Below are 72,089 nucleotides of genomic sequence, written 5' to 3'. Positions count from 1 at the left end.
TCTTCCCTCACTATGTACTTTCTCCTTGACACTTAAATCTTTTAACACCATTGACTTGTTCTTAATAAGTTTATAAAAATGAATTATTGTTATCATAGAAAATAAGTTGATTTATCATTACATAGTATAAAAATGCATATGCACATTCATGTATTTTTTCTATCACATTTTTTCTTTCTTTATAGAAAGATACAGATTTGAAATGTTTTTTACCAGAATTTCGTTCCCTTTTAGATATTCTTACCCTGGCAATCTAACACTAATACTATACCCTAGAAAGTAAAACATGGCCTGACAAGATTTAATGTGATCTAAAGGAATCAAAGCTAAGTATGTCCAAAACTCCAAAAACCCAGTAATAAAAATATAAAGGTAATGATATATCCTAAACTAGAATTCTCAGATATCTGATGGATTCCATGGAAAAATACAACTAATACAATGTTTTCCTGCAGAACATTTGAATATCAGCAGGCTCAAAAACAAAAAAAAAAGTTTTGTTTCCTCTTGACAACTTCTTTTTATAATCAATCCATTAAATTACTATTTGTTAATAATTATTATTCATCACTCTGCACAAACTGCTATGATGGCCACAGAGGCTCCTCAAAAGAGAAACTGATATAATGACATGTACAACAAAACGAGGAAACCGATGCTCAGAAATTAAGCCAATCTAGTAGATATCCCTGCAAATTTAGTATACCTTGGTATTACTACAAAAATGAACCGCCCTGCTGTGTATTTATTTTAGTATTGCTAAAAGATACATAGGTTTCCATGGAAAATTATTTTTATTTCAATAAAATCTTTGTTACTTGTATGAAAATACAACAACAACGCATTATAGTCGAATGTAACACATAACATTTGGAAGGAAAGAGGAAAAGAAACTGAAGGAAAAGGAAGGAAAGGGGAGGGAAGAAGACAACGAAGAGAAGAAGAAAGTCTGGAAGGAACTGAGAGTTCTGCAGGCATTACCTCCATGCACTGTTATAGGATAAGAATTCTATAAAGAAGAGACATTATTTTCTATATTTTATATATGAGAAAACTAGCTAGGATATATTATCTTTCCCAAAGTAAATATATTACAAAACTGGCATTTAAATCCAGGTCTTTTTTGAATCCAATGTCCATGACCTTTTATCATGCCCAGGACATGTCCTCTTGCCACCTACTTTTTGACTTGGGAATAATTTCAGTGCATGCTTAAACTCAAGGTCTGTCCTGTGGGGAAAGTTCAACTCCTTCCGATAATCCTACATTAGGTAGTCCATTGGCTACTGCACGAGTGCCTAACCATTCCACAAAGATCTTTTCCTTCTCTGACCACAGCAAGTGACAGGGAGATTTCTCACCTTCTAGTTAGCATCCATTAGCAAGCAACACTCTGGAAGCCTAGTCCTCAAAAAAACCACAATGCAACAAATGTGTTGAAGATAATGCACAGCCCAACTATAGAATGCTTCACCTCCTGCTCTTTTCTCCCTCTGGGTTCGTCACCCATTGTTATTTATTATTTATACCACATCATAAAGTGTAACTGTATTGATGAGGTAAAGCCTGTGCCAGAAAGGTCGCAGACTCAGTTCACTTCCTGTGCCTTAAACAACTTTTTAGTTGGTTAGCTTTTTAAAAAAATTAATCAATAAGTTCTTTTGATTGCCTAATAGAAGGGAAAACCCATCAACTTTTAATGAATTGTTGGAACATTTTCTTATGTACAAGAAATATATAAACTTAATTAATATTTGGCTACAGTTATAAACTTTAACATTTTTAACAGACTTTTGTCCATTTTAGAGGTAGGGTTTCCATCGAAAGATGAGCCAAAGTGTTATTAAGTGTCATAGATCTCAATAACAAAAGCAAAATTAAATCATCTGTCCAATATTTTGAGTTTGGTCAAGGTGAAACAACACACATCACTACAAAACAAAATGATTCTCTAATCCCAATATTGGGCCCACAACTAATTATTTAGGGCCTCCAACTAATTATTTTGCCTACCAAAACTTTAGATTCTATGCAAAATACCTACTGTTTCTATTCGTTTTCTTAATTCTGTGATAATTTTTTACCAAAAGACTTTTTTTTCAGAGAAGGCATACTTTTTCTGGCATCATACCAATTATAGAGGTACTTCAGACTCCAAAACTGAGTAGTTGCACTTTTTAATAGTTTTAATAACCTGCAAAACCCATTAACAATTTTTTCCAAATTCAGTGTCTTAGCACATGTATTTCATAAGAGAATAGTTCTGTAGCCTTAAAAGTTACAGTATCACAAAAAAAATTGCTAGGTTTAGTCATTTCACAATACATGTGTACTTCAAAACATTATGTGTAAGCAATTAATACACACAATTTTATATGTCAATTTAAAAATAAAAACAAAAAAATTACAGTATCAGTTTCTGGTGTGTTTTTAATTCTTTCTAAAAATTTCCTTGCCTTTCATTATGCAGTCACTTAAGTGCTTGAAATCTAATAAAGCCAAATTAATTTTGATGGTTGTCTTAAAACCACATGTAATATAATGACAGTTTTACTGTCATTAAGGACTGTCATAAGGACTGTGGATTTTAGTAAAATTAAGATGAAAAAACAGTGGGGGAAATATGCGATGAACCTAACAATGATGAATCTTATCTGGGGCTAATTGGTAGAGGATGCATTGTCTTTCTCCTAAAAGGAAAAATGTCAGGAGGAATTGCATTTCAAATATCCCTTGATAATTCAAAAGATGTTAAGAACTTGCTGATATGTCATGGTCACTTGCTTGTGGCTAACACTAGAAGTGTTAAATCACAATTAGATTTAACATATATAATCAGGCTGGAGGAGTCTCTAGTAGCCTCTAGTATAGACTCTCTCAGCAAGATCTTGTACAAATATCGCTCTGATGACACTGTAGTCATATTGTATATGAGAGAATTTTGGAAGTTTATAGATGCTCCATCATATTAACTAGTACTTGCTGAATGATATGAGCTTTTCAGAGAGGTCCTTAATCTGTTTCCTTTTCAAGATGCTTCAATTTGTTTCAGAGGGAGATTCTTCAACATGTCAGAACCTAAATAAGACTGTAAGATTATAAATGTCAGTGCTAGTATTAGGCAAAGTAGATCCTAGTTTACGCTCTAAGGCCAATGGTTCTTAATTGGATGATTTTATGAGTTTTAAATTTAAATACTGAAATAAGGTTGTTAAAGGTCAAAGAAAAATTTTAAATATTTCAAAAATTCCAAATTATTCAGGTACTGCAAAAATTTTTTGCACATGAAGCCACTTAAAACAGCTTAAGATTGTAAGCAAATATAGTGTTTATATGGCATTTATGAATCTCAAAAAACTATTATGTAATCTTACCATCACTGGGTAGAAACAATTCTCAAGGGATTCCCTAATTCATTCCCTTGATTTCAGGCAATAGGATGACTTTCCTAGTTTTCAATGTCTTCAGGAAAAAAGAGCCTACATAATCATTTTTTAAAGAGTTATTCATTTCCTGCTAATATTTATATCTAAAGACATGCCATTCATTGTTCCATTTTTCTAGATATGGAAGTTAAGCCTTGAATTCTGTATGTTAGAGTCATTGTTATATAGACAAAACCTTCCTCTCCCATTATGTCTTTATTTTGGAGTACAGAGAAGAGAATGCCATTCTCTTGGGAGAGGAAGCTTCTGTACTTCTCTCCACCCATTACTCCCCTCACCAGTGGAAAAGTAGCTATGAGGGCTGGACCTTCTGTTAGGCATATCCTATGAATTAAGCATGGGGTTACCTTGTCTCAAGAGCAGGTTAACAAGTCTCATCATTTTCCCTTGTTCTACTAGACAATTTCACTCATCTGTATGATAAACAGGCCACAAAGGAAATGACCCTTCAGGACTAACCAAATATTTGTCCTTGTTCTTACAATGCCTTTTCTAGAAGGACAATCACTTTAATACTTTGCAGAAAGATTCATTATCTTCAAGGTAATAGGAAGCCTTAAAAATGTTTACCTTGAGTCTTAGACTTCTCAATTATAAATATGGAGATAATAAATTATAAATTATAAATATGGAGATAATATCAATTTTTTCATATTTATAATCATATTTTATCATATTTATAAATATGGAGATAATACTTCCTTATATGATAAGTTATAGAGGATAAGTGAGATGATATAAAGTATGGTATAAACAATAAAGCACTATATAAATACAAGCCCCTTAGGAATAATTTCTCTCATTTAAAATAATGGAGTTGGACAAAATTATTTCTAAGGATCTGTTATGTTCTAACATTATCTCTAGTCCTGACCTATCTATTGAGTATCAGACCCTTGATTCAACTGCCCAATCATATACTTACCCAATGGACACACATTAGGTAACTATATAAATACTAACACAAGCCACTTGACTATTTCACAGATCAAAATTCAACATATCACCCTAGTCCAAGTCGCCATCATCTCTCACGTGGACCATTGCCATCACTTCTGAAACAGACTCCACAGGTCATTATTTTCCCCTCTGTAAACACCACCTCACCGATGACAGAGTGGTCACTTTAAAATATAAATCTGGTCATGCCATCCATCTTCTTAAAAACACACAGCATCCTGCTACTCTTAATATAAAGTCCAAGTCCTTAATATACTTAATGAAGCCCTCTCCAGATCCAGTACCTATCTCTTTCTGCAGCCTCTCCTTACACTTAGCCAATGTGTGGTTTCTGTTCTCCAATTATTCTGCCTTTCAAATTCCTAAAGACTCTTATGTCCATCTTCCTCACTAACTTGCCTTGTTAACTCATACTCATTCTTTAATCCTCAGCTTCAGTGCTTCTTTCTCTTAGGAGACTTCCCTAATATTCCCTTCTCCTCTTTTTATGTGAAATTCCTTATTATACACTCACTTGGTACTATGTAGTTCTTCTGTGCATCTTATGTCATATGTAATTAGTCAGTTATAGGATCATTTGTTTAATGACAAACTCAGTCTTTGCAGGTAGAAAGTGTGTTTGTCTCAAAATGGGTATACCTTAACTGTTTTATGCTTGTCTGGCATACTTTATGAATAGAAGGAGGGAAAGCATGGCATGGAAGGAGGGGTGGAAAGATGGAGGGAGTGAAAGAGAATGGAGGGAGAGAAATCTTGTACATTCTAGTGGATATAAATGAAACATATACAATCCAAACACAGTACCAACAAAAAGAAACCATCATGCTTCTCATAGTTTTTGCCTTTTTTTTTTTTTAGGAATCAATATGTACAATAAAGACCTATGACTTTTGTTTCTATCAAATTTCAAAGTCCCCTTCCATATCAAGTCAAGGGTTTTCTGATTTTTATTGTTGCATATTCATAATATATCTCTGCTAATAATAATTGTGTGTATCATTGCAATAAAGCCCTTCAAGAATAAAGTTTCAAAGTATAAAGGTATGTTAAAGGCTATGTGCAGTTTTGATGGATTAAGCATAGCATACTAAAAATTAAGAAGGAATTATCAAGAAATTGTTTGTATTAGTAAGATAATACTAGCTGCAGTAGCCAAGCCAAAAATGTATGATGCTTCAAACACAATAGAAGTTTATTTCTTGTTTGTATAAAGTCCAGCTTATTTTTTTTCTGAGCAGCAAGGGATCCTCATCTAAGTTGCAATTCATGGAGTAAGGATCTTCACTTTCCGTGATTCCATATCTTTAATATGTGCCTTTCAAGACCACTGGGCCCAGCTTTGCCAAGTAAGTGAAAAAAGAAAGAGGTGGGAGGTTTGCTTGTCAGAGTTCTACAAGCTAAACCTGGAAATGGAGCTTGTCACTTCTCACATTGCAATGGATATAGCCCCAATACATGGCTACAACTGAGTGTAAGAAAGGCTGGGAAATCTGGTTTAATTCCATGGCTAAATGAGGAAGTATAATTTGGTGAACAGCTAGCCAATCTCCACCATACCACTACTTCTCCAGTAAGATTTTTCACTGGTCTCCTCTCTACCCACATACCTTGACTTATTTTTCCTCAAAGGGTATTCTTAAAAGTTGACAATTCTGACCAATAACAGAATATTTAAAGTATAATAACATAATTATTATGTACTGCATACAATCTCAACATTACAATACTTGTATAATAATTTTCTCCTGAACAATCATTTCATGCAAATGAACTCAGATCCTTCCCATTGTTAACTTTCTACTTATAATTCTTCCTTTCTTAAAAATAGGAAAGGGAAATAATCTTAATAGGTATATTTATAAAGAAGTGTAAAAACAAAGTTAGTAAGAGAATGACTTTAGCTTAGGAACTATTCATTTTATAACAATTGTAAAAAGAAACGTGAACAACACAACTTAATTTATGCACATGCTAAATCTGAATAATAAAATTAGCATTCAGTGAATGTCAGCTACACTTATCTGTATAGTAATATTCATTTGCATGAATTGAGAATCATTCTCCATTATTGATAAAAGAAAAAAGTGAAACAAAAAGAGGGAACTAAAGAGACTAATAAGTCTGTCAGAGTAACTATAATAGAGGAAATATGGATATTCAAGAAAGGGTTGATGTATCCACTTCACTCTTAAACCAACTCCGATTGTACCAGAACATTGAAACTTGCTTCAAGGAAACTGCCAAACAAATGTTTTTGACCCTCTTCAATCTCCTTGGATTTTTTCACATGATCTACTGAAATTACAAAAACATTTCTAAGGACCTGAGATACTGGAGGCATTCTGGAATATGATATCCTATGATGGCACATGAGAGCAATAATATAGTATCTCCCTGCCTCCAAATTAGGTCATGATCTGAAAGATAAACAACTAAAATATTAAATATTTAAATACATACAAACTTCTAAATCTACACAGTCACACACACAGTGCAGAATGGGTTAACCAAGTACAATAGTGAAGCAATATGTTGTCTAGGATATATGACTGCAGAGTTTAGCTACACAGAAACACCAATTAAGAGAGGCATAGGATGACAACTGAGTCAAACTGAAACATTACCAATTACACAGTAGCCTAAGAAAGACTGAGAAAACAGACTACATATAGATGGTCAACTTTGGAGCATAGATAAGAGAAGCTTAGACACCAGAGGTTGTCTTTTGAGCAAGCGTGAATGACATGAAGAGAGGATGTCCTGAACCACTGATTTAAGCATTCTTTTCAGTTGTTTATCACACAATTAACTCTGCTTGTAATAATTCTGTCCTCATCAAGTGGTCTTCTGATTATAATTTATTTTCCTATATAGCTCTACCTATATAATGAGATAATGTGTTAGTCATGCCAACAGGAATAGGTCAGTCCATTTGACAGTTATATTTCCCATTGTTCATTGATGACTTGGTCCTAGGTGCTTGATTAACATAACTCTGCCCCTGAGAAATGGACTTAGTTTCAGTGTCCAACAAAATCAAGTTTCTGATCCTAAAGATCAAGCCAAATGACCCTGGATGGTGATTACTTGACACAACACATTCCATCTTGAAATCACCTGGACAGCCAGCCAGCCACATGGTCAATCTCATTTCTGTACCACCATCTTTTCATCCCGATTTCAACTGCGATGCCAGCCATCAAGCCAGTACGTCCTAACCAGCGGCACTCCCAAACACATACGCTGAACAATAACAATATAAAATTGCTGATTTATACCTCTATTTTGACAAGATGGCCCCGAATTAAACTTGTAATAAGATTTATTTTTCATGTTCTCCTTGGTTCCCTTTGACTAGTGCTTCATTCTGGTCCCACTCACTTTGCCTGTTTTGGGTGGGACCCTGAACATGTGCTTCTTTAAATATCTAATGACTTGGAAGATTTTAATTTCTTTTGGCAAGAAGAATATCTCATAGGTATATCAAGTCATGTTAGCATCAAGTGGTTCCATTAGTTTCCTATATCTTTCCAGCTGTCACTGCACCCTGTGGCAATAACCCAGAAAACTGACCAAGAATACTGAATGGGTGAGGAGGGAACTAGAAACTTACAGGTACTATAGTAGGAATTCTCTCTCTGACATTTTAACTGCAAATAGAGAGATGTTGGAGAATATAAGATAGAATTTATATTGAGTCACTATTATTTTATATACCAATTAAAAGAAAAATGCTAATTAAATTATGATACACTATTGATTGTGAGATGCACCTTCATTTCAAGGAGCTAAAATGTGAACAAAAAATGTGCAACTCAGTATTAATGAACTCAGTATTGGCTTTTATTCCTTCTTACTGAGCCCCAAACTCACTAAGGTTGATATAACACCCAAGGCACCATTTCTTCAATAGATGTGATGCAGGAAAAGGATTTCATTAAGCCAAAATGAGTCTTAGAAAGATAGCTCAATGCCTCACCTGGTGCTTCTAATCTAGCTGCTACAAATTACATAAATGTCCACCCACCCTTGACATTTTTGGCCAGAATTCTTTAAGTTTTCTAGAATCAGGCTCTTTACTATTAAAACTCATTTAAGTTCAGTCCATCTACATGAGAAAACTTTTGGGAGTGGCCGATATGCTCAATGTCCTGTTATGACAGACGTATACATATTTCAAAACCTGTCAAATTGTACACTTAAAATGTATGCAGTGTATTGTATGTTAATTATACTGTTAAAGCTATTTTTAAAAAGATAATATTCAAAATTGGTGGGGAAAAAAGCATTCCTTATAATCTAATAAATATTTTTAGGTGCTGATAGCCAAGTGTAGAAGACAATCACATAAACAAATATTTACACAGCCATGGGAGATTTCAAATAGCACTGGGGAGCCAGCCACTAGCTGGGAGGTAATTATCCAGAAATGAAGTTTAAAGAAGGTATCCAGGAAGAAATGATGCCTCTGATATGAACTAAAATGACAACAAAAGTAAATCAACAAGCACAAAAGAGGAAGAATGAGTCCTCTAAAAATTAGTTTTTGTTCATTGGTTACCTTCTTTGTATTGTTAAAAAGAAATTTTTAATCATATCTCTTCCAATATAGTTTCTGCTTAGAGATCATCAATGACACAAGTCCTTTTATACATAAATGTATCTTCTTTTCTTTTTCTAGGTTTTATTGTAAAGTGCTTTGCTTTATGAATAAAGTGCACATAATAAATATGCAAACACCAGATGAAAATGTAACAAAATTTTTAGTATCTGGTGAACTTAGCAATGGAAATTTGAGCAGGTACATTTGGGAATGCTTCAAGGAAATACCTGATATAACTTTTAGAGGCTACCCGATGACTATGTACTTGGTAGAGATCCTTGGGAGATTTCTTTTGAACTGGATCCTGGGCACCTATAAAAAAAAGTACTGTTATAATAACACAATTTCTCAAGTAGTTGAAAGCATATAGGCTTTATATATATATAAACCTGACATAAGCAATGCTACAGTATGGATTTAATCACCAATGCTATATTTAATATGTAAATGCATGATTGTCCTATATCTATGTATTCTCAAAGGACTACCAATCTCTAACTTTTATTTATCTAGTTACTCCTGGCAGGTTGAGGCATAAATATTGCCTTAGATCCCAAGGACTGCCATAACAAAGTAACACAAGCTGGGTGGCTGAAAATAACAGAAATTTATTCTTTCAAAGTTATGGAGGTCAGAAGTCTGAAATTAAGTTGTCAGCAGGGTTATGCATTCTCTGAAGCCTCTAGGGATGAATCCTTCCTTCCTCTTTCCAGCTTCTGATGATTGCCAGCCATCTTTGGCATTCCTTGGCTCATAGATGCATCATTCTAATCTCGCCTCCATCTTCACCTGGCCTTTTCCCTTGTATGAATGTGTGTCTTTGTGTCTTCACATGACCTTCTTATAAGAATACCAGTCATTGAACTTAAGGTCTTTCCTAATTCAATATGACCCCCTGTTAGCTAATTATATCTGTAAAGATCTTGTATCCAAGAAAGATTACATTCTGAGGTTCCAGGTGGGCTTGAATTTTGGAGGGACATTATTCAACCCATTAAAATCTGCCTCTGGCACCCCCAGTTGACATCCTTCTCACATACAAAATATATTCACACCCTCTCAACATCTTCAACATTCTTAATTCATTCTAGTATTAACCCAAAATCCAAAATCTCATCAAAATAGAAGCATAAAAGTTACAAATGTGAGCCTTTAAATCATCCAAATCAGGTGAGACTCTGGGTATGGTTCATCCTGGAGCAAAATTCCTCTCCATCTATGAACCTGTGAAACCTAGAAAACAAGTTATCCACTTCCAAAATATAATGATGAGATAGGCATAGGATAGATATATCCATTCCAAAAGAGAAAAATTGAAAGAAACAAAAATTAAGAGGACAAACAAAGCCTGCAAGAAATATGGGATTATGTAAAATGACCAAATATAAGAATCATAGGCATCCCCAATGGTGAAGAATAAAATGCACAAGGGTTGGAAAACCTATGAAAAATCAGAGCAAAGAGATATCCCCAAAGGGTCGCACAAGCTCTCTAGCAATGGATACCAACCAAAATTAAAATATTGAAAAGACAGATAAAGAATTCCATAAATGGATTGTAAGGACACTCAATGAAATCCAAGAAAAAATGGAAAATCAAATAAAAGGAACGAGAAAAACAATTCAGGAAATGAATGAAAAATTGGGCTATATATGTAACCTTAACACTTGTACCCCCATAATATGATAAAATAAAAAATAAATAAATAAATAAAGAGATAGACATGTTTAAAAAAACTCTGAAAATCAAAAATTTATTTAAGGGTATATAAAACACAGCAGAAAGCCTTAAAGAATACATTAGACCAGGAAGAAGAAAAAATTCCAGAGCTTGAAGACAACTCTTTAGAATTAACTCAGTCAGCCAAAAAAAAAAAAAAAAGAATTAAGAGGAAAAAACAAAGCCTACAAGAAATATGGGATTATGTAAAATGACCAAATATAAGAATCATAGGCATTCCTGAGGATGAAGAAGAAAATGGACAAGTGCAGGAAAACCAATTTGAGAGAATAATTGTGGAAAACTTTCCTGGTCTTCCTAGGGATTTAGATATCTGTGTACAAGAAGCTCAACAAACACCTGGGAGATTCATTACAAGGAGGCAGTTGCCAAGACACATAGGCATCAGACTGGCCAAAGTCAACGTGAAGGGAGAACTACTGCAAGCCATGAGGTGAAAACATTAAATACATTCAAAGAAAACCCATCTGGATAACTACAGGCTTCTCAATAAAGACCTTACAAGCCAGAAGAGACTGGGGCCCCATTTTCAGTTGTGCTTAAACACAACAACTGCCAACCGAGAACTTTGTATCCTACAAAACTAAGTTTCATATATGAAGGAGAAATAAGAAATTTTCCAGACAAACAAACTCTGAGGGAATTTGCCAAGACCAGACCTTCCCTGCAGGAAATACTCACAACAGCATTACATGTAGATCAGCACAATAGATACCCACCAGTGTAAAACCACCAAAAGCTAAAGCTCAGAGCTCATGTGACAAAGGAGCAAAAGAAGGTAAATCAAACAATAAGGTACTACCCAACATGAGGAACACAACAGCATACCACATATCATAAGAATTAAATAGGACCCCTATCTCTCACCACTTATAAAAATTAATTCAAGATGTGTAAAGGATGTAAAATGTAAGGCATGAAATATAAGCCATAAAAGTTGTAAAAGAAAATGTAGGAAAAATTCTTATAGATATCAGAGGAAACAAAGAGTTTATAACAAAGACCCCAAAGGTAATTACAGCAACAACAAAAATAAATAAATGAACTTGATTTAAATAAAAGGCTTCTGTGTAGCAAAGGAAACAATCAATTGAGCAAATAGACAACCTACACAATGGGAGAAAATATTTGCAAACTATACACCTGATAAAGGGCTAAAATCCAGAATCTACAAAGAATTCAAACAAATCAGCAAGAGAAAACAACCTCATTAAAAGTGGCAAAAGACATACAGAATCTTTTCAAAAGAAGGTAGACAAATGACCAAATAAACATGAAAAATGTCCAACATCACTAATCATCAGGAAAATGCAAATTAAATCCACAATAAGATATTATCCCTGTTAGAATGGTTTTTATTAAAAAGTCTAAAAACAATAGATACTGGCATAGATGCAAAGAGAAAGGAATGCTTATACACTGTTGGTGGGACTGAACATTAGTAAAACCTTGATGGAAAACAGTGCAGAGATTCCTCAAAGAACTAAAAGGAGACCTATTATTGATCGAGCAATCCTACTACTGGGTAACCACCCAAAAGAACAGAAGTCATTTAATCAAAAATTCACCTGCACTTAAATGTTTATTACAGCACAATTCAAAATCTCAAAGATATGAAATCAACCTAAATGCCCCATTAATTCATGACTGGATTAACAAAATATGGTATATGTATACCATAGAGTACTACTCAGTCATATAAGGGAATGAATTAATGTGTTTTGCATCAATTTGGATAGAACTGAAGATCATTATCATAAGTAAAGTATCTCAAGAATGGAAAAACAAACACCACATGTACTCTCCAATAATTTGAAAATAATCAATGGACATACATGGACACAGAGAGAGGTAAAAGAAGTTATTGGAAATCAAGAAGAAGGAAGGTGAGGCTGAGGGGAGGGGTAAAAATCTACCTAATAGGTACAATAAACATTATTCGTAGGATGGGTACACTACTTGCCCTGGTTTAAGCATTGTAAAAGCTGTCCATGTAACAAAAACATTTCTACCCCCTTAATATTTTGAAATTAAAGAAAAACATGAGAGAGGAAGTAGAGAATAGAAAAATAATGAGAAAACCAAAATTTGTTTTTTTGAAAAGATAAAAAAATTGACTACTTTCTAGCAAGACTAAGGAAAAAAGAGAGAAGCTTCAAATTTCTAAAATCAATAATGAAAGAGGGAACATCAATACTGACCTTAAAAAAATAAAAAGAATTACTAGGGAATAGTTTGAATTGCTGTACACTAAAAAATTAGATAACCTAAAAGAAATGAACAAATATCTAAAAAGATATAAACTATCAAAAACTTACTCAAGAAGCAATAGAAAATCTGAATAGACCCATAACAGGTAAAAAGATTGAATCAGTAATTAGAAATTGTCCCATAAAGAGAATCCCAGGAGAATATGTTATCAGTGTTTTCCTATTCGATGTTTAAAAAACAATTAACCATTAGCCAATCCTTTACAAATTCTTCCCTCCCCCAAAAAAGCAGAAGAGGAGGTTAGACTTCCAATTCATTCTATAAGGCCAAAACTACCCTGATAAGAAAAACAAAGGTATTACAATTAAAGAAAACTACAGACCAATATGCTTCATGAATATAGGAACAAAAATCTTCAACAAAATACTTGCAAACCAAATCCTGCAATTTATAATTACACACTATGAACAAGTAGGATTTATTTAAGGAATGCAAAAGTACTTTCAACATATAAAAATCATTCATTTTGGGGGGAGGGGAGGAAATGGGCATTTATTGAAACCTTAAAATCTGTACCCCCATAATATGCCTAAATAAAAAAAAAAATAAAAAATAAAAAAAATAAAAAAAATCATTCAATGTAATACACATAGTAATAAAGAGCAAAAAAAATAAAAAGATCTCAAAAAAAGCATTTGACAAAATCCAACATTTTTTCACAGTAAAAACACTCAACAATATAGGAGTAAATGAGAAATTCCTCAATTGTAAGTGACAGAAATCAGGGTCTTCATCCTTATTCTCGTCACTTAGAACTATGCCTGGCATATAATAGCTTCTCAGGAGGTATTTGTTGAATGAATGACTTAAAACCTATCTTAACACAATCATGGAAATTATTCTTATCATCTATCCATTAATATATTAAGAATTCTTTAGATAGACTTCCTTGTGCTTCTGGAAAGGCATAAAACTGAAGTAATTAGTTTTAGTCCTTAAATCTTTCAAATCCAGCTTTCCCTTCCTTTAAATGAAGTGTTTGGGGGTTTTGCCTCACTAATAAAAACTTCCCTAATCAATTGTTGTGGAGGTAAGACTTTCAATAAAAGAACACCTGGATTTCAAATGTAATTTTTTAAAGTATGTTTATTATAAAAGTACATACAAACATAAATACAAATCTGGATAACCTAGAATAATACCTCCCTGAAGAAAGTACATTTTCAAAAGGCTTTCAAACATCTGTATAAAAGACGAGGAAAGCAAACTAGTGTTTGGCTAGCAACATGACATTATTCCTAAAAAGCATCTCCAGAAAAGGAGAGACAAGCCTTTCTAATAAAACCATGAGCATTTCATACTGGTATTTTAAACATGGCACTGTCTCTGTAAAATGAATTTCCAGTTTATTAGGGAATTTGATGCAAACACACACATTAAGGAAAGCAGAGTGAAATGCACCACTATATATATAGATTTCCAATCAGAACAATGAGTCTCTTATCTCTCAACAGGAAATGTGTGAGATGAATTTCTCACTTAGTCAATTAATTTATACTTCAGTCACCAGTGTTGTAAGGTAGCATGGCCTACTTAGTGGTCTAAGGCAAGAATGAGTAATAATAATTCACATTTATAAAGGGCTTCAGAATATTAATTATGTAATTCACACTATACTGCTGCATGATAATTCAGAATTATTATATGTGCTTTTTAGGCTAGAGAAACTGATCTAAATCAATTAAGAGCCATGCTAAAAGCAGAGTTCCTGGCCTTCAAGTTGGTGCTCAGTCCATTTTTGACTTACCAATCCAGCCCTTTGGACTCTACAATCGGTTAATTAACCTCTCTTGCTTTGAATTTGTCCATAAAATGGTGATAATAAGACTAACCTTAACAGTAATATATTGAGCAAATTAATTGATTTTTTCAAAAGCTCTTTCAGATCTATGGAAGGACCATATTAATTGTAAATACTTTCATTGATTTTAAATGATAAATCATCATTTTTCATATCATTTATCCACAGAGATAGTGACAAAGATATTGAATAATATATAAAATGATGAAAAATTCTTTCCATCACTCAAAGAAAGCATGCTTGAAACTCTCACCTCCATTCAGCCAACCATGATTCATTCATTGGGAAAGAGGCTATGATTCATTCCTTTTCACAACTACCCAGGCTAGCATGCATTTTCCAGTACAATGATAATATTGGCTATTTCTAAAGTATGATTGTGTTTTAAATATGTGTACAATATCCCAACTTCTGTGCAGTTTGGAATATAAGTTATTTAAGAAAAGGACACAATTTATTTTATTTATATTTTACAGTACCCTGACCAGAGTTGCAGAACTTCTCTTTAGGATTAATAGCTTATTAAATGTTATTACAAACTAATTTACTTATAAGTAAACATTGTATGGCTTCTATGAAAATGCTATCAACACCGTAATTCTCAAAGAAGAATTATTTCATTTGTATCTACTTTCTTAAATTTGTTTCTCTACATACAAGTTCTATAAAATATGTCAAACTTGATCCTGAAAACAAAAATGCAACTAAGTTATTTCATCTTAAAACTACAAATAAATAATTTAAGGACTTTTATTTCAGACATGAACTCAAAGTTGAAGCTCCAAAGCCATATAAACCTAGAATTATATGGCGATAAAATGTTGGTGCTTAGTACAAGAAATGAAATACTAAACTTTAAAATGTGTCTAAAGGATGGTTTGTAGCCATCTTCAATCAAAAGTCAATACCTATTGATTTTTTTGCCAAAATGGGAGGCCCATTCTCTTCTGAGTGGAACTTTTCCCCCAACACCCAGTCCCCTCGTTTCTGTCAGCCAGAAGTATACACAACATAGAACAATCCTCAAAAAGGCACAAATTCTATTCAAATCAAGAGGGGATTAGGTCCTGGTTTGAACAGGAAGTAGCCATAATCAGAATGTGCAAGTAGACCTACTCCTGTTTGTTAAAGTAGCCCAGAAGGTCAGTGCATTCTTTGTAAAGACAAATCCTGAAATCCAAAGTCAGTCACAGTATCCCAGATTTTGATACCTATCAGGATCTCATTTTATCTGTCCATATTAAATGTAATAACCTCCTAATTATTAAGATTCATGTGTGTAAGATATACATATATGAAATTTGTATATATTAATATAAATACATGTGCATATCAGATACATGTACCCCAATGTTCATAACAGAATTTTTCACAATATCTAAAAGGTCCCACTGCCTATCCCAATATCCATCAACATGTTAGTGTCACCATGGAATTAAAAAAAAAAAAACCAATATCCATCAACAGATGAATGAACAAAATATGGTATATACACACAATGGAATATTAGTCAGCCATAAAAAGTAATGGAATTTTGATACATGGATAAACCCTGAAAATATAATGCTAAGTGAAATAATGATACCAAATAAAATAAGTCAGACACAAAAGGGCAAATATTGTATGATTCCACTTATATGAATGTCTTGTTCTGTTTCTGCTGCTTTAACAAAATACTCTAGGCTAGATAATTTATAAATAATAGAAATTTATTTCTCACAGTTATGGAGGTTGAGAAGTCCAAGATCAAGGCACCAAGAGATTTAGTGGCTGGTTGGTCTCTGCTTCACAGATGATACCTTCTTGCTACACCCTCACATGATGGGAGGACAAAAAGGGACAAAATCCTTCCCTCAAGCCCTTTCATAAGGGCACGAATCTCATTAATGAGGACAGAGCCCTCATGACCTAATTACCTCTGAAAAGGCCCTACCTCTTAATACTACTGCATTGAGGATTTAATTTGAACATGAATTTTGAAGGGTCACAAAGAGACAAACCATAGCAATGAGATACTGAGAACAGTCAAATTCATAGATACAGAAAGTAAAATAGATGTCATCAAGGACTGAGATGAGGAGGAAATGGGAAGTTACTGTTTAATAGGCACTGACTTATGCACTTAAAATGGTTAAAATGATAAATTTTCTGTAATGTTTTGCATATTTTATCAGCAAAAAGAGCTCAAGGGTAATAGAAATTATTTTAGGATATTTGTTCAGAACTATTTGGTGCCACTTGACTCATTATTTTTTCATAGCAACTAGTGGTCTTTAATTCGTCCCCAGTATGTGTGTTTGCACATGCGCACTTGTGTGAGCGTAATCCAATTTCTAAAAACAGAACAAGGTGCACACAGGGTTCTAATTTATTAGATGAGGAAATAAACATAAAATTTATCTTGGTAATTTTGCTGACGTTTACAGCAAAATATCCTTCTTGAGGTTTATTAAACTCTAATCATTTTCTTAAAAGATTAGCAGCAATTATCATTAAGGTTTAAGCATTTAACTGTGACTACTGCAATAAATCTTATTAAAATAACTGAAACATACTTTTTTCGCATGTGGCAACCTGTCTCTGAATCACAACCATCTGTAAGTGGTGATTGCCTGGTGCACACAGATGGGAATAAAACAACTATAAAGCTATACCATTCTTTAATCATCAGTTGATACCAAACAAACTGGAACCTGAGTCAGATTACTTGCATTTGAAAGATGATATGATCGCTGTAATTAACAAAAATTCATTGGATTTCTGATCTAAAATGTGTTACAGGTACCTGATTGAAAATAACACTTGAACTGTGCAGCCCCTCTCTCTAATCTCTGACAGCCTATAAAAAAAAAAATCATATGTTAACAATGGAGGAGCAGTTTTCAAGTTTTTATAGCACGCAATTCCTTTACAGATTTAAAATGACAGAAAAAGGGAACAGAATAATTTATTCTTTCTGGCTTGCAGCACAGAATCATGAAGGCTCGTGGTCCATAACTTCAGGGCTGCACTAAACTCCTGCCAGCCTAAATCAGTTACAAAGGTGAGTATCTGCCCTGCCTTGCTTTTCCTTCGAGGCAAGGGAAAAAGAGACCCATGTTACTCACAAAACCCATATCATTAAATAAGAAAAAAGGAGACCAAAAATCAAGGAGATAAATATCTTTCCACAGGTTATCACATTTTGGCTCATGAGATCTACCTCCATTGTATTAATAATCAGAGAATGGAAAGAGATTTAGCACTGCATCATGACAAAAAGTATTGAGTTGTAGTTGGACAAGCTTTGCTTTCAATCCTGAGTGCTAACTGCAGAACATATTTCCTCAGCCAAATTACTTAACCTTCTGGAGCCTCAATTTCCTTATCTGTAAAATTGAGAGGATAATATTAACATGCACACGCACGCGCACACACACACGCATTTGGTTCCTATGAGGATTGAGTGAGGTCATCTAAAAAGGTACTTAGCACAGTGACACATAAGAAGCATTCAATGTATTTTTGTTAAATGAGCAAGTACTATGACAAGAGTTAATGATAGGCTCACTTAACATCTAAATAAGTAATTTTGTCTATTAGGTCTTTTTCAATCTTGATTGACTTCAGAGTATATGTTATTTTGCCAAGAGTTCATATAGTAATTAACAGCATGGATCTACATAGAGTCAGATCGCCTAAGTGTAAATCCTGCTTCTGTTACCTACTAGCTGTGTGACTTTGGCAAGTTACTTAACTTCTCTGTGCTTCTCTTTACTTATATCTAAAGTGAGGGTAATTTTAATCCACTCACAGTGTTGCTGGGGGTATTAAATGAGTCAATACTTTGAAATAGTTTAGAACAGGGCCAGGCATTTATAACGTTTGAATAAATATCAATTAGAGGCTATTCATATATGAGCTGGTCACTGAGTATATAACAGAGGACAGACATAATCCTTGACCTCATGGAGCTTCCAGACTGCTGGGAAGACAGACATTAAACAATAAATACAAAAAGATATTAATTGCAAATTAAAAGAAAGGGAGTAGGCAAGGGATCTGAATACAATCAGGGCAGACCTAATTATTCCATGTCAGGTTTTTCATCTGTAAGATCTCAAAAATATTATCTAGATGATAGTTTTTATAGAAACTATGTAAGTATCATAATGTAAAGCCCCTAATAAAAGAAAAACCTTCAGGGATGTTAGTTTCTTTCTTCCCTTTTCTCCATGATATCTGATTGTTTTAGATAAGTACTTGCCTTTTTCACCGTTTGTCTGAAGATTATTATTATTATTATTATTATTTGCAGAGAAAAGTTTCTTAACCTCAAATGACCTCATTCTTTGAGACGCCAGATGCTGAAGAATATTAAAATTATATTTAAAGCAGTGTTACATTCAAATTAAGATGTATTTTCTGCTAGATTACATTTTTAAAAGACAGTCATCACATATTATATACACTTAGATATGAAATGACTGCATTTACATTTGAACCAAAATAAAAGATGAAAGTGGTTAATGAAGTTCTAATTCATTGCCTTGAATGTTTTTAGCCTACTACATCCAAATTATTTTTTTTAAATAACTATCACTAGAAAGGCTAATGCAGTGCAGATGACGCCCCAAATATTTGCAATAGGTCACGTGAACGCTGCTGCAGCATCTCAACAATTGACTATAATAGATTTAAGGGGGAATGATAGGCTGCCTTGACATTTAAATAGATAATATTTTCTATTAAATCTTTTTTTAAAAAACCTTGATTAACACCAGAAATATTTCTCACTTTACCAAAAGAAACCCTCATTAAGGAAATTTTCACTGAGTTACATACAATATGCTCATCTGTGCACCATGAACTTGTTTTTACTCTATATTCAAAGCTGTATGTTTATTTCTCTGTTCTAGTTCAGTTTTAAAAGCCAAAAATATGAAACAGATGTGGTGACTTTCTGTGTACTGTGAAGCACAATTATGCTTCTTTGAATTGCTTAGGCTAAACAGTTGCCCTCCCTAGAGCATATTGAAACTGTTTGAGATTCTTTCCAGCCAAGAATCCAGCTCTCTACCTGTCAGGAACTAGAATTGGCAGGCCACAGCTGGTTGATTGTAACAAATGCTCCCTAACTGTCCTCCCAACTGAAGCCTGAGAAACATAAAAAATATACAGGGGAAACTTCAGCTAAGTGGGTGTGCTATCTTATCCTTAAGAAGAGGTTGAGTTATTTGATAGTGCATTTCAAGGTCCACTTTATGCAGCAATTTAACGGCACTCAAAAACCAGTTCAATTTGTCCTGCCTCTGAGTTCACAGACAACATGGGCAATGGCCAAGAGCAAACAAGAAAAATCTTCCAACTTACTCGGTTTAGCCATGATGCCTTCAAACCTGTGTCTACCAGATTAGCCTGTGTTTCAAAAGCACATAATGTTGATTTTTCTTTTGCTGAGAATAGTTTAAAAACATGTGGAAATAGCTATAATTGAAGAGAAAGCTTGAAACAAATGGTAATTTGGTTCTCAAAAAGGAAACTTTCTTCAGGCTGTGGGAGGTGAGGAAAGGAAGTTTCCTTTTCTTCTAAAATGAGTGAATGCTGAAAATAATGGCATTCATAGAATCCTGCATTGATTTGTCAGTTTACAACTTCAAAAGTGTTTTAAAACAAAAGTTAGAGGTGGACATATTCATATAGGAACATTTAAAGTGTGCCATACCCACTGAGGTCATACGTTTAATACAAATAAGCAGACCAGCAATTCCATAAAATGCACATGGGGTTTTTTTTGTGTATTGTTCTTTTATTTTTGCCAAAGGAAACAATGCACCACCATTCATTCATGGGCATTCGTTCATTTAATGCAAACCTGGGCATTGTACTAAATGCTGAGGATATTGAAAAGAAAATACAAAATACATGTCCCAAAATGTTCATATGGCACGGGGAAAAGACACTTAAAAGACATGTAACAGACAAATATAATATTCTTACCACTACTGAGGATTCATTTCCCTCTGTAGTCAGGCCTGGGGGTCTTGGGATAATAGAAAAGAAGATAAGAAAGGCAGATATATTCTGCCTGCAGAATCTTAGGAGATTTTATTATCATTTATATCTAGGAGTCAGGCCACGTTTTCAGACCAATTCCCAAATTGCAATGACTTCTCTAGTCTCCTCCCACCAATTTCATCATTCATTCCACACACAGTTCATGCAAAGCTGAGAGGGTGACAGAGAATGTAATCAAGAGGGCTAACCACTTTTGCTCTTTATCCTGAGAAGTGTCTAATCCTGTCTGGTTCTTCTCAGTTTTATAGACGTATTATGGTCATTTTCATCCATCCTGTGAAACGGAGGGAATAACTTGGTGTTTTCCCCTCAACATCTTTGCTGGATATCATTCAGGCTATGGTTCCTGTATTCCAGCCCATTCTCCATCCTGGAGGCTTTCTAGTGTCCTGGATCCTTAAAGAGAGGTCACTTGTTCATGTGGATCGACTCACATGGGGTTGAATATGCTCAGGGCATAGGAGACACTGATGCAGAATGTGGTGGCTGTATCCTGTGGCAAATCATCACCTACATGAAAGAAAAGGACAGCTGTCATAAACCATGTTTTGCAATGGTTGTAACTCAAGCAGAGAATGGGCTGATCTCAGTGTTGACTCTGCTCTGAGACTGTTCTTAGCTTTGACAGGTGCAGTTGCTTTGGGGCAGAATACAGAAAGACTGATCCCAGAGCCCATCACCTCCTGTCATTTCACTTCCAATTTTCAGTCTTACACCTAGATCGAGTCCTTGAACTTAGATACAAATAATTAATGCATTTGTTCTGTGGTTCCATTTCACAGGTTAAAGTTGGATATTATCTGCTGGAACGTCCTTAAAGTGCAATCAAATGAATCACAAATGGGCCAATGGATTCAAATCAATAAAACTGTAAAAGTGTGCATGTTTAAAGTGAGTTCTGTGAAGGAGTTCTGGATTTGGAAGTATGTTCATTGCACAATGTACTCTACTTCCATCAGTCGTGAGGTAAGAAACGATGATTCCTTAATCAAAGCCAGCCTGCCTTACCATTCAGCAAAGTAAAAACCGAGAAAGTTTGCCTCTGTCCTTAGTTCACCATATTAACATTACATTTTAACGAATACAAATACTATCCTATAATCACTATGATAATAATGTGTAAAAAGTACAACAGGAGCAAAGAGGAAAAGAGGAGCTAAGACTCCATAGGGCTTGCTTGCATTATTTCAGGACAGGGAAGTATGGAAAAGAAGAATAAAAATCAAAAAGACAAAAGAAAAGGAAAAAGAAATTTTTTAAAAAAGACTCCACAGGGCAGTCGACAAAGGCTCAATCTAAGATTATGCTACACTGAAACTGAGACTTGAGTTTGCCAGGGACAAAAACAGGCAGAGAGAACACTGCAGACTGAGACAACAGCCTGTACAAAAGCCCAGCAGCCTGAAACCATATGAGAGCCTGGGACACGTTAATGGGATTCGAACCAAGGAATGCAAGAGGTAAGGCATATCAGCCAGCATGCATGGGAGTTTGAACTTATCTTTGAGACAACAGAGTGTCATTCATGTTTTAAGCAGTGGTGTAATGTGATCAGATAGTAAGCAGATAGGAAACAGATGATAGGAAGCATCATTCTCGTACACAAGTGCCACCACAAATAATTCTCTATGTGTATAAATATATAATTCTGTATGTGCATAATTTGCATCACAAGCTGTTAGGTGCATTTCTCTCAGAGAAGTTTGGAAACAGTAACTCACCAATTGAATAGACAAGGTAGAGAGACTATGGCAATATGCTAAATAGCTTCCACAGAAATCTCCAATTACAATGAACTTTAATTATTCAAGAATAAAATATGTTATTTGAATTGCAAGGTTCTGAACTGTAGAACTTTCAATGTCAGTGCTACATAAGCTGTTAAGGGTAGTGTTTTTAAAATGGAAAAGGAAAAAAATCTTTCAAATTGTAAAAATGATAATTATTTAACATAATGTTTCCCACCCCCATAATAGTTTCTCCTAAAGTGTGCAATTGCATAGAATAATTTATATACAAATATGTAGATGTATACAAACTGAAATGCCAAACATTGAAAAGAAACTCAAATGAGTGGGCATTTACATATGGAATAGAGCTTATAAGAAACTGTATTTTTGTGATAATGAGATGTTTTCCAAGCTCTCCTTCATTCTGGAAATTTACTCAGAGACAAGTCCATATTTTCATAAGACAGCAGAGAAATGCAAAAGGCAGGCTTACAAATCTGAAAAGACAAGAGCTGACTTAAGACATAGCTATTGTGCCACCTCAAATTCAGTGATGGGTCAAAGAGTCGCATGAAAATTCCCAAGACACGGAGGGTAGAAAATCCTTCAGCTAACCATTTAACTGATTTAGGGTATGTACTACACCAAGCCCAGTGAAACTTTAAATGGATTCAGGCAAGTTTCCTCTGTTTGGGAACATTCCAAGAGGATCATTAACTATCTTTTGCAATCACAGAAAATAAAGAGAGAAAACAGTTTTTCTCCATAATAACGAGGAAATAGGTGCTTGTAATCATCTATAGAACCTGATAAAAAATGAGGCAATTCATTTGTCTTCAAATTTATCTGGGAACAACCATAACCAACTGTCATGTTAGCAAGACAGTGCTTTTTGGGGACGTCACAGTCTGTAAGGAAAACAAGAAAAATGGATTTAAAGCCTTACATTGTTTCCAACAAGAAAAGTAAGCATATCAATTACAAAACCATTTAACTTCTAATCTAAAACCTATATTCAAATTACTGACTTAATTAGCCATGCTTCTTTCAGTTCCAGGGCACAAAAACCTGACTCAAACCAACTTAAAACAAATAAGGAATCTATTACCCCACATGACTAAATTGTATGCTGAATCTAGTTGCTCCAATAAATTCATCAGAACACTGTCTCTCTTCTCCATATCAGCTTTATTGACAAATGTGCTTTTCCCAAGCAGTTGGTTGAGACAGCCACTAATAGCTCAGTGAGGGTTTTCTATCAGTTTAGTAACCCAAATGGAAAGTGAGTGTCTCTTTCCCAGTAATTTTTGCTAAATTCTAAAAACTGACTCAGATTTGGTGAGCTTGAGTGCTATGTCCACCTGTAAAACATTTGTTCTTTAAAGGATATGTAATACTAATTGGCAAAACTTGGACCATGTGCCCACCAAAACCATGGTGAGTTTGTCCTTTAAGGTTATATTGACCAAGAATGAAAGATAGGTGATTCCCCCATAGAGGTAATGAAAAGAAAAATACATATTTTACTACACAGATAAAATATCCTCATGGATTTTTGAGTTATTTTGCATATTGACTTTTAACAAAACAATATTTCATAGTTTAAATAAATTGCACAGTCTTTAGGGTCAGGTACTATACTCTTTTTATGCTTTGGTCAATGCCCTAAAGCGAAGGGGAATATGGCAACTCATATTGCTGGCAAAATCAAGAGTGTTTCTTGGCCCCAGATCCTTTCCATGTACTTCCTTCCTTCTTTTTATTTGGATCATATCTGGTTAAAATATTATTTCAAGACGTCTGTTGTAGAGGAATGGAGAGCAGAGTTACATTTGGCTAACTACAGACAGGTTACAAACAGGTGTCTTAAAAATTTGCACAATAGAAGGGAAGCTCATAAGAGGCTGCGGACAAAGCCCAGTAAACAAGACACTAGATACATGGCATAAATCTAAAAGTCCTAAGAAGTTAGTAAAGTCAGGAAGGTAGGAATAGATAGACAAAGACCAGAATTTGGGAATTCAGAAGTTTAACAAAGACCAGTGTAGGAAGTAGGATATTGTGGCTGTAAGGAAGAGGATATTCTTTATAGTCTTTCAAAATTGCTGCTGAATGCTGAATATTGAAAGACAAGGTCTCACCAATGACAAACATGTCTCCATTAAGAAATATAAGTAGGGCTCCCCATGTGCTTTTTGTTCCTATTTGAAGAAAAGGAAAAGGACTAGGGCTTTGCAAGCTTCAAATAGATGAGACTAGGTGGCCTAAACAAGTCAATTCTAATCATCGATACTGCAAATTAAAACAAAACAAAAAACTCTCCTTCTAACACATTCTTACTACTGGCACATAGAAAGATATGGCTAGAGGCCACATTGGTTGGTACTGCTATCAATCACAGAGAGCAGGCCAGGGTTACTGGTAGATCCACAATTGGCTCCATAGGTCTTCTCAGTAATCACTCATTCTAGGAGGTCATGTGACTTGGGAGTGCGTCGTCGAAGTTCAACTCCAGCTCTAAATGCTATTGCCATTTATTCAGTGGGGGAAGTAAACAAAGCAATAGTACTGAAAACTGAGAATTCTATTGAAACCTCTGGTTGTCTTAAATAAAGCCCTGGGATAGCTGTATAATTACCACTAATGATGAGTTAATGGCAATACCAGTTTAAGGTCATTTATTAATTTTGTAAAAACTCACTGAGATACTGTTCCAGGTACTGTGCTAAGTGTTAACATAATGCATATACACATAAATGAACTGGCAAATGATGTCATCAGTGTTATTCATATAATCATGAAAAATGTGATAATGGCTACAAAAGGACATAGGAGAATGCTTCCCACATTTGAGCTAAGTGTAAGGATGAGCAGGCCTTCATCCACTGGAAAGGTAAGAGAAGGGCATTGCTGGCAGAAGAAAGAGCATACATAAAGACAGAGAGGGCATCATATATTAGCTAAATAAACAGAGTTTACTGGTACTGAAGAACAAGTGTGAAGTGATAGGTGAACTGTATATGCTAACAAAAGCCAGATTGCAAGGAGTAACAAACCAAGTTTGTTTTAATCTTATACCTACAGTGAGCCAGGAGATATTTTCTTAATACAAATGCAGTAAGATTATATTTTTGAGTAATATAATAGTTTCTATAGTGTGGAAGGAGAACCAGGGTGGGTAGGAGGAAGGTAGGAGGAAAGTAAGAGGCAATTGGCCACACAAAAAATAAGGAAATAGCAGTGGATTGGAGAGAAACTCTATTAAAGAGAGAAAATTGGTCAGATTTGGTAACCAACTGAGGATAATTGTAGAAAGAGTGGAAATAATTGACACTTTATCCAATACTTCTAACTTTAGAAGCTAAGGAAAAAGCAAAACAATTAACTAAACCTAAGGTTATGAAAGGTGGCGTGCTGTGGCTGAGGCAGGTCCCTGTCTACCAAATCCAGGCTCTCCTCCTGCTTCCATGTACCAGTGGGCTACATTTCCCGAACTTCTCTGCAGTCATCTGGCTCCTAAAAACCAGCAGACTTTTGGGGTACTTCCCAGATATTAAAACAGTTGAATAGACATTTGGATTTAGCAAGTGGAAGCTCAGGAGAAATAGCAGCTTTGCACATGGGATTGAAGACTATCAATATACAATTGAGCTATGAGATGTGTGGAGAACTCCTTTTAGACCACCACACCAGACCTAATCCTTTGCAAGGTATATTCATTTCATGATATTATAACATTTATACATAAGATTAAGCAACATGGAAAATATAACTGGATACATGATATTGGAGAACAACAGCTTGAGCCAGTGAGGTGGTGCACACCTATAGTCCCAGCTACTTGAGAGATTGAGGCAGGAGGATCACTTGAGGCCAGGAGTTTGAAGCCACAGTGTACTATAACCATACCTGTGAATAGCCACTGAGCTCCAGCCTGGGCAACATAGTGAGACTTCCATCTCTAAAAAATGAAGAAGAAGAAGAAGAAGAAGAAGAAGAAGAAGAAGAAGAAGAAGAAGAAGAAGAAGAAGAAGAAGAAGAAGAAGAAGAAGAAGAAGAAGAAGAAGAAGAAGAAGAAGAAGAAGAAGAAGAAGAAGAAGAAGAAGAAGAAGAAGAAGAAGAAGAAGAAGAAGAAGAAGAAGAAGAAGAAGAAGAAGAAGAAGAAGAAGAAGAAGAAGAAGAAGAAGAAGAAGAAGAAGAAGAAGAAGAAGAAGAAGAAGAAGAAGAAGAAGAAGAAGAAGAAGAAGAAGAAGAAGAAGAAGAAGAAGAAGAAGAAGAAAAGAAGAAGAAGAAGAAGAAGAAGCAGCAGCAGAAGCAGCAGCAGCAGCAGCCAACGGCAAGGAAAATCTAATGCTATCATTTATCTTCTGTGATCAGAAGCAGGCAATGTAAAGACAAGACAGAAAGTAGCCAATGTTGCTTTATTCAAACCTACAATCACAGAGCATGTAAGTACAGCTTATGATGACCTACTAAATAAAAGCTCAGATGCTTTTGCATTTATTTCTTTATATCACACAACTTTGCAAAAAGAATTTGAGGCATCCCAAATACTATATTCTGCAACTTATGAAAATTTTACCCAACTGTTGCAGAACTATATTTGTACCTATATAAAAATATGTAAGTAAATAGTGCATGCAAATAGTACTTTTATATTTTAAATGTTTGGAATATGCATTAATCTACTTTCTTACTCCTCTGAGACTTGTAAACAGAATAAGAAAATCAAAAATATATATATTGAAATGCAATTTCTGGAGAAAAATATATTTTATGAACATTTAAAAATGTTTCCTTTAATTCTTAGCTGGCTACATTAGTCAAACTTTAAAGATTAAACAGTTTGTTCCCAAGCAACTTTATTTTACATTATTACTTTATTTAAGAACTAAAAAGCCCCACCTAAACAAAATCTTCAAAAATAGCAAAATAATATAAACCTACACCAGAAATTTTCCATGAAAATCATACAAATGTAGGGAGAAGAGAAATTACTGATACTTTAGCTATCCCTTGCTTCATTCTTTATTTGACTAATTCTCATTTAAGTACTGACCAAGTTTGCCTTCACTTAGTTTCAGAGAGCCTGCAGGCAAAAAATTATAAGGTGTCTGAATTATTTATTTTAAAACTTTAAAGGCATCTGAGGCATCTGCTATATTTTATAGACTTTGAATGGATCAGTGTCAACTACTAGAAATGTGGACTCAATGATCCTATAAGCCCAAATGGCCATTCTGTACCCAAATGAAAAATGTCACGTGAGCCCTTTGGCCTTGGAGAATCTAACCCAGAACTGGCTTATTTATGGGAATTACATGCTTTAGTCACTAATAAATCTTACCACCATAATCTATGAAGAAACCAATTTTCTTTATATATTAGGTTATGGGAGTCAGTGATGGCTGTGAGGTGAGCTGTTCGGAAAGTAGTCTGTAAATCCAACTCTATTAGGTAAGCTTTTTAAGAACATTTTTCTCTTAGCAACAGAAGGAATGGTACTTCAGTTTAGATTTTATTTCCTTACGGAACATATTCTCGTGGTAAAAATGACTTTGAATATTTTGTGACTCTGAAATGCAATAATTAAAACATAATCTGTTCCTTAGGAACTCTAAATTTTTCTAAATTGGAAATACACAACTGGGATATCTCAAACTAAATTTAGATCACCTAAAGAGTAAATTCAAATCTTTTTGCAAAATGGATGCATGTACCTACTGTGTCTGTATGACATGAGAGCATAACCTAAATGTAATATCTAGCTGCAGATTCAACAAACCATTTATATCTTAAAATTTAGGTGCGTCTAAACCACGCAAAGAAAAAATCTTAATATTTGAAAGTACAACTTGATTCATTTTTTTAAATCCTTTGGGTTTCTAGTTCAATATGGCAGATTATGCATATATTCACTCTTCCTCTTTCCTAAAATCACAATAAAATAATAGCAAATACGAACAAAAGGAAGTAGAGGTTGAATAGCACTGAGATTGGGAATCAGAGTAATCAATAGACCAGAGAATTTTAGCAACTTTGCAGCAAAAAGTGGATGATACTTAAAAGTCACACGAGAAGACTGCAGCAGAGTTAGAAGCTATTTCAATGGCAGAGTCCCAAGGAGGTGCCAGATTTGCAGTGAACAAGAACAGGGAACAGCAGGACACTGTGGGACTAGGGATTAGGGAGATAAATTTAAAGGACTTTGTATGGACCAGTCAGCCAATGAGCTCTTCCCTCAAGCCTTTCTCCTTCATATCATACAAAGTACCAGGCAATACAATTTCCCCCTGTATAAAACCATGCATTTTTTTTAATTCTTAGAGTTTTAGTAATTTTTAAACCTAACTGTATAAGAATACCATCTTATTCAGCCAAAGTTATAGACCTAGGTTGTCAACCGTTAACACCTGGGTGGAACATAATACTTGATTACACAGTTTAAGAATTCATACTGAAGTTATTGATCATTCAGTGGAACTCCTTTTCCCCCCAATGTTGAATTTTTTCCATCTGAATACCTTTACACCTGATCATTCACATTAATTTTAGATCTGAAACATTTTTCCTTTCTCAGAAATAAGGTGATTTTTATGAGTCAAATAGCCAGCTGTATCTGATCAATTTTCTTATAATGATGATCTATTGACTTGGTTTATTGATATGATTTAAAATAATTATATTTCTTATCAGCATTTTATTATAAGTAGTAAGGATAATAAAAATTAGGAATTTTGTCTTCCAGAGGTAAAAAATAAATTCTGCTTATTTCATCATTAAAAAAAAACATAGCCGGGCACGGTGGCTCTCGCCTGTAATCCTAGCACTCTGGGAGGCTGAGGCGGGTGGATTGCTCGAGGTCAGGAGTTCGAAACCAACCTGAGCAAGAGTGAGACCCCGTCTCTACTATAAACAGAAAGAAATTAATTGTCCAACTAATATATATAGAAAAACTTAGCCGGGCATGGTGGCGCATGCCTGTAGTCCCACCTACTTGGGAGGCTGAGGCAGGAAGATTGCTTGAGCCCAGGAGTTTGAGGTTGCTGTGAGCTAGGCTGACGCCACGGCACTCACTGTAGCCTGGACAACAAAGCGAGACTCTGTCTCAAAAAAAATAAATAAATAAAATAACAGCTTTGAATAGCAAGTGTATCTTATCATAAGTGGCATGGTGTAGCCATGAGCAGGTGTAACATAGTGTTGCCATCACTTGCTCATGCACTTATTTGGTTGTTATACTTAATTTGGTTATTATTCAAGGGATACTATTGCACACAGCAAGCCCTCAACATTTTGGACAGTGAACTATTCAAGGATAGTCTGAGGATGAGGCCTTGTGGTTGACTGAAAACTTTCCATTGATACTTGATGTCAGGACTACAAAAGGAAAGCATCAGCATCAAAACTTGCTGAAGGGGTATCCATGACTTGGAATAAAATCCCAGAGATAATTAGTGGAGCACACTTCTCAAAAGGCTGCATCACTAATACTCTTAATAGCAAAAAGGGCCAAATTGTAGAGAAAAACACAGATGCTGCTGACTTTGAGGCAAGTGGTTCAGAAGACTTAGACTCAGAATTGGAAAAGGTTTTAATTTTATATTAATCAGCTTATTTTGATTACTTTTGTTCCTTTTTATGCATGCATAAGGATTAAAGTTATATATCTAACCAAGTCTAAAGCTATAAGAAAAATTCATTCTAGGCTGTACCTGGCAGTGTTTTTTTTTTTTTCTTGGTGGTATGAAAAATAATAATATATCTTACACTCAAAGGCATCTTAGATTTGATGAAATACCATTGCTATCTTTTAAAAAAATTAGTTGATTTATCATTCTTAGAACACAATGTTAGACTCCCTTTTTAATCGGTTAATGTTTATTGGACAACTGTAGCTAATAAGCTGGATTCCTTGTTTACCTATTCGCTTATCCTAATTACTCCTGAACTCTTCATTAGGTTCCTGCTACAGTTCCATTTTTTTCCTCCAGAATTGGCTCACTCACCAGTTTTAATTCTGTCTTTCCTGATTACAGATCAAAACAAATACATAAGATGTTTTATAAACAAGCATATGCTTAACAGAAGAAACAAAACAGCCAGAATTTCCTACTTAATAAAATCACCCTTCTGTTATATTACACCTGATTTTATGTCAGTTTACCTAATCTTTCATTCCTAAATATGAATGGATAACCTAATCTGCCATTTCAGGAAAACCAATAGCACAAAGTTGAACAAACAGGGCAAAATGAACTCAAGAAAACAGAGGTAACTCGAGAAAAGAGGATACTTAACAAAAATTGTAATGGATGTTATCAGAGGATTTGAAGTGGCTCAGGTATCCATAAAGAATAATCTGCAATAGGGGAAAGAAGCAATCAGAGAACAATAATCCTTGTAAATTAAAAAATATAACGGATTTGTATGTTGAAAAGAAGAACAAAAATACTATTAATGAAATAAGAAATGGTATGAAAGAGTTAAGTAATAGACAACACTGATAAATAAATGAGTGATCTGGGATAAAAACTCAAAGAAAGTTTTTGAATATAGAATGAAAAAACAAAAGTTGAAAATGCAAGAGAAAAGTTTAGATATAGAGAACAAACACATAAAATCCAATATCCATCACATAGGAATCCAAAAAAAAAAAAATTAAAAAACAAAGCAAAAATTCATAAGATAAAGGAACTCAAAAAAGAGAAAACCAAATAAAAAAGTAAGATAAATATAATTTCAAAAAAATATATTTGAATTGAAGAAAGAAATGAGTCTTCTGGCTGATAGACCCAGTCAGGCTGAATTTTTAAATTTTTAAGTAAATAAATAAAATGTAAAAACCTCATCCACGCACATGTCAGAAAAATTACAAAACTTTTTTTAAAAAAGTTTGTAGTCCTTCAGAGAAAAATAAAAAAAATGAAAACATAAAGTAAAACCAATATTGGAGTTACATTGTATTGCTTTTTGGTTCTGAATGCTAGGTAAATTGGAAAGATGCTTTTAAGATTCTGAGGGCAAAAAATGTGTTTTGAACCTAAAATTCTTCACATAATTAATTAAGCAACTATGAAAATAAAATGAAGGCATTTTCAGACATCCAAAGAATAAAAAAATTAACTTCACATGAGCCTCTTTGAAAAAACTACTTAAAATACTATGACAACCACAGCAAGATATTGATCCACTATCTATTCTCTCCTCTTTCTTATCAATGGAAACCTTATTTTATTGAGGGTGTCAATGTTGTAGTTAAATTTTTCATACTCATGTATAGCTAGGACAATGACATGTGAACAAGAGTTCTTAGGTGAGGCTTAAGAGAAAGTTCTCTAAAGGCATTTAGCTAAGCTATAAGGAACCTTTTTGCCCTTCTCCTTTTCTTTCTTCTCCCTACCTAGAATGTGGATGAAATTTGGAGACTTAGCAAACATCCTAGAGAGGAGAACTTGACAGCAAAAGCCATGCTCTAAGGATGGTGAAGGATAATATAATATAAAGATAAAACTTGCTTGTGTTCCTGATTATGATAGAGCTACCATACCAGCACTGAATTGTCTGCATCCAATATTCCTTTTGTAATTATTATATAAAATATATACGTAAAAAAGAAAATATGTAATGTACACATACAGTTTAATGAGTAAAAATGAAATGTAAATCCATGCACCCACCACCCAGCTCTAGAATTAGCATATTACTATTATCTACATGTATCACCTACCTCTATGATGTGCCCCTGATCACTCTTTTCCTTCCCAGAAATATTTACATCTTGGATTCGTGCCAATTGTATCCTGGGTTTTTATCTATACTTTTATCACATATATATGTATTCTTAAAATATATATTTTTAGTTTTGCTCATTTTTCATACCATATAGTATATATTCTCCTATGACTTGCTTTCTTTGAGCAATATATTTTTGAGATTCATTCATGTTGATATATGCAGGCTTCAGGTCATTTGTTTTTCACTGCATTATAGTATTCCATTGTATGAGTAGATTCCAATTTATGTATGCATTCTACTGCTGATAGAGATGGGATTGTTCCTACTGTTTTGTTGTTGCTGCTGTTGTTGCTGCTGTTGCTGTTTTGCTATTACAGATGATAGTGCTCTGACCACTCATGTCATTTCTCCTGATGGTCATGTGTAAGGTCTCCTTTGTGGTATATACCCACAGATGGAATTGCTGAGTCATAGGATATGAAGTTATTTTTTCATATTTAATTTAATAAACAATAGTAATGTTTGCCATTTAGAAGGAAAAAAATAACAAAATACACCTCAGAGTTGTTCTAGTGGGCATATAGGAATAACATTTATCGGGTGTCGGGCAGGTGAGGGGAGGGGATGGGTATATACATACATAATGAATGTGATGTGCACCAACTAGGGGATAGACAGGCTTGATGCTCTGACTCGAGGAGGGGGGGAGGCAAAGGCAATATATGTAACCTTAACATCATTTGTACCCCCACAATATGCTGGAAAAAAAGAAAAAGAAAGAAAAATAAAACATTGTTTTAGAACAATGTTCTAAACATCATCATACAGTATTGCACAGAACGGGGGCCTGGTAGTAGTCATGGAGAAACAACATTTGATTCTTTTAACTGGTCTCTTTTAGCACATGGTGTACTGCATTTACAAGCTCCAGTTCACTCTGGCCTTTCAGTTAAGTTTTGAGGCCCTTGGAGGTGGGGTTAGTTCATCTGATCTAGAGCCTTTTACTATTCATCTTTATCAGCTCCCTCAATTCAGAAGTGACCCATTGTGCCTTTCTCCACTTTTCCCTTAACTGTAATTGGAGAGTCTTGCCTGGACCTAAAGTGGTCTGTCAGAGTTGTCCCATGCTGGGCCTAAATGTCCAGTCTTTTGTACACCTGCCTCCACTAGCCATCACATGCGCACTGCCTGTAAGGGCATAACTTAGGCAAGACAGCTCTCTGAAGCTGAGGCATCCCCAAAGGGGATGACCTGAAGGCTGTATGCCACCAGCACTCCCAGCTCTGGGACTACAGTCCTTCCCTGAAGGAGTACCTGGGTAGTGCATTTACATAAACATCACACCATGCCTGCCATGTGTACACCCTTGGCCTGGGTGTCACCAAGGAATGGCTGTCTGTAGAGGGTGTGGTAGGATCTTGTACATAAAGCTACAGTGTCCACACACATGCACGTGAGGCATGTAGCCATGGGTAGCAAAAGAAAAGGAGGCAGGCCTTGGGATGGGATAAGAGCTGGCTCTTCCTATACAGCTTCATTCAGTCACAGAACTCCAAGAAGTCCAAGAATCCTAAACTTAATCTTCCAGGTGTAATTGTCAAAGCATAAATATAGAATGCACTTTTGACTTCTACTTTTATGTATTTAGAAATATTGTATGTGGTCCCTGTTTAAACGTTGCCTCAGGCCCTGCAAATGTTAGGAATGTGCTTGCCTTCCAGGACTTGCTTTTGCTGTTCTCCCAGCCTGCCCTTAGCATTCCCTCCTCCTCCTCCTCCTCCTCCTCCTCCTCCTCCTCTTCCTCCTCAACCTGCTTTATAGCTGAAAAAAGCATCCTCTGCCTGAAGAAACTTATAACGGAGGATATCACGTAGAATAGCTCCAGCACGAACCTAATTGTCTGCATTCCTAAAATCTGTATCTACCTTCTCTGGGATGCAGTCTATGCCAAAATTTTCAACTACCACCCATAAGCAGATCCACAGCAGCTAGAGCTAGACCAATTCTTTTTTTTTTCCAGAGCTTAATTAACCCTTTAATTCTCAGATTTTCACATCAATAAAACACATTATTTGAATTTATTGTATTGGTAACTAAAGTTGGACATTGAAGTGTCATATGATCATTTATATCAGAATGTGAGATGGTTTTGAGGAAGAAAATGGATTTACCCATCTCTCTGCTTCATTGGTTCAGTTCCAAAGCAGGACATGGCAGGGATGGTTGCTGTTATTGTCATATAGGAGCACCCAAGAAATTCTACATACATACATTTCCAAAATAAAAAATTATACAGTTATCAAACAAAAACGTTACAGAAACAAAAACAGCCTTCAAAACTATCACAAAACATTGGTACATTGTAGTTTGAAGATTTAAGTCTTGCAAGGAGACAGATCTAACTAGACAAGTTCTTTTTAAATGTAAAATACATGATGCCAGTCTCCTGCCCGAAACTCTCCAATGGCTTCCCATGATGTAGAATAAGTCAAAACTCCTTCCAGTGACATCTAAACCTCACTTGCTGTGTTCCCTCGCTCACATTTCTGATCTCTTACTTGCATTTCAACCACTGTCCCCTATACTCACTCCACTGTAGGAATATGGCCTTTTTGGCAATTTCCTAAAATCACAGCCATAGGACTTCTGCACTTGTCATTCCCTCTGCCTGGGGTGCTTTCTTCCTGGTGGCTCCTGATGGCTCCTGATGGCTCACTTCCTGGTTTCATTCTGCGTTCTGTTCACATTTGTCTCTCTCATAAAGGACTTTCCTGATACCCTATCTAAAATATATCCTAGTTTGCATTGTATTTCTATAGAACTTATCACCACCTCACATTATATTACATATCTATTTGTTCTTGTTGATAGCCAATATGCCCTATTAAAATGTAAGCTCTATGAGGACAGGTCCTTCAGTTCTTGTTTGTATCCCCAAAACTTAGAATACGCTTTCATATAGTAAATGCTCAATAAATATTTGTTGAATAAACATCCCCCTCCCCACTCTGCAGTCACAGATGTGGCCATAGAGATGCAGGAAAAGCAAGATGTGGGTAACCCAGGTAACCCTTTGTAACCTACACCCATTACGCGGGACCACCCCAGCCATGAGAATCAGAATCCCAGAAGCATTCTGGCAACCCCAGTCTATAGCTGAGGACTCTAATATCTTGGTATCACAAGTCCCTGTTATTAGAGAACAAAGAGTCTCTTTCTCTTCGTTTTCATCAAATTATGCTTGAATAAAATTAAAATAATTAACTTCTAGACTGTTGGGGTTGAGAGGGTAAAAAGTACTTCTTAGAGTGGAATTGATAATAGGCTCAGGACCAGGGTCAGAGAATTTTACATCATATTTGATACCATTCCATATTGTTGAATTATTTCATATATGTACATAAATCACTTTAAAATTTTTTTAAAAGAGAAAGTTTATCATTAATAAATATTTTTAATATCTTCTGAAAAAAATACATATTAAACTTGTTAAAAGCTACTCTTTTCCCCCATATTTTCCACTTACATGTAAGGTAGCATCTTCATGTCTTTAACAAAAGGGCTCTAACTCTTTTGAAATACTAAGATTCATTTTAGTTCAATAAGTTTCCCAAGGAAGTTAGAGACGCCTTATTATATATCCTTTTTTCTTTCATTGCAAGATCAAATACTAGATATTTGCGTACTTGCCTCTACTTTTAGACTGTGCCTTCACAGATTATCTAATCAGAAAATGCAAATATAATCTTCAGTGTTAATTAGAAAGAAAAAAATCAAACCAGTAATATATTCCAAGTGCTTTGCATTTGATACCATAGAACAAAAGACTACAATATTTACCATTAATAAAAGACTTCTACAAATTTACACTAGGTAATTGAACCCAAAAGAAAACAGAGTGAGTTAATGATTATAAATATAATTATTTCCTCATGTGAGAGATGTATCCTAATATGTCTAATAAATTTAATTTTTTTATTTTAGCGTATTATGGGGGTACAAGTGTTAAGGTTACATATATTGCCCATGCCCCCTCCCCCCTCGAGTAAGAGCTTCAAGCGTGTCAATCCCCCAAATGTTGCACATCTTACTCGTTGTGGTTGTATATACCCATTCTCTCCTCCCACCCTCCCAACACCTGATAAATGTTACTCTTATATGTCCAGTTAGGTATTGATCTGTTAATACCAATTTGCTGGTGAGTACATGTGGTGCTTGTTTTTCCATTCTTGAGATACTTCACTTAGTAGAATGGGTTCCAGCTGTATCCAGGAATATACAAGAGGTACCATATCACCATTATTTCTTAAAGCTGAGTAGTACTCCATGGTATACATATACCACATTTTATTAATCCACTCATGAATTGATGGGCACTTGGGTTGTTTCCACAGCTTTGCAATTGTGAATTGTGCTGCTATAAACATTTGAGTGCATGTGTCTTTTTCATAAAGTGACTTTTGATCTTTTGGGTAGATGCCCAGTAGTGGAATTGCTGGATCAAATGGTAGATCTACTTGTATCACTTTGAGGTATCTCCATATTGCTTTCCACAAAGATTGAACTAGTTTGCAGTCCCACCAGCAGTGTAGGAGTGTTCCTCTCTCTCCACATCCACATCAGCATTTGTTGTTTGGGGACTTTTTGATAAAGCCATTTTCACTGGAGTTAAGTGGTATCTCATTGTGGTTTTGATTTGCATTTTCCTGATGATTAGGGATGTTGAGCAATTCTTAAAAACACTTTACCCCATTTTTCAAAAAAAGAAGAATTATATATGTAGATATGTATGTATGTGTGTATACAATGTGTGCTTGTGTATATATATATATATATATATATATGTATTTGTATACAAATGAAAAGAAAAGGTTAAAAAAATGCTCATAAAATTGCTGACCATGTTATTTCTCAGGAGGAAAATGGAAATGGTAAAGAGGAATAATAGAGATTTCCTCTTTTTTTGCTGACTATAATTCTCTATAGCTTGAATTTTTAGCAATGAGATATATTTATGCTTTGGGTAACACATATATGTATGTAAATGTGTGTGTGTGTTCCATATATAATCAATGACTATGTTGTAGAGTAATTAAAATTTCCAGAAATATTAAAATAAAGGAAATCATTTAAGGTATTGAAAACTTAGTATTTAAACAAATACCATAGAAAATAAGCATCAAAAAAGAAGTATTTTTAAATGAATTAACAATCTCCTAATTCTTCTGCCTTTATGCCTGGATTTCTACACTTACATAGGCTATACATAAAGTGTGATATACTCATATCCCATTAAAACAGTAAAATAGTAAAAACAAATATAATTTCTGTAATCTTATGATACTGCAATTGTTAGTCTATACTTACTCAAGAGAATGTGGGGCCCTAAATAAAATATAACTTTATACACTTTTGATATATTTGTAATGTATTGACTTTTCAGGAAAAAAGATATCTTTCCTAATTATCTCATTCTATCTTTCTAAATGGTAAAGAACTTTAAGGGAAATGATAAAAGTACCCAGTTGGTTCCTACCTTCCAAATCCATGACCTATTTCCTGAAACCTTGCTGATGGGCTCTCATGTGGAACATTTCCCATCAGTAGCTAGAAATTACCATTCGGAACCTCCAATGTATTTCAGAATCTTAGGATGAATAATTAATGCAACTGCACTCACAGACCTTTGTAATGAGCACATATTTTATAAGTAAATAACTAATGTCCAATACCAAATGAATACCAATGGAATAGAAATTTCTGGGAAGCAGACTTGGTGTTTTGTATGAATCCTGAAACTGACACTGATAGGCTAATATCCACAAACTTCCACTTTTATTAGTTGATTTTTAGACCCATTTACGAAATGTGTCAGCTTAATTCTTATACTGGCAAATGAATGTTGTTTGTGGCTTATGAAAGAGAATGGAATTAGCTATATCATGGAACCACAGGAAGCCACAAATAATGTTAACTGATCAGCTGGTCATAAATTTATTCTTTTTAACTGTTGAATTATGCATTCAATATTCTGCACCTGAAAGCAGTTTTCTTTTCCTTCCCTGGATTTGCGTCAGTCTTTTCTACTTTGTGAATCATTTCTACATTCATAGAGGATATTACATGAATCACAAGTTTACTTTCATGTATGTGTGTATATATGTAATTGTTCAGGCTCACATGACTGCATGACTATGAAATATTTTTGCATTTGACTTAATATTTTTTAAAAGCTAGACTTTGTAGATTCCAAGTTAAAGGTCCTATGTTGCATAAAAGTACATGGCTAAAGGAGTACTTATGGAATTGATCACTTTCTCTGGTAGATACCAAGGAAACCATACTTTCTGCATTATCTCTGCTTTAAAAAGGTTAGTTTTCCTGACCATTTCCAGACTTTTCACAAGTAAAACTATTTCAAGTGTTCATGAAGATGTTAACTTTTTCCCAGTCACTTAGGGAAATCCAAATTACATCTCATTTTCTATTTGCTTTGAAAGCCTCAGGTGAAAAGAGGGAGTTCTGACTGATGTAATAGTATTCTATAATATTTTTACAGAAAATACCCATGATGTATATTGGCATAAGGCAAAAGAAGGTTGCTCATGAATGTGAAGAATCTAGTAGAAGGGCTAACTACGCTGGAAGCAGCACAGTGCTTCTGAAAGAAAAATGAGTCAAAACCTGAATTCTCTGTTCTCAGTTTCATTATGTGCAAATGGGAATAATTATTTTTCTCTCTTACAGATGATTCTTCAAATTATATTAATCAATGATTTATTTAAAGTGCATGGCACATAGTGAAAGCTCAATAAACATTAGTTCCTTTCACAACCTCTCCCTTTCCCTTATCTAGCTACAAGTATCACATCTAAAACTCCCAGATATCACACACACACACACACACAAAAATAGACAAATAGGACTTCATCAAAATGAAAAGTTTCTACACAGAAAAAAAATAATCTACAGAGTGGGAGAAAATATTTTCAAATCATACATCTGATAAGGAGTTAATATCCATAATATATATAAAGAACTCAAACAACTCAAAAGCAAGAAAACAAATAACCTGATTTTTTGAATGGGCAAAGGACCTGAAAAGACATTTCTCAAAAGAAAAAAATATAAATAGCCAACAGCTATGTAAAAACACTCAACATCACCAATCATCAGGGAAATGTAAATTAAAACCATAATGAGACATCACCTTATAACTGTGAGGATAGTTATTATCAGAAAGACAAAAGATAAGCATTGGTGAGGATGTGGAGAAAAGGAAACATTGGTACACTGATCGTGGGAATGTAAATTAGTACAGCCATTATGGAAAAATAGTATGAAGTTTCCTCAAAGAATTAAAAATAGAACTACCATATCATCCATCAATTCCACTTCTGAGTTTTTATCCAAAAGAATTTAAATAAAGATCTTGAAGAGATATCTGTACTCCCATGTTCATTGCAGCATTATTCACAATAGTCAAGATATGGAATCAACCTAATGAATGGATGAATGGATTTTTAAATGTGGTATATATATACACAATGAAAAACTATTTTGCCTTAGAAAAGAAAAATCCCATCATTTGCAAGAACATAGATGAACCTGAAGCCTATTACATTAAGTGAAACAAGCCAGGCACAGAAAGACAAATACCTCATAATCTTACTTATATGTGGAATCTAAAAAGTCAAACTCCTAGAAGGAGATGGTAGAATGGTGGTTACCAGGGACTAGGATCAGAGGTTGGGCATATTAGGGAGATATTGGTCAAAGGGATACAAATTTCAGTTGGATAGGAGGAATAAATTCAAGAGATCAATTATACGACATGGTGATTACAGTTTGTAACAATGTATTGTATATTTAAAAATTGCTAAGAGAGTAGATTTTAAATGTTCTCACCATAAAAATATGACAAGTATATGAGGTAATGAATATGTTAATTAGTTTGATTTAGTCATTCTACAGTGTATACATATATCTAAACATCATGTGGTACACCATAAAATATATATAATTTTTGTCAATTAAAAAAATAAGTTTATATATCCTCATCAGAAATAAAAATAAAATAAAATTTCCAGATATTATTCTCAGAAAGGATTGTCATGAATTCTATTGTGCAAAATGTGAATATTAAGGCAACCATGAACTGGTCACCCTGATTTTCCTTCTATCTGTGCTTCCCCTTCATAGCATGTATCACAAGTGTAACTAATTACTCTTATAACTATGTGTTTATTGTCTGCCACCTCTGCTGAGCTGTGTGACTCCATTAGTACCATGACCATTTCTGTCTTCCATCATTGTAATCCCAGAACCTAGCACAGGTCCTATTGCACAGTAAGTACTTTAACAAATGTTCACCGAATGAATGAAAGCTCAAATCTTTTTCTCTAAATTCTCTAAGATCAACTAACTTTTACGTGAATTATGGATGGTCACTACAAGTACATTTCACCATGTGATACACAATTAAATATAATAATAAAACTTCTAAGACAAAAAAGCCAGCATTAAGACATAATCAAAATAAAGTTCAACATTTCAATCTGTTCCAGATAGAATGCTTTCAAATGGTTTATTGCATCATGTAACATTTTTGGTCACTTTCAGAAAGCATACTGACTCTACTGCAATTGTTCTGCAGCTATTCATGTGTGGGGGTTTCACTGAAAAGATCAATTGGTAATGATCTTTCTATGGAAGAACATAAACATCATTCTTTGATTTGTTGCTGGAGCTGTTATTTGCAGAGCCTAAGACTGCTTAAGGCTTTACTTTAAACTTAAGGTTTGCCTGAAACCTTTGCTAAAGAAGGGCAAAAACATTTATGATCGTTCAATTCAGTGAGTCGTCTGCCACTGCCATTATTTATATTAAACCAATTTTAATCCATTAAAAATAAGTTGTTTCAAATACAATGATTGGGATTCTACATCAGAAAAAAAGCAAATAAGTGAAATAGTTATTGTCACAGAGCCTACGTTAATGTGTATTTTATTTTTAATGCATTTTAAGTGAAAACTCTAAAACTGTGAAGGAAATCTGGCCATTATACAGAGTTGGGAAAGGAATAAACTGTTTGGAAAACTTTGATGCATGTAAAGAAATGACATGGAGAGACGTTTGTTAGATAGCAATGGTAAGAACTGATCGGTAAAAAGAAATCATAGAGTTAAACTTGCCAGAACCAGAAAATTAATTTAAGGATATGAATCCTCACTTACAGGTTTAATTTTACAGATTCTTTTCAAGCTTTTATTTACTGGGTCTTTATTACACAATGTGTCAGATACTCGGGTAAGATGACTTTCTTAAAATTTGACTACTAATTTTCAAAATGATCCTACAATGGAAGAATAATTATGTTTATTCTATAAATAAAGAAATGAAGCCCTGTTAAGCAAAATAACTAGGGTCTTACATTTATCTCTTTCCAAAATTCTAACTCTTAATTGCTATGTTATATTGGCTATATAACCTTATGGGTTAAACAACCCCAAACTGAGAAGCATTTCATCTGGAAAGCAATTTCAGAAGCATAAGGTCAAAAACTTCTGCTTATAAGTCAAGCAAATATGTAATTTAAAATCTAAACACAGGAAATCTAGGCAGTGTCAGCAAATATCCCTCCCACATTTGCCTTCTACAGTCCCAATGGAGTAATTCAACTGCTGTTAAGCATGGCTGGCAGACCCTAGGGATGTCTCTGAGGTTCCAAGTTCTATCCAGATCTCCAAGGATATCATGACTGGGACTTCTTTCTCCTAGAGGCAGATGACAGCCAAGAGAAAAATCAGAAAGACAAAGAACAGCTTCTCCTCAAGGCCCAAGGCATAGATCTCAAATTTCTTGTCTTTCCAAAGGAGTACAGCCAGGAAAATTCAATAGAATCCATTGATCCACTGAACAATGAGAGAAAGTTTCTCCTGGGTACTTGCTATGTGGAATCCTTGGGTGAGCAGCCCAATCCCATTGGCCCCAGTTGTCCTAAAAGACAGCTAGCCACATGATAAAAATAACTTGCTCCCAGTTTCTGTGATCAGAGAACTATCCTTGGACTCTAACAAGCTCAGAGCAGAGAATCTTCTTCCCAGCAAGTGAGAGAGGCGTGAAAGTTAGCCAACTCATTCACTACTATCCTGGGAGAGTGGAAAGTGGTCCTACAAACTAACAAATGAAAAAGAGCCAATATAGAAGTGGATAATTTTAGGAAACACATATCTAAACTGTGAACAAACAACTGAAATGGCATGTGATCTCACTAATAGTCAAAGAAATTAAAATTCAAAAACCGTGAGATGCCATTTTTTATCTATCAAAATGGTAAAGTTAAAAATACTAATGCTTCCAAAAATGTGGAGAAACTGGTGCTTTCTGTGAGTGGAGGACATATAAAGTGCTAAAAAAAAATCATTAGAAAGTAATCTAGCAATATCTATTAAAAGTGAAATTTCAAATATTCTTAAAAGCAGAAATTCTACTTTGGGAAATATATTGAACAGTAATACAAGCATCAGAACAGAGGAATACAGGAGGAATATAGGTAAAAGGATGTTTTGTGTTTAAAAAAAACTTGAAATCACCCTGTATATCATCTATAGGACTATGATCAAACATGCTATAGTATGTCTGTTCTATGCCAGCAGTAAAAAGAATGTTTTAACTCTGTTAATCTAGAGGTCTATGGGAAAAGAAAAGTTTACACTATGACAACATGTACAGTAATATCCTATTTAAAAACATGAGTACATGTATACATGTTTGATATATTGGTATAGATACAAAGAAAGGTGTAGAATGTCACACACTGTACTATTAATGTGGCTGATTTCAAGGGTGGCAGAACTAGATATGAGGAAATCCTTCACTTTTTTGTATATCTCTAAATTTTTTGTATGGTACCAAATTTTTATGTGGTTTTGGAATATTTTTAATCCAAAGAAAAAATATTAGATGAAATCACTTTTAGGATAGCAAAGATCTGACTTTTTATGAACTTGAGTATTATTTAACTACCAATGGTAAGTGTTCAAAATTAGACTAGATTAAAATATATTATCTGGACTACTATAATATATTTCTACTAGGAAAATGAAAGATACTAATAATGCCTATATATGTATATATATAATTTCTAGTCACACACTGTTGAATGAATGCTAAGGCTTATGCTATATTCTTTATCATTTTTTATCTCCATTTTATTAAATAAAAAGTTAAATGGCAATAAAACAAACAAAATAAGCCAGTTCTAAATCCAGAAGCTGTTTGTACCCTCTAAAATCTCTTACTTTAACTTAATTTTTTATTACCTTTAGGAAAAATAGTATTAAATATTTTTTTAAATGAAGCATTATTCCCACTCCCTTTTCTCCCAAAAGATTTTTTATTTTCTCCTGAACACTTTCTCTAAGAAAAAGTAGAGGGTTTCAATTGCTGGAAAGAATTGTTGGATCAGTGTTAAACTTTCAGAGATAATACTGTTTCTAGTTCTTTTAAGAAAGTTGAAACAGGAGGACAGTCCTGGAGTATCAAACCAGACACCAATTTGGATACAGCAGTTACGGAGAGAAAGAGTAAGCCCTGGATGTAATGCCTCTTCTGTGCTTTGAAGTGTGCAGGTTTCCTGGGTATCATATGTAAGGGCATCATATGTAAGCACTCTAGGTAAGTCTAGAAAAAAAAGAAAGAGAAATATTCAACATATCTGAGTCTTCATTCAGTCTACCCTTGAGACAGGGACTAGCAGGTACAGCTTTGGGCATTGCTTTGGGCATCGCTGCAGGCATTGCCCTGGGCATTGCTTTGGCCATTGCTGCAGCATTGCCTAACTGAGTCAGGAAGTCTCAAAACAAAGTTTCAAATTACCCTGATCAAAACAAAATGGAAGCAGGACAAGTTACATGAATATTCTTTCCCTTGTTTAGCCTATAATTAAGCTGCTGCTTAAATAGGAGGGCTAAGGGAACCATGGGGCTGGTTCTCTTCTGCAAGAAAAGCCGGTCTCCACTGTCTGTGGAGTAGAGTGTCTATAGTTTCTGAATAAATCTCACTTTCACTTCATACAATCACCTGGATCCTGAATTCTTTCTTGCGCAAAGCCAAGGACCCACTTGGACTTCAAGTGGCTCCAAGCATTGATAGTCACTTTCTTGCATCATCCTTTGACCATTTTCCATTTACTTGAAGCTGTTTTAAATGAAACCTACCTCTCTGGCTCCCAGGAAATTAGACAATAAGTTCTCTATACAAGAGATTTTAAAAATGTCTCATTTGTTTCTGCTCCTGCCCGTTTCTTATCACATGTTAACTAAATGTTTGGTTCTTGAATTTTCTTTTTCTTGATGACAACTCCCCCATTTTGATAGGTAAAAAATGATGTCTCAGGGTTTTTAAATTAACTTGCCTTTATATCATAATACGAATATAGATTTCTGTGATATATTCTCAGTTGCATATGGTCCATTAGAGTCATGTTCTATGACCAGGTAAATAACATTTCCTTCAGATTTTAAGTTCTTAAAGAAGAAAAGAATATGTATAGCATAATACCCCAAAGTAACATGTACTTATTAAATAAATATGACAAAGATTATATTTATATATATATATACACACACACATCTATATTATACTTTTTTAAGAGTACAAATACTGATGCTATTCTATAATTGTTACTATTTCTGTACTTTTGGTTTATTGAAACTGAATGATGCAGGAATATCTATTCTTCAATAATAAGAAGACTTGTACTAAATGGCATATTTGGGCAATAGAGAATAGTTCAACTATCCAACTTTAATTTTTAGAAGGTTCTAATGATGGTTATGAGATTCTTTTAAAAAGAAATTTGAACAATAGCAAACAGTTTAAATACACTATCATTTCTGCATATCACCATTTAAATATGGTCTTTTCTTTGCAATCAAATAAATTATGAGTCCCTGTCTTTTCAAGAGAACATAGAAGAAATTTCTGGTAAAATTCTTCTCACAAACTGAGAAATTTCCATTCTGTTATTATACATATGATTAATTATTCAACTAGCAGTTACTAAGTGTCTGCTATATACTAAGCATACTAACTAGTTTAGTGAGGTATAAAGCTAGAAAGATCTGGATTTAAATCCCTACCCATTCGCTATTAGCTGTATGATATCTGAAAGTTTCACTCTGTAGTTAGAAGTGTGCAGGATTCACTTTTCTACCCTGTGAAGCAGATACAGGCTGGGCGCAGTGGCTCATACCTGTAATCCTAGCACTTTGGGAGATGGAGGCTGGAGGATCATTTGAGACCAGGAGTTCAAGACCAGCCTGAGCAAGAGCAAGACCCCATCTCTACAAAAAATAGAAAAATTAGCCAGTCATGGTGGCACATGCCTATAGTCCCAGCAACTTGAGTGGCTGAGGCATGAGGATCACTTGAGCCCAGGAGTTTGAGGTTGCAGTGAGCTATAATGACACCATTGCACTGTAGCCCAGGTGACAGAGTGAGCCCCTGTCTCAAAAAAAACTCAGATATAATAATAATACCTAGTCCAAAGAATTATTGTGAGAATTAAACATTGAGTAATGCAGTTGGCAGTGTCTAGCAATTGGTAAATGCTCAATAAATGTTAGCTGCTTTATTATTTTTTTCACATTTCAACCTTTTAATTTTTTTCAATTTCAGAATATTATGGGGGTACAAACATTTTGGCTACATATAATACCTTTGCCTCACTCAAGGCAGAGCAACCAGCATGCCCTTCCCCCACACAGTGTGCTCTGCACCCCTTAGTTGTGAGTTTACCCACCCCCACCACCTCTCTCCCACCTGACTGGCACCCAATGAATACTACTTCCACATGAGCACCTTAGTGTTAATCAGTTAGTACCAATTTGATGGCAAGTACATGGGGTGCTTGATTTTCCATTCTGGTGATACTTCACTTAGTAGAATGGGCTCCAGCTCCATCCAGGATAATGCAAGATGTGCCAGATCACCACTGGTTGTTTGTACCACTCCATGGTACACATATACCACATTTTCTTAATCCACTCATGTATTGATGGGCACTTGGGTTGTTTCCACATCTTTGCCACTCCTGAGGGTTGCTTGGACCCTGTTCCCCCTTAAGGTATGGGTAGGGGCAAGATAGATCGCAGCTGGTGCCCGCAAGCCTAGGTGTGTATGTGTCTACCGTTGTTTGACCTGCCTAAGGGGAGCCTCTGATATGTTATTCAGGGCTCCTTCACCACACTCGGAGGGCTGCTCTTGATGGCAGGGGTCAATTGGTGCAATTGCTGAGGTCTTTGGCCAGGTTTTTCCTTCCGTGTCCACAAACCCCAATGCTGGTGGCCACCCAAACCCGGAGAGCAAGCCCTGGAGTTATAATCTTATCAGATGACTTAACCAGTCCAGCAAGCAGAATCAACAGGCCATTGACTATTTTTCAGCACCAAAGTCCCAGAGATTCACACCAGCTGCACAGAGAAAGTGATTTTTCCCTCTTCTCCTCACCTCCACTCTGCCCCTGGGGACCTAGCATTAGGGAAAAGGACTCAAGCACCGCTGGCCATCTGGCGAGAGGAATCAACAGGTCACCAACTGTTTTTCAGCACCAAAGTCCGGCATATTCACACCAGCCACACAGAGAAAGCAGCTTTTCTCGCCTCTCCCCACCTCCAAGGGTGGAGTCCACTGCGCCTGGCATGAAAGCCCCCAGGCTGGAGGAAGGGTGCTGCCCCAAACCACCGGGTGCAGCCGCATCTTCAGGCTGGGGACTCCAGCGATGGAGGCCGCTACCCCTGGAGAGCTAGCGTTGGGGGCGACCACTCTAGAATTGGCAGGTGCCGGTCAGGTGGGCTGAATCAACAGGCAGCCACCTGTCACCTCTGCATCACAGTCCCACAGTCTGTCTAGCAGAGGGTCCTGCTCTTTTTGTCCAGCCCTGAGCCGGCAGAATTGTCAGTGGTTTCCAGGGACAGAGCCCCTTTGCAGCATTCACCGCCCTGTGCTCAGGTCCCACTGCCCACCAGAGGCAAGGTGCCTGTCTCCGAACTCCCTGGCAAGGTTGCAGTCACAGGGAGTAACCACTCAGACCAGACCCTCCACCTCCCAGTGAGGTCCCAGCACAGAGCACAGGGGAGTTCAAAATGTTTCCTACTGTTGTCTCATCTTCGCAGAGCCTGTCCTCCCATGCGGTGACTTTGCACCAACTTCAACTTGTCTGGTGGGCGTGGAGGTCTGTGGGGGACCCGGGCATCCTCCAGTGGGTCAGATCATGCAGCGCTGGCTGGCCAGGCAGGCGTGGCCCTCCTGTGCTTTATTATTATTATTATTATTATTATTATTTCATCACTATGTTGTGAAGATTTTCTATTCCACAAATTGATGAGAGAACAATGAAGAGGTATAGAGAAAAATAATTCCACGCTAGGGAACAGATTATGCAGGAATAAGAGCATAATAAATTTTGGTTTAAAAGAAAAGCAGATGATAGGGAGAATCAGTTGAGCCCAGGAGCTTGAGGCCAGCCTTGGAAACATAATGAGCTCTCATTTCTAAAAAAAGAGAAAAAACAAATAGCAAATAACTAAATTTAATGTTTTTAAATGGTAGCCTGCAGAGAGAAAAACAGTATTGCCTTGTATTCCAGAGATGCTAATGAAAAAAGCTAAAGGACCACATCAATTAACAAGAACATGGTGCATTATTTTTATTTCTTATTTAATTCTTGGCACATAGTTAATGGATGCCTAAAAATGCTGATGAATGAATCAAACTAATGAATGTATATAAACATTTGAGTCTTAACGGTGTTGAAATAGCATGTAGACATAATCAGATTCATATTTTAGATAGCGACCTTGGCTGGTAATGTTGAAAATGAACATTAATAAAAACAAACTGAAATAAGAAGAATAGCAAAGCCATGATTAGCTTAGGTGAAAGGTAATCATGATCTAAACTAAGGCAATATTAGTGGACACAGAAATAAAAGAGACCAATTCAAGGACACCTAGGATGTGGTAATCCTTTACAATGGATGATGAAAAGGAAGAAAACACAACAATGATCCTAAAGTTTCTAGCTCATGGAGTATGTGGAGAGTTTGGTAATTAAAATAGAAAGCATAAGATAGGGAGCAAATTTGTGAGGATACATATGAGATGAGAATGAGAAATTTCACTTGGACTTACCAAAATGTTGTAAAAAACTTTGATATTGAAGTTATGGAAGTAAGTGGGATTATTCAAGAAGAACATGAAGATGATTAAGAAAGGAAAAAAAATCAAAATTTAGCCAGTTATATCATCAAACATTATGGTAATAGATAATGAAAAACTATATTTCTTTTTTTTTTTTTTTTAATTAAGGTGGCCTGGCAAGGTGGCTCACACCTGTAATCCTAGCACTCTGGGAGTTCAAGGCAGGAGGATTGCTAGAGCCCCAAAGTTCAGAGCCTGCACAAGAGCAGTTGGAAGCGGGGTGAAGGGGATGGGTAAATTCACAATAATGGACACAGAGCACACTATCTGGGGGATAGGCATGCTTGTAGCTCTGGCATGAGTGGTGCAAAGGCAATATATGTAATCAAGATGTTTGTACCCCCATAATATTCTGAAATAAAAATAAAAAAATTTTTTTAAACTTTCTCTTGGTATTCCTTCAATTCCAACACCTCATGAGATTGCTATGAGGATTAAATTAGATAATGTACAAAAAATACTAACAAAAATACCACTAGTGAGCCTAAATACATGTTGGCCATTACCTTTTCAACATGAGTTCCAGGAGATCAGAACTTCCTGTTTTATTCAATGCTATAACTTTTGCTCCCTAAATAGCACCTGAAACATTTGCAGATAAATTACTTATAAAAGAATTTGAACCAAAAAAAAGTCTGTGCAGTTTCTAGTAGTACCTATCCAATATGCATTCTTGTTAGAATTGTCATGTGTTAAAAACAATTTCTGTTGGAATAATAACTATCACTTGGTCCTTATTTTGTCATATATTCTGTTTATCTTTTGTATCATACTTTTTCCCATCTGTAGTTTACTCAATATTTGTAATTTTTGTAGTACCTAACTTTGAGGGCTTAAAAAAAATTGTTTTCACTAACTGATAGAAGCAATGACATTATTTAGCAAAGATGCCTTCTTTCTGCCTACATCCCGATTAAATGAAATACAGTAACTAAAATAGACATTGAAAGTTGCCAAAACTACGGCAAGAGTTACTGCCCACCAAATATACATGCGCACCCCACACACACATTTTCCTTCCTCCTTTTTTATTAGATAAAGCCACATGACCAGGTAGGGACCATGGTCTTGGAGGGAAAAAAAAAAATGGTATGTGCTTCTTTCTGCCCAAAGCATTTAAATGTCTGTATGGGATCTTTTAACTCTCTGCCCTTGTCAAAGAGGCCATATGTTTCAGACAGTGCAACTACAAGAAGCAGAGCTTCCTGTACCCTCTGTTCCTTGGTTGCTATGAGGAGCAAAACCCCGCATACCCATGTTAGATTTGTAGCATAAAGGAGAAACAAATTTTGAGTGTGTGTGTTAAGCCACTACAATTTTGGAATTGCTTGCTACCGAAGCCTCTTACCCTGAACAATAAGAAGAAAAATACATATATTTAATAACTTAATGATCCTGATCAGAAATTGAATCATAATTAGTTATTAGTTATTCTTACCCTTCTAAGAACAATTATTTTCAAAATAACTTTAAAAAATTAGTTCAGAGAGAAGATCAGGAACATAATAAAATAGCAAGAAGCAAAGAAACTAAAGCATCGGATATGATGAATGAAAGAACAGCCATCAGAAATACAGTTAGACAAAAATTGAGATTTATGCTACTGGTTCCTAACACACATAGAAAGAAAAGCAATATTCTAGGTTTCATAATGCCAGAGAACAGACACCCTTGTTCAACATTAATGGATATTGTATGTTATTATGCACTATTATTGCTTGTATTAGAATTCTAGACAGATGTTCACCAGCTGACAACATAACTCTGAGAATTTCAAATAGGGTGAGACCATCTGAGATATTAGACTGTGAAATAACATTCTACATCAGTGGTTCTCAAACTTTAGTGTGATTAACAATCACCTAGGGATTTGGTGGAAAATGCAGATTCCTGAGCACCACCTCCAGTCATTCTGGGACACTGTGTCTATGGAGATGGCCACAAAGTTGAAATTTTAGCGAGCATGCCAGGTGATCCTGATGCAAACAGTCCATGTGCCATACTTTTAGAAAAAGTCTCATTTATTAGGAGCCAATTAGTAACTGGCTCTAACATAAATGCAAAACGCCATCCCCTCACATATATACTCCAATGATTGCTTTTACCTACAAATTTGTTTTATCAGAGTTAATCTCAATATTACATTAGAGATTTCTAGCCAGGCATGGTGACACCTGCCTGTCGTCTCAGCTACTAAGGAGGCTGAGGGCAATAGGATCACGTGAGCCCAAGAGTTTGAGGTTGCATTTTGAGGTTGGAGCTGAGCGACACACAAGATGCTTCTTAGACAGTGAGAGTACAGCAACCTGGTAGAGCCATGGGTTGCTATAACCCAATCTGACACCAGAGTGTCAATGAGTATCTCTGTGCTGATGAGGAAGAATAATGTTGTGAGGAAGAGAAAAATATAATACTTTTTAAATCTTTTCCAATCTCCTAAGGATACCAAGCAGCTGGATAAAAAGATATTTTGAAAAAAAATATATATATAAAGCCTTTAAAACTCCCATCAAATGCATACTATCAAATATTGCATGCACCACATTGTTCTGACAAAGAAATTTTGACTTGCTGCACAAGTTACAACACATCTGCTAGTAATTATTACGATGATTTTATTCCCTAATTTTGAATAATGGTTGTGTTCCTACCTTTTAAACTACACAGACATACATTGTACATGACATTAATGTTACATTTGTTTCTCATTATATGCGTTTCTCATTAACAACTAATTAGTCTTGATTTTTCCCCTTAAATTATGTAGTATTAAAAGAAACAGACCTTAAAAAATGTCAACAGCAGTCAGAGTTAAGTCAATATTAAAGAAACAAACAGTTCTGGCCTATAGTTAACCTTACAAGCAAGAGTAAAAATTGACCAAATTCCATGCTTAAATTAACTTAAAAAAGAGTGTGAAAAAATAGTATGTTTTACACTGCATATTTTCTGTGGATGAATAAAAAAGATTAGGTATGCTGCAATTAGAATGAAACTGGATTTTATTAAATTTGAACCACTGATATGTTTTTATCCCTCTCACAGCTAGATACTCGAACAATGTATGTTTCTTGAACAAAAAGATAAAGACTTGCTTTCAATAAATTATGTTACATTGAAAAGAAAAAAAAAAACAATGCTTAAAATGTTGTTTTTTAAATCTAAAACATCAACTGCCAAACTAAAACACCCTAATGAAGTCAGACAATTCTAAACAATATGCTCGTATTATAAAATTGGAGAAAAAGGTTTCATTTTCTTTTTCTTTTCTTTGTTATAAATTCTAAAATATGTGTCACCTGTTAGAAATAAAGGTTATAAAATTCATCCAATCTTTAATACCTATATTTGACTGCACTGAATTTAAAAATATAAAAGAACCCTAATGATGCCACGTCTACTCCTCTAATAATTTTAAATGTCTTAAAATCCCCCTCATTATTTGACTAGAGGCAGAATACTTCTAATTGCTTACACAGCCAGCAGCATTGCATCATGGGAAGGGATGCCTACAGTTGTAAGGCTTCCTGCAGTGTGAGACGGTAGAAGTTCGACATGTCCCCAACTTTACCCTGCCCGTCAAGGGTTCAAAGTAAAATGGTCCTGACATTGACCTCTCAAAGACCCAACAGCTGAAACAGCCTTCTTAACAAGGTATTAACACTGCAACATGCTTCATGAACTGTTACCAGCTGGAACGTGGGCAAGCGAGGTGAGGCATGGAGAAAGACTGAAGAAAAGAAAGAAGTCATTCACAGCTGCAAGAGACAGGGGAGACAAGAGAAAATTAAAGAATACAAATTTAGTGGCATTTCTCTGTGTAATTGTTTTCATTGAGGGTAAAGGCTGATATAGAAAAAAAGTTGAGTAACATACTGCTATTCAAGACGTTGGAACCATTTTATATTTTCCCTTTCATTGCATTTTAATTTGGATTTGGAAAAAGTTAAAGTTGGGTTCTTATTTTTTTTCTTTCTATTGTCTCAAAAAAATGGAAACTTCTTTCTTTGATGCTGTTCCCCAAATGTTTTATGAGAGGGAAGAGGAGAAGAGACACCACCATTCAAATCCTGGATAAAGTAGTCCTATTCTAACTACGACTTAAAACAGTGTTTCTCAAACTTTAATGTGCATAAAAATCACCTGGAGATCCAGCTAAAAGAAATCTCTGATTCAGTAGGTCTGAGATGGGGCCTGAGAGTCTATATTTCCAAAAAGGTTTCTGGTGATGCTGATGCAGCTACTTTGAGTAGCAATGACCTAGATTCCACTGCAGATCAGCAGAGACTCCTAGTAGAAAGATTTGTTCAGAGAGAAATTGTTAATGAGTCTGTTTTGCTCTTTAGATGTTCAAGTAAGACCTAATAGTTGGTTTAACTTTGTAATTTCTCGTGTCTTTCTCTTTTGTGTACTCTGGGTTGTATTTTCTTCGTGTTTCCAAGCCACATTCCATGGGAACCATAGGGTGTTTGATAATTGGTATTCGATTATTGGTTCCCCTATGTCCTATATTTCTTGTATATTGGTTGGTTGTTGATGAACCATTCGAAGCTGATCTCCTCCCAATATAGGCGAGATGGAGCCAGTTTCAGTCTGACTCATCAGGTCATCAGATGGAGCAGGCCCTGCTAACAAGTCAGCACAGGCCACACAGAAGAAAAGCTGGATACAAGGTGAGTTGACATCCCCAGGCCTGAGAAGAACAAGCAGTATATCTTTACATGTCAGAAAAGAGGTTTCTGGCTTCTGAATCTTGTTCCTCCTAAATATCCCTACAATAAAAATGCTGGCAGTAGCTAAATGCCAGCATGCATGTACTATGTCCTTAAAGATAAGTTGCATAATTCAATGATATTTCTCATCTCTACAGAGCTTTCTATATAGAATATATAGAGGAAGGTTTTTAATATTGCCGTCCTGCACGAAGAGAAGTTTAAAAATGGGGTGCAGGGGTAGCTGTACCTATTACTAGATCTCAGGCGTATTGATTTCTTCTTATGTTTGCTTGCACAATAGAAAAAACTATTTGACAGAGGACACTAAAAAACATAAGAAGAGCTTCTCACTGAGAAGCTCTCATGTCTTGTGGAATTCCAAAGATTCAGAACTATAAGGAAGAAACCCTCCCTCAAGGCAATATGATATATTTGAATGAAATTGAGTAGTAACGGTAAGAAATTGAGCAACTGTAGGCAATGGGATGAGACAAAGGCTACGTTCACATGAGTCCAAGCATCCAGTCTTTTCACTGGGAGTAAACACCAATCCAAATAAATATTTGATAGGAAGTAGTAAAAACAGCAACTGGACACCTAAGTTGGTTTCTTAATCAGTTACTTTAGGGTCATATCGTCACCCAACTACAAGAAAGGTAAATTGGGGAAATAAACTGGTGTTTTCATCTTCTTTATTGTTATCAAAGATGAAGAACCAATAGAGGATCCTCTTCAGAGAAAGCTGGTAAGAAACCTGTAAGACCACAGAATAAACTAAACTTAGTGGAAAAAGTAAGGCAAAGCACTAGTTCACGCCTAATGGGGGTGAGAGCTATGAATAAAACAGAAAGGCGTAGAGTTGCTCAATCAGAAAGGCAGAGCTGCGAAGAGCAGAGAGGATCAAAGGGAAGCAAAGGATGCACGTGACAGAGCAGGCACAAAATATGACAAAACCATTAGAAGGAAGGAAATAATGGTAAAGCAATATTAACACTCTGAAATATTAAAAAGCAAACCAGAACTCCAAAATCTGAAATATTTTATCCAAAGTAAAATCTGCATAATAATGCAAAGACAATACAGTGAAGAAAAAAAATGAATTTTTTTTTCTTTTGAGAAATTTTCATCACACAATTTAGCCAGTAAAATTCTGTGGGTTTTAACAAAGCAAGATATCTTTGAATAAAACGGCATTCATGAAGGTAGCTGGGCTTCCTTCTATTAAACTCAGTAAGACCATAGAACCAAAAGAATATCTTACCAACACCTTATCACCATGAAGATATACTGTTTTCATAAATGTAGATAGCAGTAGGCACAGGACACTGCTTTACGTCTGCTTTTTTTTTTATTAAAACCACAATTTAAAATAGCCCCACAAATGGACAACCCAAAGGCTAAATCTAAAGCTGTGCCTACTTTTGAGTGAATGAATACCTTGTCAAACCAAAACTAATTAAAAATATTAACTCTAAATACCATTATTGGAAGTTATTTTTCTACAAGTGATAAAAGGTTCTGCAAAAGGTAACACGAAATAAAAGATATATTTAGGATAAAAACACCCCCAAATGTATCTCTCCTTAGTTCTTAGTTCACTTTTTCCCACAAAAAAAAAATCTGGGCGGGGGTGGAGGGGTGGGGGGTTGGGAAGAGCTGGGGAGGGGGCAGAGCATAAACAGCAATTTAATTTTAGTCTTACAGTGACATCTTGTGGTGATACATGGTAACACTAACCTATTCCTAGGAAACATAAAAATAGAAATTGCTGAATTAAAAATGAAGTTATTTCAATGAGAATCTTCCATCTCTGTGTAAACCCACAAAGATCTCTTCTGATTCTATTTCTACAACCCTAAATGTTCCTTAGGAGATTTGATTTTAAACTGTTTAACATCTGATTACTGGCTAGTCTGTCTTGCCTATATGAGATGAAAAAATATAAGATCAAGGCTTATATTTGCTCTATTCAAGTTCTTTACCCATTATTCATGTTATGAATGTTCAATATGAGTGATGATTCAAAACAATTATTCAACATGTGAGCACATTTTTCTTAAACACACTCATGCAGAAACCCTGCCTGATAGCAATCTCATTTTGGTCTCTTCCTCATCCAGAGCAGCTGAGCAAACCTGAGGACAGCTCCTTAGCCTGTCCATATTGGGCCTTTCTTTTTCTTTTTTCTTTTTAATTCATTTTTTTTTTCCTAGAGAACTTGTTAAAACACACCTACCCAGCTTTTCTATTCTTGGCTTCAGACTATTACAGATGTTAAGATCATGAAATTTGAATTTAAATAAACCTGGATTTTATTCCCATCTCCTAAATATTATCAATGTGGCCAGGAAACATTGTTTAACTTCTATAGATTTCAGCTGTCTCACTGATGAAATGAAGTTAATCCTACCATACAGGGTTTTGAGGAGACTAAATTAGATGATACATGAGAAGCACCATTGAGCTTGGTCCATAGAAAATGTTAATGTGTTTGGTAGTTCACTTTGGTAATTTTCTTCCACTGGATTCACAACCAGTCAAGTATCCTACCAATTAGCAAATAGTCAATGTGTATTCCAAGTTAAGTAACTTTACTCACACTGTCCTTTTGCTTGGAATGCCATCTTCTGGGCCCACCTCCGGTGTATTCTCTTCCATGAAGAAAGATGCCTTAATTATGTCTCTTCATCAATTTCTTCTTTCTCTGGTTACTGTTAACAGTTACTTGGTTCTTGACATGACCTATCTTGTTTCACTAATACCCCTTTTCAACTAGATCTTACGGTATTTTAGGACAGGACCCAGGTAGCATATAACCAGAGCCCAATACTGAGCGATTTCACACAGCCGATACTCAGCAGACACCAGCTGTTTATAACCTTGAAGTTGGGAAGTGAGTCGTATGGCAATTCCTTAAGTAGTAGTATCCGTGGCAGCTCTCAGTCCGACGTCAATCCACAGATTTATTTTCTTTGATGAAAATATGGTTTTCAAATACCTGAAAGTAAATGAGGAGTAGGTGCTTTCAAGATACTATTAGTGGAAACTCTTCTCCCTGACTCCTTGCTTCCATAGAAGGAGACCCTCAAGTAGCAACCCTAGCAACTTGCCTCATTTTTTTCCCAGGAATTAGAAGTGATTGATTTGATTACTGAGTGGTGTTATTAATAATATATTAAAATCTATAAGCAATTCAGGTCAGAGTTTTTTCCTTCCTGTCTGCTCTGAACCAGTGCTGACCAGAAATCCAGGCAAACAGGCCTCCCCTACACACCAGAGGTACCATTCCAGGTGTGCAGAGAAAGAGGGACAGCAGACCTTTACTAAACCATCTTCTTTCTCCAAAAGCTTTCTCAAGTTAAAAAAAAAAAAAAAGTAGTGTTTTAAAATCTTTATCTGCGTAATCCCTTTGTCTATCTCTCAACTGAACTCACGCAGAGGAAGAGCATCCAATTAGCCTTTCCAAACCCTAACAAGTCACATGAGCATCCCCATCGTATAGTTTCTGCTCGCCCAAAAACCATGGGAACAAAATATCAAAATTTTAAATAAAGGCAGAACCCGACCCTGCCCCACCCACCTCACCCTCATCTCAGCTCTGGTTCCAATAAAAGCTTCACTTATCAAAATGGCAGTCAATCCACAAGGCATAGCTGGTCAATTTGACTTTTTAAAATATGCATTAGGGCCGGGCGGTGTGGCTCATTCCTGTAATCCTGGCACTCTGGGAGGCTGAGGGAGGAGGATCCCTTGAGCTCATGAGTTCAAGAACTGCCTGAGCAAAAGTGAGACCTGTCTGTACTACAAAGAAAAATTAGCCCAGCATCGTGGCACGGGCCTGTAGTCTACCTGGGAAGCTGAGGCAGGAGGATCGCTTGAGCCCAGGAGTTTGAGGCTGCAGTGAGCTACAATGTTACCACTGCACTCTACCCAGGGCAACAGAGGGAGACTCTGTCTTAAAACAAATAAAATAAAAACAAGATAAAATGTGCATTAAAATTTATTTGTCTTGATTTCTAAATTGTCTAATGTCCCCATCTATTTTGCAGGGACAAAAATGTATCCTCATCTGAAATAAAGGCCTCACTGTCCTCCCACAGTACTGGCTCCTCTGAATTATAACATTGTCAGAAATACCTTCCTAGAAGTGGGTAATGGGCTCAAGGGAACATGAGCCAGAACTGTGAATTATAATACCCTCATGGCAAGAGAGATTGTTTCCCCCCAAGCATTTGGGCTCAGGGTGCAAGAAAGACCAAAGTCCTTCCTTAGAACTTAACTGGCAGAAAGGAGTCCTCACTCCTCAGGAATTGCTAAATCTGGAAGACAAGACTCTGGGGCTACCAGCGGGCATTTTCTGCATTGTTTGAAAAGGGCTTGTGTGTAGAACAAAGCCAGTCAGAGACCAGCAGAGAGAAAAGCTGGATAGAAAGAGTCCAGAGGCACTGAAACGCTTTTAGTATCTGAGGTTAGTATCTGAGGTCCTGGTTCCTCCAGCAATTCCTCTAGGCATGGGAACTATTCCAGCTGCAAGACTCACCACATTTCCTTTCTGCTCAAAGTAATTTGAATTGGATTTCTGTCACACGTGTCCAAGAGACTCTTGAGCATTTTCAGGATCCTATCATGAAAAGTTCATTGATGTCTATTATTAGCACACGAAAAAATGTTTTCCTGAATTCTTCTGGCTGGTCTACCCGTGAAAACTTTAAGTTTCAGGAATGCAATATTCCTACCCTGAGAGCTAAGTATTTTCCTGTAACAAATGGAAGAATGTTTAATAACATGACACATATCATGTGATCCAAGGTACCTATGGAACTACAGTCATGCACTGCATAACCATGCTTTAGTCACTGACAGACCACATGTATGGTATGACAGAGGTCCCATAAGATTCTAATATCATATTTTTACTATATCTTTTCTATGTTTAGATATGTTTGGACACACAAACACTTACCATTGTGTTATAGTTGCCTACAGTATTAAGCATACTAACATGATGTACAGGTTTTTAGCCTAGGAGCAATAGGCTATACCATAAGCTTAGGTGTGCAGTAGGCTAAACCATCTAAATTTGTGACAGTATACTTTATATTCTCATAATGGCAAAATCGCCTAAGGATGCATTTCTCAGAACATATCCCCATCGTACATCAACACATGACTGTGTTATAAATCCATCGCAACCTTTCATTTAAAAACATCCCCAAGAAAAAGTTAGAAACTAGATGAAGTTTGTAATTAGTGTCCTAAAACTTCTTTCCTAATTCTTCTATGTACTTTTGATATTTCCTCTTACACATATTGTGCCTCCAACTGTTCCTTAATATGTTGGGCTTCTACAGAATTTGTGGAATAAGAGAATGACTACAAGGCATCTAGAATTCTTTCCCAAGATGTCCAGGAAGCGTAATAAAGCTAAGAGCAGAGAAATCCTACTTTGAGTGAACTCTATTTCAGAAAATTTGTACTAATAAAAACGTCAGACCCCTCACATACCTCCTCCAGGAAAACCAGGATTCAGAGCTAATGGGTTCCCAGAGAGGCTATTTTTCTGAGGGCTCCTGGCCATTTCTGGGTTCTCAGAGTAGCTGATTCCTTGGGCCTCCACAGAAGGCAGGGCACTCTTTGTTGACTTTACCTGTGAGGAGGTATATATAGAAGATGAATCCTGATTTTTTTTTAACATATCATGAAATAAGATTGCTTTTAATAACTCTTAATATGATAGCTTAAGTAGCTGGAAATCCATAAATTGTTATTTTAGAATACTTAAATTTTGTCCAAAGGATGTTATTAAACATTCAGCAGGCCAGAGAGTTTACTCTGTGCTCAGCACAAGATTAAGCCCTAAAAGGACTTCATAAGACACAGGCTGCCCTTTGGTAGACTAAGGTATAGAGCAAGTAACTGTTGAAGGCAGAGACTGCAAGCATGGGCTCATTCTACAGAAAGCACAAGGGAGGTAGGAGGGCTGCTGTGTATAGGTTGTACCCTGCTGGGCTCATGCTGAAATCTATCCTTTAACTTCTAACCCAACGGTGAATCCCAGCACTGCCTTCTAATTGCTCCACCCAGCGGGGGCTTCCTTTTTCAGTTTGCCCAGGAAGAAGCAGAATGCTCCAGAGGACTCCCCCAGAGGATGACAGACCCTGGATTTGAAGTTTCTGCTCTCAACAGTACAACCAACATAAACGAGTAGAACCACTGGGCTTTATGTCCAAATGAGAACTACTTGAGATTCCAGTTTTGAATGAAGTTGCAAAGAATAGCAAATAACATTAAGAACAGAATATATTGATTTCCAATAGTCAAATGAAACTGATAAATAAGTCATTTGTGGTGGAGCAGAATAATGCCCTCCCACCCCATCCAAATTCCCAGAACCTGGGAATATGTAAAATTATGTGGCAAAGGGGAATTGAAGTTGCAGATGAAATTAAATTTGCTAATCAGCTGACCTTCAAATAGAGAAAGTATCCTGGGTTATACAGCTGAGTCTAATGTAATCACAAGGGTCCTTAAAAGTGAAAGAGGTACACGAAGGAAGGGGCTGGAATGAGGCAACGTGAAAAGAACTCAGCCCCTGTGCTGGCTAGAAGACGAGAAAAGGAAAGCCAGTGCATGCTCTAGTGGAAGATAGGACTCTAAGGACACAAATAGGTCTAGTCTCCACCCTTTTGAAAAGAGAAGAAGGTGCACAGACACCCTCTGGAAGCTGGGGGAAAAAAAGAAAATGGATTCTCCCATAGAGACTTCAGAAAGGAATGTAGTTCTACCAACACTTCGAGTTTTGCCCCATGAGTTCTGTGTCAGATTTCCAACCTGCAGAACTAACTGTACGGTAATCATCTCATACCGTTTTAAGCCACTACGTTTGTGGTTATTTGTTATAGCAGCAATTGAGAACTCATACATTATTGTTAACAAGTCTGTACCACGAACATAACATAATGCTTACATATAGTTAAAATGGCCAATGATTTACTTAGCATCTCAGGAAGTGACATGGGAATTAAAATTTCAGGCCTGGGAAAAGCCACAGCATAGAGAATCCCTTGAACAGTCTCTATGAGCAGAGGCCGCCCATTCTGTCTCACGTGAGGTGTCATACCTGCTGCAGCAGCTCACAAACACAACTGGTTTGATGAGTCTCTAAAACTGTCTGCGTCTGTAACATGAGGACTGGCTAAAATCTTTGAAAGAGAGATTTTTATTTTTTCTGAAAATAAATTGTAATACTTCACACTAGTGAAGTCCAAACTTTTTCTTTTTTCCCTGTGAAACCATTTTTTTCAAACACATTATTCTTCAGAACGTTAAGCAAATAAAGCAGACGGGAATGGTTGACCAGACTGAGTCATATTGGAACCTAGGCCTCTCCTCATGGCCTCCCACCCTCACAGTGGTCTTGTCAGAATTTCACTTTATATACATTTTACCTCAAAAGAATAAATAACAGAATTCCAGCATTCATTATGTGGAAGTGCTTTGGGATAAAGGGTACTGGTTGGTATCTGCAACTTATTTTGAAATACATCAAAACTATACAATGGATCGATGGACAAATAAAAAGAATAGATATGTGATAACCCAAATAGAACAAATTAAGCTTCAAAATGATCTCAATTTTAAAAAGCAACAATTAATGACAATCCAGCATCCACAATTAAGTAGCCAATTAAAGGACCCATTTTGAATTAGGATTTCAATATCCACCAATCCCATTTGTGCTTGCACTGCCATTTGATGGACTTGCGGCAAATCTGTAATGTTAGCCCACACCTTGTGTAGATCCCAACACCCAGTCCAGGACCTTTCTTTGGCATTTCCTTTGCTCTACACATGACCTTACAAGTTCCTCTCCCAAGCCTCAAGAGCAGCCCTCAGCCAAGCAGAGTAACTTGCTTAGCTAACACAGAATGGAAATTTTATCAAGCTAGAAAGAACCGTTGTTTTTTTATTATTATTATTTCAAATTCTATGATGTTAAGGTAGTCAAAGTCCCCTGAGTCCTTTAGAACTAATTTTTAAAACAACATTCTGGCTCCTGAACAATTAGGAAGATAATAAGATGATCTTATATCTCTCCTCAGGAGTGCACAGAATTTCCCTTACACATGCCAGCAATCCTGAGCCACCGGGAGGACAATTTTAAGATAGCTGTTAGTAGACACAGGTCAGTATTTGAAATGGTTTTTTGTATTCAGCACGTGATATAAAGCCCACCTATTTATAAGACCCTCATTAAATTTTTATCAATTTTTCTTTCTTTTGTTTCACACAAGTAAAGACACCAAACTTTTCTTGTCTTTTCCTTCTTTAAGTTTTATTTTTTTTCTAGAATTTACAGAAAAAAAATTGCTATGTCATACAGAATGCAAAGAAGCCCATCTGGAACAATGAGTGATTTTGTCCATGGTCAGAATTTGCCCTTGCATATTCCTCTGACTGTAAATACTACTTCCTTTCCTCCAAGGTAGAACAGTAGTGTGGAAGTTGCTGCACTGTCTCTCTTTCCTAAGCCCAATCCCTTAACAATGTCTCACAAATCATCACAATTCTCAGAAGTCCTCTTCTAGGAAATTTAGACTAGGAAACTTTCTTAACAAAAGGAATCCAACCCTCCAATATAGTCCATAATTCAGAATTAATCCCAAACAAAAACTATGTTCCTTACAACTCCTAAGGTAAAACTCAGATGAAGATTAGAACTGGCATTCTCTCTTTGCTATATGCTATCTTGGAGGATTATTTATTCTGGCTCTGAAGGATTTCTCTCAAGGGAAAATAAAACTGAAAGTTAAAACAAAATTGAGTAGCAGATATAACTTTGGTAGCTCTTGCTATTGTTCTTTCACGGAGGTAGTTAAAATTGAAGAAATATCCCTGAATTCAACTAATTGTTCCCTTCTATGAAATAGTATGCTGACATATATTAGCACATATTATAATATATGCAGACATATAGTATTTCCCAGAGACTTCTTTTAAGTTTTGATTTATTCCAAAAACTCTTTAGCCTTTGGTATTCAAGAAAGTGAGACTGATGCTGAAAGCTTCACGTAAATTATTAGAGGGTCACAGAACTTAGTTCCATACTAACCTTCCTTATCCTTGAATCAGAAAATGTTCCAGAACACAAAACCCTTTTCATTTTTAATCCATGAATCTAAGCAAGTGTGGAGACCTAACTATAAATTAGTCAGATACTGTCATTGCCCCCATTGCCCATGCAATTTCTGAACCCCAAATGCCAGCTTTGCACAACGAAACTTCCAAGACCAATTTTGATGAATATAAAATGTCCTTAATCAGATTATATTCCTAATGAGATTTAAAACTCCTTTATTTGAGTCTGTGTATGAGTATGTGTATGTATAGTGTGCAGAAGAGAAAAGTGTTAACAAAACAGATTGGGGGAGGTTAAACAAGAGTCATTTCATTTTTTACCATATCTCTGCTTTTAACTATTTAGAGTCAACCAATTCTGCAAACAAATACGAACCATCAAACGCCATAAGATTTTACTATGACTGGAAAAGCATTTATGGAACTCCTACTTTGTAGCAAGGCCAGAAGAAACAGACACCAAAGATCAGTATGTGGTCCTAAAAAGCTTATGATGACAGTACAAGCTCAGCTAGTAGAGCAAAGTAAGGCCTTGACTCTCTGTTGTTTATCTTCTCTGGCACTGAAATTCCCCATAATAAAAATAAGTAGGAAATGTTTTGGCAAGATGTCTGTAAGCTCTATAGTAAAATTGAAATTCTGTGATCTTATGAATTCATTATATTTTCTTAGATATGTTAGACTTTTCGAAATTGGAGGAACAGTCAGAATCCCAGTTTACAGTAGTTAAAGTTAGTTTGCTGTAAAGATACCCAGGGAATTGAAGAATAACAAAAAATAATCTCAACAGCTTCACTCCAGCAACCTAGCCAGGTTTCAATATCCTGATGGTTCAGCGACTTTGTATTTCAGTGTCCACTTTTCTTGCTACTATTTAGTAACTCTGCTCCTCTTCTTTCAGTCCTTGGCTTTTGCCTGTGGGGGCTTTGGCAACCTTATGAAATCTCCTAATTGCCTTCTTTCTGTGATTCTCTGCACTTCTGAGTTGTTTTTTAGCACATGTGTGTCTCACATCTGAATGCTCTAGTAAGAAGATGCAACCAGGTCCAGTCTCCTGTCTCCTGTATAGAATGTCCCTGTTCCTAGGGTTCTTGTGCCATTACATGCCATCCCACGGATTTCTGCTCAGCACCTAACTGCCTTCCTTTGACTTGGGTGTGATCCTTGGTCCAATGAGCTATGCTACCAAGCACAGGCTCATGTGCATCCATGAGTTAAGAAACTACCTATGCCTGTGCTCTTCAGAAACAGGATACAGAGGTAGGTGGCATTGAACAATCACCTAATATACTTGAGAACACCATAAACTTTCTCAGACTGTACTGAGACCATCATCAACTTAAATCCCATCTGGTGTGTGTGTGGAGACAGACAGATCTATGGATGCCATTCAGAAAATTGGGCCAGACCTCCTCTAGACCTGTGGTGAAATAAGAACATCCTCATTTCTATACTAAGAATGCCACCTCAAAAATTTCACACTTAAAATCAGAAGTTGAAAGGAATAAAATTTTAAAACTCATATATTGCCTTTTCAAATTATGAGCTCAATGTTATTAACATAATAAAAATAGAGAAGTGGTTTCTGATGAAAAATCTAAATGTAGAAAAAAATCTAGCCACAAAGATCAGAAACATTTATCAGAGGGGCTTATGTTTCTGATAAATATTTAAGTGTGTGAGGCAGAACCACTGAGAACAATAAATACTTTATAGCTGGCACTTTGTCAAACCTATAAGTGGCTCTGCCCTAGAATTTTACATCATCACTGAATTTACAGTCATTTGATAAGTGGAACAGGACAAGAATTACTTCTTTCTAAATCTAAACCAGGTAATAAATCTAACATCAGGATTCTTCTTATTGTCTGTTATCATCTGATGACAATGCCTTTTACCTTCATTGTCTTGGCAGAAATATGATATGTAAAATTATAATGTCGTATCACTCATAGTGATTTAACACTATCCAGCCCCATACCATTTTAATCAATCAAAATTGTCGCTTTTTAGTGTAATGATTTTGTGGTGAATTCCCTGTGTTTAATATGATATATGGTCCTATCTGCCCGTTGATTTACTATTCTCTTGCAAAGTCTAACAGCCCAGGAGGTTGTTCTTGCTCTGCTTTCGGACATCTTTGGAATTAGCAAACAAGAATAATTTGTGGTAATAAAAATGCTAATTTCTAGAGCAAAATGAAAGCTGAAAAATATCTTAAGTGTTAGTAGCTGAAGCTACTTTTAAGTGGAAATAAAAGATGATTTTGTGAATTACAACCACAGAAGTCCTAGAGCTTTTTCCTCTGTATCCACATATGATCTAGGCATTTAGAACACTACAACCAGGTACCTCCGTAGGTGATTTTTCCTTCGATACTGTCAAGAAAAATCAGGAACACACAAAGTATTCCCCTTCATTAAAGTCAGACACACATTGTAGAAATTTCTTCTTTAAAACAATAATTTGCAAGACAGTTTAAAGTGATTCCTTAATTGCTTATATATCTTTTCTACTAGAGGTAAGCTAATAAAAATCAACTGCCATTCTCATTTCTCAACTATGCTACACATTTAGGATTGACTATGATGCACTAACAATCAACCGCAAAATCTCAGTGGCCTTACACCATAACTTCTCACTCTATTCTATATACCCCTAACAGGTCTACAATTGGTCATTTAAGGATGGAGTGGCTCAGGGACCCATGCTACATATTTTACACAGGTCACAAGAGAGTCACTTAGGGAAGCCAGTTTGTGGAGGCTCTACTAGCTTATGGCTGCACATCTGGAATATGCAGCCTCCTGAGACACCATAGCGGGGGGGAAAGAGAGCTGCAGGGTCTCATGCCAGTAATTGCATGATGAAATGACATGCCTTTGCATTATTTCAGGACAGGAAAAAACAAAAAAAAAAAAAAAAAAAAGAAATGACATGCCTAGCACAGCCCTTTGGCAGGAGCTAGTTTCAGGCTCCTTCCAGCTGGAAGTTGGGAAGAAAGCACCCTCCTATTTGCCTGGAAGGAAAAAAAGGTCATAGGCGAGTCCTATATCCTTTCAAAAATCTCAAAATTACATGTTTTTTTGTTTTGTTTTGTTTTGTTTTGAGACAGAGTCTCACTTTGTTGCCCAAGCTAGACTAGAGTGAGTGCCGTGGTGTCCGCCTAGCTCACAGCAACCTCAATCTCCTGGGCTCAAGCAATCCTACTGCCTCCGCCTCCCGAGTAGCTGGGACTACAGGCATGTGCCAGCATGCCCGGCTAATTTTTTGTGTATATATATATATATATATATATATATATATATATTTTTTTTTTTTTTAGTTGGTCGACTAATTTCTTTCTGTTTTTGGTAGAGACGGGGTCTCGCTCAGGCTGGTTTTGAACTCCTGACCTCGAGCGATCCGCCCCCCTCGGCCTCCCAGAGTGTTAGGATTACAGGCGTGAGCCACCACGCCTGGCCAAAATTACATGTTTTTAAAGAACTAAAAATTTAAAAGTTTATTACAAGCAACTCTCTTTGTAGAATCTTGAAAACCATGTTCTTGCTCTGGAATCTGGAATCTTAACACTGAGAAAATTACCTATAAAACAGCAGATAAGATGACTTATTCCATTGTTAGTCATTATATAGATTTGAGAGGAAAGGAAATATTCCGCCTATAGTTTAGGCTCATCAGAGCACTTATATTTAAAATTTAAACCTTGCTCCAATTGGCAAAGTAATAAAAAAATTAATAAAAATTTTCATTTTGACACAATCATCCCAATCCTTTTTTGGTTTTTTTGGTTCTTTTTGAGACATGGTCTCACTTTGTTGCCCATGCTGGAGTGCAGTGGCCTCATCACAGCTCACTGCAACCTCAAAATCCAGGCTTAAGTGATCCTCCTGCCTCAGCCTCCCAAGTAGCTGAGGCTACAGGGGGATGCCACCACATCCGGCTAATTTTTTTCTATTTTCGGTAGAGATGGGTCTTGATATTGCTCAGGCTAGTCATCTAAATTCTTATTGGGGCATAAAGACAGATTTTAAGCACAGAAATATTAAAGAGGAATCTAACATTCCAATATTTTTTATTTAACCTTAGCAGAATGGGTTGAAGTTCCTTCAAATTTGTTAAAGTAGGTTCCTTCCCCATTCTTGCTGCTAACACTGACCAGGTGCACAGTGAAGTTGTCACTATAGCTCCCAGTGTACAGAAGTAAGAGCTCCTACCTGGAGCTGGTTCCCTAAGTCCCACTCCATGCTGATGGGAAGAGGAATTGGAGAGTTCAATCATTGATTCAATGAATATTTATTGAATACCTACAATGCACCTATTAGTATGGTACTCTGCCATACTCTGAGAATGTCACAGTAACTGAAATAACTACAAAAATTCTTTTTTCTTAAATTTCACATACTAGTGTGGGAGGAGGACAAATGAGATTATGGGGAGCTATAGAATAAACAATCACAAAAAACTCAGTGGCCAAGCACCATAATTTCTCATGCTATGTACCCCAGACAGATCCACAGTCAACAAACAAACATAATTACATGGCTAGAAGGGGTCTCAGAGGATGTGACATTTGAGCTTAAAGCAGGAGGGTATGAAGGAGCCAGGGCAAAGAATTTAGGGCTTAGGGAAACCCAAAGGCAAAAATATGGGCACACTGGAAAAATATACCAGGCTCACAGGGATGAGGAATAATAGGCCAAGTCAAGACAGCATCAGGGAGAAATAAGAAAATAAGATAAAGGCAACTCAAGATGAGTCAATAGTCCCAAGATTATCAAACCATTAATGTAGTACAGAACAGAAAGTTTCATGTGGTGATTAATGGTTGATATTTAACAAGTTCAGTACAGCTGCTAGGTCAACAAAGAATGTAAAAACTTATCTTTCAATTCCAGGAAGCATTCTAGAAGACATTTAGTTAGTTAAAACTATTGAGTAATCAGTATAGACTTAGGGCTGTGATTGGGGGTACAGGGAATACAAGAAATTGAGTCCTTGTGAAGATATTTACAACTGTATGGGAGATGGTAAAGATGAGAAACAATTTTATTCTTTTAACACAGAAAGTCCTGGCTTCTTTATATTTCCTCTAATTTTGCTTTAAAGCTGTTTGTTAAATTTTTCTAAGTTCTATTTAAACACAGTTTCTTCTTGGGTTCATAGCTTTCTTCTCATTTTTGTTTTATCACAGCCATAAAAAACTACTTGGCAAGGTCTAAATCTACTCAGCCTCAGACCCATAAGTTGATTGGGTACACTTTCTATTTTCTACATTATCACAGGTGACATTGTTGCCAACCTTTCCCCTATTATATAAAAAGAATCCCCTTTTTTTCCAGTCTTCACTAAAATTGTTTTCACTGTTCTTCAAGCTCTTAACAACAATTTACTCAAGGTTCTTTCATTTTATGCAGACAATCTCTTCAAAACTCTTTCACCTTCCTCCTGCAACCTAGTCTGAAAACCAGTGCCTTATGACTTTGGTTTTCATTCTGAGAACATCCCATTTCCAGGAACTAAATTCTGTATCAAAATTCTATCGTAAAAGTATAACTACTATGAAAAATGTGGGATAAGGAATTTATTATAGAAATTATATTTTATACAATTATGGGAGAATCTAGATAATTGGAAATCAAAAAAAAAATCAGAGAAAAATGTATTAACCATCTTTGGTGTAGACAAACAAATCAGAACTCCCAGCTATTTCTCATGAAGAAGAATAATGTAAAAGTCTACGGACAGTTGTTTGTTCTTTATGGCTATTACTTTGCTGACTTCTCAGTGAGGCATTTGGTGGTAAACCTGAAGTTGCAGCTGTGCAACAGGGCTAACAGTCAGCAAGAAGCACCAACGTGCCCACAGGAAAGCAAACACACAGTGAAACCCACCATCACTACGGCACGTTCCTCTCTGCCTCTAATCAGGGCAACCTGCAGAATGTAACGGCGGCTACTTCACTTTTGTTCCCCAAATCTCATCCGCATTCCTCTGTAGCAACCCTAACTCAGAACCATACAGGAAAAGGAACAGTAGGAAAGACAGACCAAGGTTAGGTGACACGGTAGAAAACCATCATAGTTATAAAGTCAACAAAAATCATGTTTGTTTCTTTGTTATAAGCTTATTCCTCTTTCGCTACAAACACTGCAGAAATTAAAAGAAAACAGTAAAATTTTCATATTCTGCACCAAATTGTTATTTTTCTTAGCATGTCAATAATTTTTAGAAAGACACAATATTAACAGTTGCTGCATTACCTAGTAACTTAGTACCTTCCTCTTGTCGCACGTGTAAAGTTCTTTCCTTTCCCTCCTCCTATCCCTGAGCTCTCATTGCCCTTCAGTCAGAAAACTTCCATCAGTTGTTGTTCTGGTTATATAATGATAAATGTTTTCTAGAAACTAAAATGTAATCAGTACAAAAAAGCTTAATGACGAAAGCAAAAATCATTAGAAATCCCAGCACACAATGACCACCATTAACACTTTATTTTTTTTTTAAATTGTGAAAGGATTTCTTTTAATATCCAGTATAAAACAATCTCCAAGATACAACATTAAGTGTGTATAATATGCTATTTATGTTTTTAAAAACCCCAAGATTGTATCTGTATGTTTGTTCTTTACATGCCTGGAGCAGCTCTGGAAGTGGTGCCTAAGAAATGATCAAAACAGTTGCTTCGGGGGAGGGGTGATGGCTGCCGGAGAGGGGAGGAGGGAGACTTAGGTTTTTCGTGCTTTTTGAATGTTGTACCATTTACATATTAACTATTAAAAATATCGGTGAATTTAAATTCAGAAATGAGAAAAGGAAAAAAAAAGTACCCAGTGAGCCTATAGACTTGATTCTCATCTCAGTTTCTTTTTTAAAGAGATGAGGGTTAAGTTTGGTTTATTTATTGTTCTGATGCCTTCCTCCCCCTGCAAAACCATGGTTGTATATTAAGTAGGAGATTCCAGAATTTAAAGGAAGACGCCTACATGAGATGATGGTCATAAAACCAGGTGCAGACTGTGGGATTCTAGGCTGAGGAAAAGACCTCAGTTCCAAAACACAATTTTCTGTTAAGTTAGACTTGTTATTTAAAAACTTTCCTAGTGTTCTGATGTGCTTTCCTACAGTGTATGTGTAAAATACAAAAAAGAGTGCTCTTACTAAGGACACTTGTACATTTGCAGCTTGAATATAAGAAAAACAGAGACAAAAGAGAGACAAAATTTGTATAGCAAAGCATGTTTAAATGAATGCATTCCTCCTAGATCGTCCTGCTTTAGCACTGCTCAAGGAAACAACCATTTCCTCCTGCTTCTCTTGTTGCCTATGTACACGCATACTCTTACATCATAAAGGGGTACTTCTACTGTAAAAACTTTGGCTCACTTGTTTCTTTCTCCCTTTGCTTATGTATTTGTTTTTCTTATCTTCCCTTTACCTGCCTATAAATCATTACATCCCCATCAAGGTGTTAGAAACTTGGATATAGTTTTCTGTGGGTTTCACTGTGTGTATGTTGTCAATCTAAAAGAAAAAAAAAGAACGAGGCAACATTGCTATAAGTAGAGAGTTTATCTGGGCCAAGTTTGAGGGCTGCAAACCAGGAGCATAGACTCAAGTTGTCCGGAATGTACATTCCAATTAGCAGCAGTTACACCTGGGTTTTTGAAGGAAAAAAAGAAGAGGTAGTTCCTAAGTTGTTTACCAAGAATTTACATTAAAATAACATAAGCTATCCATTGGCTAGGTATGTATTTTATATCACAAATTCCAGGACCATGGAGATAATGGATGAAACAGCTAGTCAGAAACAAAATACCTTTAAACAATTGCCCCAGGCATGGAGAAAGAATGACTAAAGTCTCATACTCATGTATCTCTGGGCCTGATAAATTTTACATACCTCACATAGCTCAGACTGCTCTGAGCTATTTTTTTTTTCCCTCAGTGTAGGAATTGGTATGGTTTACCATGGTTTAACTTTGCTTTTTGAAAGTCTTTCCAACTCAACTAATAAAGAGTTAATGACTTATTTCAATGGATTCATAACATATAAGCCCTTAGTACTATTGGAATTTTTATCTCATACATGATAAAAGCATTGAAAGGCCCATTTTTACTTTCTTCCAAATGAATAGCTAGTTGTGTAGCACTATTTATTAAACAAAACATTTGTTCCCATACAATTGTCATATATTAAATCCCTCTTATACTGACTTGAGTGCTCTATTTTATTCTTCCACTATATATTTTTGATACCTTACTATTACCACGTTATTTGTTAATATTTGATTTTTAATGTTTTAATGTCTATCAAGACAAACTTATTCCCATTGTTTATCTTTTCCTAATTCTTTGGCTACACTTTGTGGTTCATTCTTTTATATTCAAATAATTAGTATTATTTTATCCAATTTACTTTAAAAAATATAAACCCCATTGAGATTCCAGTTGGGATTGCATTAAATATATATATTAATTTGGTATAACTGAAATGTTTTGTTATTGAGTCTTCCCATTCAAAAGCATGGTGATTTTCCAATTGGTTAATGAACTTCAAAAGATTTTATAGTTTTCTTCATATAGGTACAATTTCCTTCTTTATATGTATAATATTTCAGTTTTCCTACTTATTTTAATGTGATAATGAAGACTCAATAAGCTTGATTTTTGGTTCCTGAATCATTAGCATGGGCCATGACCAAGTTCTCAATCAGAATTATATTTAGGATCTGAGCTAGTTAGATTTCTGCATTAGTGAAGTCAAGATCATAGAGCAACCCCAGTTGTAGGTCGGTTAGAGCATCAGGGCTGCAAAAAGCAGGAGTGAATCACATCAAGTCAATGGGCACTAACAGACCCCCCCAAAAAAACCAACATACAATTTATCCCACAAACTTGATTGGAACATTATAAAGAATAGCTGAAATAAAAATAATAGTGCTTTCATGGTTAAATGGTTTAAAATAAAATGCTGATTATCATCAAGGGCAGGAAAATCCAATCTGCAAATTTACAAAACACCCTCTGTTTACATTTTTACATAAACTGTTTCTTGAGAGAACCACCTCTGTCTTAGGTAGAAGTCAAAAGTAACATCAGTAATGAAAGAAACTATTCTCTACTCCGGATATTCAGCTTGATAATTTTAAAAATCTCATTCTGAGAGGTCAAAACTGCAAAAATTTTCAATTGGAAAATTCTAAGACCACGAACTAACACAATTTTTTGAGATGCTATAAAAACAGGAAGGAGAACAGTTTGTGAATTTCACTGCCTATTCTTGCTTATAATTGGTCTGGGGCTCTATAACCATTGTGTCATAATTTAAAGACACATAAAAAGGCAGATCAATCGGATAACTGAATAGTTTTGATCAAGATGTGTTTGCATGTCCCTAAATAGCAAAGTATCTTTTAATTTTCTATTGTAGCATTTTAGGATTGGGATGAACTTGAGAGTCCTAGGTCCCAGACATTTAAGCACCACTTGATTTTATGACATGTCTTTCCAATAAACATACCATCTAGCAAAAGCTGAAGTAACAGACAGGTAAGCCAGACAGCTGCCAGGATGCCAGACCATAACAGACACCAAAAATTCCTTAAATACATTAAAAATATAT

The sequence above is a fragment of the Microcebus murinus genome, chromosome 11 (genome assembly GCF_040939455.1).
Source record: "Microcebus murinus isolate Inina chromosome 11, M.murinus_Inina_mat1.0, whole genome shotgun sequence".
In the NCBI taxonomy this organism is placed as follows: domain Eukaryota; kingdom Metazoa; phylum Chordata; class Mammalia; order Primates; family Cheirogaleidae; genus Microcebus; species Microcebus murinus.
This window is presented reverse-complemented; position numbering follows the sequence as displayed.